The sequence below is a fragment of the Eupeodes corollae genome, chromosome X (genome assembly GCF_945859685.1).
Source record: "Eupeodes corollae chromosome X, idEupCoro1.1, whole genome shotgun sequence".
Lineage (NCBI taxonomy): Eukaryota > Metazoa > Arthropoda > Insecta > Diptera > Syrphidae > Eupeodes > Eupeodes corollae.
In genome coordinates this window covers 4,621,210-4,675,518 of record NC_079150.1, presented here as the reverse complement: position 1 = coordinate 4,675,518, position 54,309 = coordinate 4,621,210, and the positions used below count along the sequence as shown (strand labels likewise).

Below are 54,309 nucleotides of genomic sequence, written 5' to 3'. Positions count from 1 at the left end.
AAAAACCTGAAAATGCGAAAACCAATCACCCCAAATTTGTCTGAAAAGTACGAGTTTTTGTCATCGTAAACGTTAGGATACACAAGCCGGAGAAATCTCCAACACAAATTTTACTGTGTGTTGAAAATGTCAAACTCGTGTGATGTACGCCTTAAAAAGTAATTAGGGCTAATAACGCATTTAATTTTCTCCGACAGCAAAACTCTGCGAAAATTTATTCCGTATACAAATTTTAATATTAAAATTAAGATGAGCAAGAGTTGAAAGGAAAAGATTTGTAAGTTTTTTTTCGAAATTTAAATTGGTATTGAAGGAAATTCAATGCAAATTAATATTTATTTGACAAATTGTAAAATGTCAAATTGATGCGTTGGTATACGTCAATATTTATTTACCAAGTCGGTTAGCTAGAAAGAACAAAATCTTCAGTTCAGAAATTTCTCCGATCGCTTACCAACACAAGGCTGAATACTTCATGAATGAAGTTTTTTGGCTGTGTATTCTCTCATAATTTTAATGTGCCGGATTAAATTCAATAGTATTTTTGCGGCTATTGATTTATGATATTAATTAGTTTTGCAATCGAAATAAATATTACGATAATCGTTAAATATAGTTGCGTTGCAAATAAGTTTTAAGACATATATATTCTTTTTAAAACGATACTCGTTTCAACTTTTACACTTAATTTTAAACATTTCCGATGGTCTAACTATACCCTTATATACGGAACAGATACAAAAATATACCTTATAACTTTTCGCTTATTTGATTTTATTTACTACTTTTTCATATACAATTTAATATGCAATACATCGTTATTGGCTTAATTAAAACTATATAAGAATATTTAAAATTGATTTTTGTAATGATTTAAAATTTAAGTTTTACATGATTCGTTATTTCTCCCATTTTCCTAACATTTTAAAAGAAATGCCTACAATGAAAAAAATTTACTTAATTTAAGAAAATATCTGTACTGGTTCGTATGTACGTATATTTTTTTCTTTTCTTATAATTTTAAGATTGAGAATACAAAACTTATAATTATTGCAAACTTAACACTTTTTGAGTTTTGTTTACGCGAATACCTCGTTTGAAAAAGAAAAACAAAACTTCCATTTGTTTCTTAACTTCACAAAACAGTTTCGTTGAACTTAAAATTAATTATTTAGATATTCAATGATCTCAGTGGAATTAGCAGAATTAGTAAAATTATAAAAATGAAATATAAATTCTAGTTTTAATTAACACTAAAAGAAAAAAAATTATTTTTGACTTTCAGGGTTGATAAATAAATACATATTATATATTGATTTGTTCACCAAAGAAATAATTGTTTATACTTAAAATACGTATTGGCTGCAAAAATACAGTTAAAAAGAAAACTTTTCGTTTTAATTGCATACAAAATGCGCACAAAATCACCAAAAAAAAATAACAAATTCCTTACAAAATAAAAACAACGTCCGTTCGATTTCAAATTAAAACAAATATAAACAACACATTTTATATCACTTAGAATTAATCTAAGTCCAGTAAAACTCTTTTGTAAAGTTAATAAGGAAAACCTCGTATCGCAACAAGACAGTTAAAAATAACTTATAGAAGTACTGAATTACGAGCAGCTGAACATTCTTATTAACTATTCGGTGCTTGGTGAATTTGGCATGACTTTAACGTTTGTTGTGGATCCCCGTGGACGTTTATTAGACACTGGAGATCCTGAAACTTTTTCTTGATTACGTTTCAAGGCTGGGGACATAGGTGAAGATGATGTTTGTTTGGAGGAAACGGGATCTGAAAAAAAAAAAATATATAAAAACAAATGTAGATTACTAATCATAAAAAACATAATAAATGTTTGTGTTCGTAACAAGTTTAATTTAAATACCATTAATTTTTGTCTTCGAATATCTTGCATAGCTGCTCGTGCTTTTGAAATAAATATAACCTATAATTAACGAATTTTCGACCAATTGTCATTTCAATATTTTCTCTTTATTTGAGTTTCACCTTCCGGCAAATAAACCTCCCGTATTTTTAGACGTTTATATTTAAAGCTATTTATAGATAAAATTATATTCCAGGTATAGTTAGGTAGAGGTCAACGTGCCGTTTTTAGTAATCATAATGGTGTGGCACGGTGAGCATCACGCATTTGTCGTATCCGTATTTTTAAGAAAATGGACAAAAAGTTAGGGTTAATGCGGATCGCTACTGTCACATGTTTACTAGGAACCACAAAGAAGTCTGGTTCCAACAAGATGGAGCCACAGTACACACTTCACGGCGTTCACTTTTAACATATGGGAGATAATTTTGGGCCCTGTACAATACATTGTTTCGCTGACGATAGTACTTTTAGCTTTTTATATTTGTTTTTAGTTTCACATCCCTCTTTTTTGGATGTGGAACTGCAACGACAAGATATGATAATCTCATTAAATAGCATTGTACAATAGGCAATAAAAAACCGTGTGGATTTTAGTGCTTCGAAAACCCAATGGTGTTCCCCTTGCCATTATCCAAAGATGGCATTTGCATCGAGGAGACTCAAAATTCTCGGTATGTTTATCACTAACCATAGGCTGTTGAACGATCGATCACATAGGCGATGTCGCAGCAAGATGTTTGGGTTGTCTGAGGAGCCACCTCTGATCTGGCTTTTATCTACAAGACTTACATATATGTCAGCTATATGATATTAACGGAAATTAAAACTTAAATGTGAAAATCCTAAGATTGACTAGATTCTCTAATTCAGAGTTATTAAACGTTAGCTAACAGAAACTGATCTTATATTTTATCAGATTATAAACCGGTCTATCTGAAACCGAGACAAATATAACAGGAATATTTAATAGATTTTGCCTCAGACATTTCAATAATTCTATTAACACTACTATTAGCGTACTGAATTTATATTATACTCATGGACCAAACCGAAAGCACTCGAAAATATACTCAAATAAACTTCTTTTCTAATTTAACATACAGCCAAATAACTTTGTGTATTTATTGCAAGCCGCAAAGAAAAACAAACAAAAGTGTTAAATAAAAAGCGGCAATGACAATGGTTTTGAATATAAGTTTCCTTTCTCATAAAAAAACTTCCATTTTTGAAAGCTCCTTGAAAATCGCAAACAAAAATATACATTATTATGGCTACGGCAACTCTGATCTGTCTAATTGCATATACGATCAGTGCAGTTTGGCTCAAATCGTGCTATGGGGGCCGAGAAAATGCAAAAGGAGCTTTGAGAAAGCTCACCCATAAGGCCTGTAAGCTATTGAAGATGATAACAGAGAAAAGAAATATAAAGATGTAGAAAGGTAGAATAATATGTTAACCAAAAACAATTAAAAACCAATTTAAAAATCCTCTGTTGAGCAAACACAACCCAACCCAACTGTTATTCATCGATTTCGTATGAAATATTAAATATGCAACCAAAGGCAACTTTTTTTACTTTAATGCCTTTAACTTAGACCCGACAATCCACGGAGAGGAGTGAAAATGTTTATTTATCTAGTTACTAAAAATGGAAGACGAAGGCAGAAATAATTTTCCAATTTCTGTACTTTACAGTAAGTCCGAAATTTGATTCAAGGGTAAACTGATGAGCATTCCTAGAAGAACGGGTATTAGGTTGAATGGTTTGAGGGGAGAAATGCACTGGCTGTTTCACTAGAGCATTGTTTATGAATATAGCGATAAAATAATTGAAGAAATGGACCATTACTACGACGGTGTTCAAGAGATATAAAAGTTTAAGTAAGACAAAAGTCACCTATCTTTTTTAGACCTCTCTTTTGAATTATGTCCAAGAGCAACAAGTGGGTTATTGGAGCATCTGCCCAGATATGGGAATTGTACTCGAGTTTTGGACGAATACAAAAATAATGCAGTTTGGTAGCTCTTTAATTTTTTGTTGAAGCTTTGGACCTCAGGAGACGGTTTGCTGCCGACGTTTGTCAAAGCAAGGTTCACAATTCTGTTGTCATACCATGTTACCGCAGAAATATCCAGGTTTTCAATTTCACAGTTGCATCAATTCGATAGGAACTTTATAACCCGGAACCACTTTCTTTGCCAGATAAGTTAACAGCGGTAAGAACGTGTACCAGTTGTCAGTTAGGTCTGTCGGGAATAGTTCTCGCCAGTTGAATAACAAAGTCACTGAATGACAAATCGGTTAACAACTGTATATGTCCTTGAGCTCCAGTATAAAGTTAAAAGTCGTAGCTGACCCAGAGCTACCATTGAGAACAACATTTGTATACCCCCATTTGTTTGTATTGGCTCATAGGTGATTTGCTTTTGGTTGGTATAATTTGTTTATCTACTCCCATATATTCTATAGTCTTCTCTAGGGACAGTAAGGAGTCTCTGCCTGTTTGGTCCAAGAATAGTCTTATTTTATGAAGGGGGTCATGTCCTGGTTGTCCATCAGGGTTTTTCAGCTCTCGCACTTCTGGGATGTAAAAGATCTTTATCAGTGCTGTTTTCGGGAACTTTTGTTGCCAGCAGTTTGTTTTTTATTAAACTTAAATATATAGTCTGCTTGGAAGTAAGTCACTTAGTGTAATTTTTTCCAAATTCGAGGAGAAGTCATTGTGCGTTGCTAGGAATGCCCATCAATTTACCCTCGAGCACAATTTCTGTTAAGTACAGAGGTTCTTTTCTACAAGAATGTGGAATGCTTTACCTGACTCAATATTTCCCACTCATTACAATTTGCAGAAATTTAAAACCAATTTGCATCAGTTTCCCCTTTCTTTTTATTTCATTCTTACAAAGACACGACCAATTCAAATGTCATAAGCATTATTAATCAACACATCAGCCAATCGAACAAAAAAACGCTTCTTTTGTAGGAAAGTTTCATATGTAAATCATCTACATAGGCATCTGTGTTTATATTTGTAATAGAATAATAGGTTTTATATACAACGCTACTACTTCTATTCCTTTAATGTTTATTGGAATACATTTTTATGGTATAATCATTTTACACCATAAGTTTTTTTAGATAATTGGGTAAGTTCAGTGCATACCTGTAAACGTATTTCAAATAGTAACGCAACACATTACAACCCAGCTCATCATAAAAACAACTATTTTTAATGAGCAGCTATACATTACAGTAAGGGTGTTGCTGTGAAGAGTTATCCCGTGTGTTGAGCTAAGTTGTCATTAGGTGGCGTGAGTCCTCTTGAAACATGATGAGTTGAGTTCAACTCAGTTTTACCAAATGTGTTACTTCTGTCTTCATTTATGAATAAATAAATTAGGTGGCGCAAGACAGAACCAAGGCCTAGTGACTTACAACTCTCAACCATTTCTGTGTGCGAGTACTATTATCAGGGATGCAGGGGATCTACAGTTTTAAGCCGAATCCGAACGGCTAATTTGAGAAAGAAATTTTTCATGACAAGAATTACTCTTGGAAAAAAAATTTTTAGTATGACAGTCCAACGCACTAACCATCATGCAATGTTTTCATTTACCTCACTTTTATTATTATTATTATCTTCGTAACAGTTCAAGGAATCAAAAAATGTAAATACGTTACAAAGATATTAAATGTTAATAATTATATTTAAACTATTTAATTTAAAATAAGGGTTTCCATTAATTTTTTGGTCACTGTTGATTACTTAACATGCTATTATCTTTGTAACAGTTCAAGGATTAAAAAAATGTGAATACGTTACAAAGATTTTAAATGTTAATAGTTATATTTAACTATTTAATATGAAAAAGGGGTTTCTATTAATTTTTTGGTCACTGTTGATTACTTAACATGCTATTATTTTTGTAACAGTTCAAGGAATCAAAAAATGTAAATACGTTACAAAGATTTTAAATGTTAATAATTGTATTTAAATTATTTAATATTAATTTTTTGGTCACTGTTGATTACTTAACATGCTATTATCTTTGTAACAGTTCAAGGAATCGAAAAATGTAAATACGTTACAAAGATATTAAATGTTAATAATTATATTTAAACTATTTAACATTAAAAAGGGGTTTCTATTAATTTTTTAGTCACTGTTGATTACTTAACATGCTATTATCTTTGTAACAGTTCAAGGAATCAACAAATGTAAATACGTTACAAAGATATTAAATGTTAATAAATATATTTACACTTTAAACGGAATATTGGCAACTCTCGTTTAGTGAGTGGATGTATTAAATTTTGCTTTAAAATTTTGAATTTAAAGTCGTTAAAGATTTGTGAACAAAATGAAGTCTGAGCCAATTGATTGTAATTTGAAAGTGCCAACCATTGTGATTAAAAAAATTTCAAAACTAAATCTTAGTGAATAAAATTGCAATAATATATTTAATTATTGAACACAAAGAATATGCAAATTTTAATTGAGTGCTTTCTTTCTTTCTGCTTGAGTCTTAACATACTTGTGAGTAGAACATCTTTACTACATTGATAACAATCAAATGCAGTATAATACACCTTAATCGAAGAAACAAAGGCATCTCTCGCGCTCAGTAGAACTGTAACGTTGAGTAAATTTTCAACACTCACCAAATGCTAAGACTGTAGAAGAAGCAAATAAACAATTTCTGCAAGTACGTAACGCCACACTTGAAGTCGCTATTACTATTAATAATGCTAAAAAAAATCGGAAATAACAGCATTCGTCGTATGTTTTTGAGCTTTCAAACAAATTTTAAAGCTCGCTGCAGGCTCCTTATTATCAAGGGAAGAGCCTTCCAAGGAGATACAGATGGAATATGTACATTATGTAATATGGATGAATCGGAAAATACCATGCACTTTATTTGGAACCTGTCCAGTATTCAAAACGTACAGAAGAAAATCTCCTTTTAATCTCATTGTTAACTTCTCAAAACTCTTAATGGTTACAGTTACTCAAACTTATATTACTTTTTAAAAGCGTCAATTAAATATAATCTTAAACAACAAAACTTAAAATTTACCTTGGAGCCACCTAACTTGCGTTGCTGGACCATAGCCCTTCTCATTTCGAGCAGCAATACGGAAGATAATAGCTGGTTTATTGGAGCAATCTACATGAGCTGTTGCTAATGAGTTATTAGCAACAGTACACTGGTTTGTTGCGCCTACATATACACGCACAAACACTAATTGTGGAGGAGGCATTTTGTCTTTGGGTGTGGATTTGACTGCTAAATACACGGAGTACTCTATTATTTCACCAGTATTTTGTGACGGTGGCGGTTCCCACGTAAGATGTGCTCCTTCTGGGGATTTTGAAATTTTAATTGCAGAAGGTGCACCTGGAAAGCCGGGTAAACATGTTTTAAAACTGGAAACCTAGAATAAGAAAAAATAACTTAGAAAAATAATAACAGTTTATTGGGTAAAATGTTACCTCTCCCCATTCTCCTCGGCCACAAGTGTTAATAGCTGCTAAGCGAAAACGATACCCTGTACCCGGCTCCAGGTTTATTCTAGGATATTCAGAAAGATCAGGCAGGTTATCCGAATCGTAATTATCAAACATTGTATCATTCCAATGACTATTATCAATATAGCTCGTTACAGTGTGAGATAGATTTTTAAAGATACCGACTGTGTGCCATTTAGAATTTGGATCGCTTCGAACAGGCTATTTATCAAGTAATTAATAATTTTACTATTTTTTTTTAATAAACAATAAAAAAAATATTATACAAACGTACCTCGATATTTTCGCTTGCCCCTTTCAGTGCAGAACTTTGAGTCTTGTTTTTTTGATTTCGACGGTTTCCCTGATTAGTTGTGGAACCTGTTGTCGATGATGTACCTAACCGAATGTTGGATTGTACTGTATTACTTGTGTTGGAGTTTGTAGTGGGTGTTATGATCGAAATTTGTTTGTCAGCTACTATAGACATGTCACTACTACTCATTGAATTTTGTGTAATATTTGATGTTGTCGACGCCAATTCAGTTCCTTTTTTACTTGAATGTGAAGAACTTCCAATAAAAGGCTGTTGTTGTTGTTGCTGCTGCTGTTGTTGTTGTTGTTGCTGATGTTGTTGTTCCTGTTGTACGTTTTGCTGTGATTCCACTTGTGCTTGGCATGCAAAATTAATTATATCCATAACTCCACTTTCTTGCTGTGTAGCTCCTCCAGTAGCAGTAGGGCTGCCAAATACTTGAAAAGTATCCCTTTGTCGAAGTGTATTCGCTTGCATAACAGCTTGTAAGACTGCTGCAGAAGCAAGAGCATCAAGGCGCCCTAAATAGGGTAAAAATGATTAAATTATGAATTTCTAAAATAATATGATAATAAAATGTGTTGTCATATAATAATAATAAACTAAATTGTATTTATTTGAATTTAAATATTTTTATACCATTGAGTGAAGTTTGTGGAGAATCACCATCCGAATTAACTACATCTTTGTTCTGAAGATCTACATGCCTATTGGAAAGAGATGATACATTTTAAATTAAAGTTAAAATTAATTAAACATTAAAATAATTCACTCACATGGATTCTTCGGGGCATTGATTGACCGGACTTTTTTGTAACATTTCACCGCTTTTTATCGTCGTCAAAATATTTGCAGCTTCAGTTTCAGATGCTGTTGGTGTTGCCGCAAATATTGAGCTCTAAAATAAACAAATACATTTATTTTAAGAACAGAAATATTAGAACAAAACATCAGTTTCCCATAGACGGATTTTTAATTTGAGGGGAAATTTCCCTAAACAAAATAAGTTGGAACTTTGCGCTTAACGGTATAGCGATTGGAATGTTTATAAAACTTCGACTTCGTTATTTTTTTTTTGTTATTATATTAAATAAGCAAGTATTGTTCTTTTATTTTATATTACACCCAGAGATCTATCCTGCATTTTTACCAAACATTTTGACACGCACACAAAAAAGTTTCAATTCCTGAAATTCTTACTGTGATAATCGCTGCTTCGATTCCCCGTTTCAAAATAAATATTTCACGCTCATCTGCTCTAAAATACTTTCGTTTTGTTTTGTATTCCCTAATGTAGTAGGTATTTTTTTTGAATGCGAGATAAATGAAATAATTGCCTGCGGCTCGTATTTCATTGAGAGGCGAATAATGTATGAACCAAGGAATTTGTGAAGTGATAGGAGTATTAAACTGTACACAAGAATGTTTGAAATGGTTGAGTTATAAGCCACTAGGCCTTGGTTCTTTACCGACCTCTGCGCAATTTTTATAAATGCGCTCGTAATTTTATATTTCTATAATGTTTTGTATTGCAAGAATACTACAGGCAAACAAATGTTTATATAATAACGCACATCAAGACAATTGTAATTTTCTCCATGAAAAAATTCCTTCCATAACTTTTATTTCATTCACAATCTATAAACAAAACAATTCTTGTATACCTACATTAATTTTCTGTCACTTTGTATTGCTAATTTTGTTTGTTTTGCTTGTCTGGCTTGTGCGTGACTTGATAAGCAACTTGTTTTTTCTCTCAACTTTATTTATGTGCAATAATAAGAGTAGAGAAAAAGGAAAAAACAACGAGGCTTAACTTCATGACAAAGAAAATCATTTAGAAGTCTTTTGTAAAGTCTATTTTTTAGTATTATTATAGTTGATAGGAAAAAATAAGTCGCTTAACTCACATTTTCCGCAGCCTTATTGGGTGAGGAGATAGTTTGCAAACAATTATCGTCGATGGAGTTGAATATATCAGCAGCAATGGCTTCGTTATTTTGATTGTTGATTTCTTTCGCCGGACTTTGCAATTCTAAACTAGAAGTATTCGAACGCTCTGTTGTATCAGGAGTTGGTTCGTCTAATAAATGTATACAAAATAGTTTACAAAATGTTAGTTAATTAAAACATAGGGGATAAACTCACCACCACCGCCACCACTAACACAACCACCACCAATAACTGAAGACTGTACTAGATTTTCTTGGTTTCCTATATCCGCATCTGCATCAGTTGTACTTGTTGGCTGCTGAAAGTCCATTGCATCGGTAACAGCTTCTCCTGAATCAGATATCGATGAACTAGAAACAGGTTGGTTGTTTTCGTCGGAGCATATTTGTCGGTTAAGTTGTATTTCAGTTTGTTGCTCGCCACTCGTGCTCTCCGCTTCAGCATCGTTTTGGCTAACCGTTCCTGCAACAGCACAATCTCCATTCCCACCTATTCCACCAAACAATCCAAGTTTAAAATACTTTGGTTTAATGCCACTACTGCTCGTGTGCTTATGTTTGAAACTTATTGAATGTTTCACTTTGTGCAGGATGTTCCGTTCAAGAACATTGCTTCCTGCACATTCCGATTCAGATGTTATATCTTCATTAAGGTCACCAGCAAGGTTATCAAAAGCTCCATCTAGTTGTTCAATAATATCATCGATGGGGTCACCTTCAATAAAAGCATTATCGCTTGTATAGACTGTATTGGGTATGTTTGTTGTTTCATTGTTTTCATGCGTAATAACTTTTTGCTGCGATACAATAGTTTGTTGTTGAATGTTCTGAATTGCCGACTTGTGGATTCCGATTGCACCTGCAGCACCTGCATTTGGTCCGAATACAAAATTCTTCTTGTTCGGCATCATAACGAGTTTACCTTGAGCTCCCGTTGTAAGAGTTACAGTGCCAGCACCAGAAACAGCATTTGCGGATGATACAATTGTAACTGTTTTGGGTACACCCGCTGAGTTATTTGACATTTGCACAGTAACTGCTTTTCCACCCAGTGTTATTGTCTTTTGGGGAAACTGCTGTACAATTTGCCCCCCTTGTGTTTGTTTAGCTTGATTCATATTTGTTGGAAGAGTAAGTGTAATTGGACGACCAGTTGCACTTGTTACACCGCGCAACATTTTCATACCACCAGATTGGCTTCCAGGGCCCGTGTTTGTAGTTCCTGTGCCTGCTACAGCCCCTGTACCACTCGATGTTATCGAATTAGACTGTGAACCAACAATGGAAACTATATTACCACCTGCTGATGTGACTACTCCTGTGTTTACTGTACGAATTGCCGAACCAGTTGTTACAATTATTATCTGTTGATTGGGTCTAAGTTGTTGACCCTGTTTGTTTGTTATTACAAATGCTGGTTTTCCAGTTACATTACCGCCTACTTTACCAATTGGCACTATTGGATTTTTCATAACGATTTTGCCCCCCGGCGATACCAGTTTAACTAGGTTACCTGTTACAACTGTGGGCTTTGCAAGTGTCGTTGTCTGCGATGTTTGAACAGTTTGTACTTGGTTTTGACCAGCCGTGCCACCAGGTATGTTCTTCAATACGTTTACTTTGGGTAACGTCTGCACTGCTACACCCGTGCTTGTTTTGATTAATTGAAACTGTACATTCTGGCCAAGTGATAATGGTTTTTGTATAAAGTACTGCTTGCCACCTATCGTAGTCGCTGTCGCAATGGAAGTTGGTGCACCTACAGTCTGACCTGTTGATGTTTTCAAAATAGTGGTTGATGAGCCCTGAGTTGTTGCAATTCGAACTGCTTGACCACCTGATAGTATACGTACAGGTGGATTACCGGAAACAACACGTAAACCAGTTCCACCAGATGAATTGGTATTTGCTGTCCTAGAGAGAACAGTAGCTGGTCGAAACTTTTGCAACACAGTCCCGCCCTGTACGGTGCCTGTGATTGGTGCTGAGACGATTGTTTGAATTGAATTTGTTGGCGTGTTTGGTGGTGTTATAATTTTTGCTGTAGACGAGACTGCTGGAGAGGCCACAACTATCGACGTCGTCATAGATACACCAGCTGAGACCGTACATTGGGGGGAAATAGTCACAACTGGACTTAATTGCTGTTGTTGTTGCTGCTGTTGTTGTTGCTGTTGTTGTTGCTGTTGTTGTTGTTGCTGTTGTTGTTGCTGAATTGGTTGAGGTTGTGATATGATTTGTGTTTGGGGTTGTGTTACATTCGTAACTTGCTGTCGTATGCTTACTGTTTGAGTTTGCGGCAATGGCATTTGTTGAACTTGTGCTTGATTTTGTATCTGTGGCTGCTGCGTTTGTTGCGGCTGCTGCGAAGTGGCTAATATTGGATTTATTTGTTGTTGGAAATGCTGACTATTTCCTTGTCGTATGAGGTGCACTTGCTTAATACCTGAAAATTGATTAAAAAATGCTATCACATATGAATTCACTTATTGTTTTTGCTGATTTCCTACCATTTCCATTTGAAGTAGTGTTGCAACTACTAGGCTGTTGAATAGTTTGTGTCATAATTGTTACTGCTGGAGTTGTTGATTTACTAGGCGGTGCTATCGGCTCGATTTTTTGAGTTTGTAATTCATAGGCACTGGCAAATGTAGTAGCCGTCCAACATAGTTCTAATGAATGTGTAGAGGCACGAACCAAGGCAACTTTTACAGCATAAAGTGGCTTGCAAACTTCTAAATACCACAAGTCTTTACAACAAACCTGAAAATCAAATTTTTTATTATTATATTTGATTCTTTGAGAAAAACAGAAATTAGGAAAATGAAAATACGAGGCGTGATTAATTATTAAAGAAAATTTGTGTACAAACTTCTGTGTTAATTTTTCGTTTGTTTATTTTTTTAAATGACAAGTATACAAATCCGTTGGTCGTAAAGTAAAGAAATCACCGTGTCGAGTAATTTAAAAAAATAACTACAACATAACAGCTTTAATATGAAGTTAGTTTTTCTACTTATACATACATAAATGTTCGTCGTCGTTATAACTGAATAACTTTAGGTCTAATTTCAGAATCATCTATTTTTCAGTAATAAATTCAACAACAATTACTACATGTTTCTATGAGTACGCGCCTCGACATTTGTTTATATTCAACAATGATTAGCTTTACTAGACAAACAGAAGTATAAACTCGAGCTCACCCTGACCTGGTTGTTCCAAGCTTTACGATACCCGTCTCTACCCGACCAAACATATAGACGACTTTGAATACCCACAGCACAATGTCCTGCCCTTGCACGGGGGACATGTTCCTCAACTGTATCTAACGTTATATCTTCCCAGTTCATAGAATCTATATTTTTATGATAACAAAAAATTAAACAAATCAAAATTTCTGTTACACTAGAGGATCTTTTTAATGTTTATTGGCAAACCTAAGTCAAGCACTGCCAAAGTATTTGTGCATTTCCATTCACGTTCGGTTGCAGATTTTGAGTCATTAACTACCAGAGGTACCCAGCCACCGAACACATACATTTTATTGCCCACCATTGTAGCACTGTGCAGAGATCTAGGTAAAGGAGCTCTTCCTTTTGTTATAGGCTTAGTCCATGTCATCGATTCTAAAATAAGTTTATATTAAGCATATAAAAAATATGCTATAATTTTAAGTCAGCCAAACCTATATCGAGCAGCCACAAGTCTCCCAGTCGACATCCACTCATTCCACCATAAACCAATAGGTTCAATTGTCGAGTAGTTTTACATGTATAAGCTACACCTGTATGAGATTCTCGTGGTGGAGGACTTTCACCATACGTTTTTGGAATCAACCATTTACCATTTGACGAATAGTTTCCTTTCGTTTCCAAAATATATAAATCATTCAGGTATCTGTTTTAATAGTAAGAAGGCAAGATTAAGCAAATGCAAAAAAATAATATTTTTTTGTAAAAAAATGGTACCCATTGTTTGCAAATTTTTTTTTTATCTGACAACACCTAAGCCAATGTGCATGTCCTAGTAAAAATGAATGCGCCTTTAAAATCGTAGTTTTCATATAAATTTGTAGAGAATTCTGCACTTTGCACGTTTTAATTTATAGTACTCATGTTTTTGTCAATACATTTTTGATGTAGGGATGTCTGATAAAAAAAAGATTTTGCTAAAAAATGGTACATACAAATGTATTAGTGAAAATGCAACATACTTTGGAATGTTGTTTTTGGGATCATCACTTTCATTAGCTAGACCGCCAAATAGATATATTCGATCGCCTACCATGGTAAAACTATGGCCCAATCGCGGACAGGGTGGAAGCCCATTATCTGGCATTTCAGGTGCCATTTTACGCCATTCCCATTTTGTAGCTTGAAGTTCATAGAGCTCGTTTGAGTATTTTCCATACTCAATCATTCCCCCAAATACAAACATTCGTGTGCCTTCGACAACAAACCCATATGCTGCACAGCCGGGTGGAACTTCACCCTTCATAACTGGCACAAACCATTGATTGCTTACTGTAGGAAACACATCAATTAAAATTATTATGAAGTAAAACAAAATATTTCCTTACTCGTATTATATACATGTAGTTCATCAACGATACCCTCATTGCCGCCACCGAATACAACCATAAGTTCTTTTATACTTATTGCTCTGTGACCATGACGTGGTCTCGGTTGTGGTCCTGTAGGATTAACAACACGTTTCCACCGAAATGATGATGCATTAAGTGGGATCATTTCATCGTTGTCTTCTGTTTGTTGCTGTTGCTGATAGTTTTCAAGTTCGTCTATCATATTGTCATTTCGATCATCAGCAGATTCACAAAAATTAACCAAATTGTAGTCAACTGCGGTGTCTAGGTCTGCCATTTTAATAAGCAAGCAGTATTACTACAAGCTCTGTGTTTGATTATACCTTGCTACTTGGTTTTTATTATTTTCCTGGAAAATATTAATTCAATTTTATACATTTTTGACAAAATCAATCTTAACGCTAAATATAATAATCCAAATGAATTAATTAATCTACACATTTTGTCTGAATAGATTTATCAAACTATTTCGACTTTCGAGGGAAGCATTTGTTTTTATTTTGATCAATGAGGAATTCAAGGATCAGAACAGCATTGGAATTCCTTCCGTTCAATGCGATATTTTTCTTCATAAACTCGACAAGATCCGAAAATCGATGTCGATTTGTTTGCTTGTTTTTATCGTGCCTTGAATGAATTTTAAAATTTTATATTTTATTGTGGATTGTCGATAAGAACATTAAAACAAAAATAACTCAGAGTTTATTATAACTACAATTAAGAAAGAACCCACGAAATCCAACAGTGAATAATAATAAACACTCTCTCGCCTGTGAATCCGCCAAAAAAAAGTCAAACATTATGATGACATTTCAAATTCGCCTTCGAATTCGTTAATTGGTCATATTCAAAACGAAGAAGGCGAAAGCTATACAAATGCCAAACTCGCTAACAAAATGGTTCGCCGCGAATCCCATTATCAGGCCCCAGATACTTTTGAAAAAACAGATACAATTTTATGTTCATTTCGGTATTTCTATTTTGATTAAAAATATGGTACGGTTCTAATGATATGACAAAATTCAAAAACTGCATAATCTAGTTTATTACAGGTAGGCCTCTGACAAAATTGCGTTGTCCCTCTTAAATTTGTATTAAATAAGCATCGTAGTCGAGTTCTAAATAATGAACAAGTGTGACTGCGGCGTCTTTTTACATGCTACACAAATTATTTTTATTTCTTCCAATAACATTTGTAGATCTAACTATTTCATAATTTTTTTTTTTACTCCTGAGGCTTTTGAAAAATCAAACTGATTTATTACTTTCAAAAACAAGCTTTAATTTGTTTTGAGGAAATGATCCTAATACTTGACTGGAATTATCGATCTGCATAGATAGTATCAAACCAGGATTTGATATCAAGTTATAAATGGAGGTGAATAGTGGTGAGGCCATTGGCAAATATGGGATCAAACTGTTTTTGGAAAACAAAACAAAACTGCAATCAATTCTTAACTTTTTCAATAGACTACAGGATATGAAAAATATTGCGGTGATCGTCGAACATTCAATCAAAGAAAGTTCAATAGCTTCAAAAAGGCCAACACATTATCCTTATTTTTACTAATTCTACATTTGTTGGAGTTTGGTTTGTTCTTGTTATTCTCAGTCATATCAGGCCATCTCGTTTCAACGATTGGCAAAAGAAGCTTGTTTGACTTCGTATATTATTGGACAGACGCTCATTTATTAGAGGAAACCAAATGCTGTAGTTAATTACATTTGTAGTGGATAGAGCAGGAAAAGCGCAATGCAATTTGGCAACAAATTTCCATACAATTTGTTATTTTTTTTTTGTTGCAAAAAAATCTTTCTTGTTACACGCTAAGGTTATTTTATCCCTCTCGCCAAAAGCACAATCTTCACACACTTTTTCTCTTCTATCATAGATATCATGTAAACCCAATTCCACCCACACAAACACGTCAAAAGAAGAAATTTCAACGGGAAGAACCGAGACGCCCGATAGGCCGATAATGAAACAGAAAATGCTGGCACTTCTAATTACCTTTTGTGGAGCGCTTTTCAATAAATATATTTAAATAAAAAAAATTATTAACATTAACATACCACTTTCAAATTAAAATATTACTCGAGTTGCAGAAAGAAACTAGTTTCGTTCAAATATTCGCAAATGATAACTACAAGCACACATCATAAGAGTGTTTTGTCGTTTCGTTTCTATTTTATTTTTTCTTGTATTTTTAATGAAATTTAATGGCGTCCACCCGTCTTCAATTCGACGGTGCCCGATGGTACTTTTATGTGTGACTTTTTCAAAGCGTTGGATGATATGAAAAAAAAAATGGCTTCGCCCTTGATGTGTTGAATTTGGACATTTCTGAATTGATCAACCAACTGCAGCCAACTTCGTTTTAATTAAGGTTCAAACAAAGTGTCACGGTTACTGACTTAAAGCAATAAACGCATTCCAAAAAGTGAACCGAACATGGTTATTTCATTTTGTTCTAACTACATTTCTCGAACGTATGGAAACATCAAAAAGAAAAGTATTGGACTGTCATGTAGACGCGTGACTGACGGTCTCAATGCAATACACGCGGTTCAACAAAAATGTTGACATTTATGCTACAGTTAGTTTTTTTTGCTACAGAATACTTATAAGAAAATACTGGAAAAATTGTACTAAATTTGCTTGCTAATATGCCAGTTAAAATTAATTTGTTGAAGAGAATCAAATTGCACTTATTGACAAATTAACAGCAATATCTATACACAACATGTTAAAGCCATTGTAAGTGCGAAATCGTTATCTATAATAAATGTTCACATTTAAGTATGGAGAGCTACTTAAAGGCTACTTAACTTAAGCCCGATACACGGCGTTAAAAGGTCAGTTAAAGCCATTTTAAAATTTGTTTTGACATATCAATGAAGTCTTTTTTGAAGTTAAAAATTGTGAAATTATTTTCTTTATATAGTTAAGAAATGAAAAGTGACTTAAATTTTATTTATCAATGATTCAAATATGGGCAATACCTTAGGCAATACAACAAGGGAACCACCAACAATTTATAAAACCTGATACAACCCCATTAATTTGGAAGACATTTCGTTTTGGACTGTAGTACAGACTTTCAAAAGAAAATATGATAAAAGTGATAAGCATTGTGCGTTCCGATTTTGAGGGTTCACCTAGAGGTGGTCACATCTTTGCTGATCACCAAGCTTGGCTTCCAAAAATCCTGGGGCTGAAATGAACATAAACGTATGTGTTTTTTACTACACGACTTAAAATTGTAACCATTATATCCATTTCTGTATAGAAACATTCAATATATCAGAAATCGGGTGACATAATTAAAATGTAGTAGAATCTTGATTTAAAGATTCCTTAACGTTACATGACACATTTGACACATGATCATTTAGGTCAGTACTTGTGGGAAAACGATTATTGATTAGAATTTAAGTTTCGTCATATAAAGGCCTCTGAAAAATATTTCAGGAAAATATAATAAACACGCCTGTAAATGTTCAAATTGTGTATTGATAACATTATTCTAGTTTTTGAAATATCAAATTAATCATAAACAACTGTACTAGAAACTACTTTTTCTATTGAAAGGTCAATAGAAAAATATAATTCCATTAAGATTAAAACTTTATATTTCAGTTTAATTACATTATTTTTATATTTTTGTATCAATGAGATTATATGAAAATAAATATGTACTTACTTTCCAAAAACTGTGTGTCTCTTTTATTTTAAGTCAAGTTCACACTACCTTACCACTTCGAACACAAAATAGCAATGTACCTGCCATAAGGAAAATCATTTTTTAGGTTACTGAAATTGATCCAGATAGAAATTAAGATCACACATTTTTTTGTATTACGATTTTAAAGATGACGCACTTGGATTGTTTTCGATACTTAAACGAATATCTTCTCCGGAACATTTTTGGAATGGATATTTGATTATGTTTCCCCTTGATTCGAAATGAAAATTATATATGCGCTGATCGATCAGAAATCGCACACATTTTTGTTTGAAAAAAAAATCTAATTGAGTAATTATTTTTCGCCAAAAATATATTTTTCTATCTAGAAAAATCATTTTCCTGAACAGCTGATACTTTTACGTTGAAAAGTGAAACAAATCGTTCCACAGATTTGTGTTCCAATTTAATACAAATGCAATGAAATATTTCTGTCAGCAAAAATTTATTGGTGAATTTCAATTTTTATTGGTGAATTTTGAAAATTCAGAGGCCTTTATTTTTTCAATGACAGACCTTTTTAAAGATTGCTGTAAACTACCTGCCGAACATTTCCAAGTCAAGTCATGACTTTTTAGAATTCGGTAACTTGTTTGTACCGCATCGCATCCTCACCACTTTTTGTAGGTTTGCCAAAAAGGTATTTCAAAAGCGATTGCGAGTTTAGCTCGAATGAAATGTCACTTCCTATATGTCACTTTTTATATAAGACCTATAGTACTTTAATCGCGACATTTAGTGGCTACGGCGACATTAGTTATTGCAATCGTGTTTACTTCTATTTCTGTATAAAACACCACCTAGAGGCTACGGAGAACATAATAGAACAGATAATAAATTTATTATCTGTGATAAAAGCTCCATGATAATACTATAGATTCGACAGAAAAGAAGCATATATTGAAAACACGCTTTAAGCAAAGCGTAATAGATTCAAAAATACATTTTTATGTTCAATCCTTTTAATTTGTTATTTATTTAATATTTTTTGTTTGCTCGGAGTTATTTTTCAATTAAAAAAATAACCGATGCTATCCTATGATAGCTACATCATTCTCAACAAAGAAAACCACAAGAATTCAGAACATCATACATCTCTTTGAACGCGCCCTGAACAATTTTTTGACAGATGAGTCAAAGAAGTAAACAAATTCATAGGAAAAAAAATGTTATTACCAGATATAAATCCTTCGTGCGTATCACCTTCCAAAACCCATTTGTTTACATGTTGCATTTGTAATCAGGACGAAACAAATTGACGTGTTTTCAGTTTCACTCATCCATAGAATTTACTACTCAACTTTTAGGGGAAATTTCATAAATTAGAGGAGAAATTACAAGCATACTTAAATGAGTTTATGAGTCTGATTTCCGGTTTAGCTTGTAGGCAAATCAAGATGGCTACTGAGCATTTTTATCTTTATTAGTGTGTTTGGTAACAATAAATCTTTTATTTGTTTATATTTTACTTTAGGTACATGTATAACATTTCGAGATGATTCTCAATCAAGAAAATATATATATTTTACGAAAACTATCTATTTATATACCTGCCAGTCAGCGTATTCGCAATGAAACGCATTTCTTTATTATTCTCATCATTTTATTTATGGCTGAATCACAAACACGCTTCAGCTTCGGCTTCACCTGACGTTTGCGAGTTCAACTATAGGAATTCAATGCATGCTATCAGAATGGAGCTTCGACCTCACGTTTTGTTTGACAATCGTAAGGAAAAGAACGTAATGTAACGTAATATGACTCCAAACGGAAGCTCTAGTTCATGGCTGAATCACAAACACGCTTCAGCTTTGGCTTCGTCTGCGTTACGATAGGCCTGCTTTGAGGTTGCTTTGAATGACATTTCTATTATTTCATCCCTCCAAAGAGCAAATATTTTGTTTGTTGACATTTTTTTACAGCTGTTGAGCTGCCAGAAAAAGCAAATGTTCAGATAATTGAACTAGAGCTTCCGTTTGGAGTCACATTACGTTACATCGCATTCTTTTCCTTACGATTGTCAAACTAAACGTGAGGTCTAAGCTCCATTGTAGCATGCATTGAATTCCTATGGTTGAACTTGTAAACGTCAGACGAAGCCGAAGCTGAAGCGTGTATGTGTTTCAGCCATCAATTATCTGAGCATTTGCTTTGTCTGACAGCTCAACAGCTGTAAAAAAATTTCAACAAACAAAATATTTGCTCTTTGGGTTTGGAGGGATGAAGTAATAGCAATGTCATTCAAAGCAACCTCGAAGCAGGCCCACGGCCCACGCTGAGGAACTGAAGCGTGTTTGTGATTAAGCCATTAAGGTAAGGCTTAAAACTTTTGAAGAATTAAAACAAATAATTCATTACAAAAAAATAAGAAATAAGAACATCTTATAAATTATCATTCCTATTCTCTTTTGCTACATGAGTTTGTGTATTTTTTTTTTTAATTTTTCCGGGAGAGCCAAACCCATGCATGATCCAAAAACTTACAGATATATCTTGTTTTGTTCATTCCAAATCTGATGCAGGGGTGAAATCGGCTAAGCTGTAGCTGATAGTTGACTATTATTTTTTTGACTATCAAATTTGATCGTTTATACTTTTGTTTTGAAATTATATTTTTTTCTCAAAGCTTGGTATCACTTCAAAAAAAAATATACTTCAAACTTGAATTTTGTGTCAAATTGTTATTTATTTAATAATAAACAACGAAGAATTTGAATATCAAAAAAATAGTCGGACAAAAATGTAAATAAACTCTAAAAACAAGAATTGTAATGCATACACAGGGCGCAAGCAAGTAAGGCACAAATAAAAATGTTGACGTCTTTCATGGAGCAGAATACAGACGTGGCCAAATCCTTCTCTCCAAAGGGAAATAATTACAAGGAATCCCACAAAATGCTGTGGGAAAAACTTTCAAAGACATTAAATGCAAACGGACCACCAACTAAATCCACACGAGAGTGGAAAAGGGTAAGTAATTGTAATTTAGTCACCAAAAAAATATTTATAATTCGTATAAATTTACAAAGATTTGGACAACGCGAAAGTATTCCGTAAAAAAAAAACTTTTACAGAACCAAAAATCCTTAAAAGAAACCGGAGGAGGCCCGTTTATGGAGTTACCGTTAGACACAAATGAAGAAACTATTGTAAAAGTTTGTGGAATTAAGGCAGCAATAGCGGGGATAAGTGGTGTTTCAAGCTGTGGTGGTGAAGACGAAAGTAATTTAGTTTTAGTTTAAATAAAATAGTCTTTTACATTTCTTCTGAACATTTTTAGATGAAGAAATAAAAATTCTATTATCAGATAAAATCGGATAAAATAATAGCCCAACAACCAACTCGTAATTCTACAACTCCAACTACAACTAATTCAATAGAGACTCCAAGCATGAATAAACATGAAAGGTCAGCACTGAAGAGTATAAACGAGCCTCAAATCGAGCAGTCTGTCCTTCTTGCGCGAAAACAGGTGGAGCTACAGGAGAAGTTCCTGACTGTGCAAACAGACATACAAGCTGTACTTGACTCCATGAAGAAGTCAATTGATGGTGTCAATGAAACCTTGAAAGCCCTTTGCACGGTCATTGCAAATAATGGCAGTGATCGCTGTCCCTAATGTCTGAAGAGTTGCGGTTTGAAAAAAAGCTTTATTTTTGGCTACTGCCAAAAGTGATATGAACATATATGTATGTAAGGTATAACTCTGTGACCCGTTTTCCACCCTCTCGGAAGAAGATATTGGGATATTTTCTGGGTATGGTTTTCTACTGTCCACGCAAATATTGTGCATGGCCATTAGTGGAGTTTTTGAATATATATATGCATTACTTATATTATATGTTATATTTGGCTTTATTGAATTAAAAAACAAAAAAGATTATTAAAAGTTCTCAAAACAGAAAAGTTTCTTATTTTATAAATTTGCAATGGTCAATAATATGACAGTTCCTAATTGACTAGCTTTGTGGTGGAATTTTGCATTAGTTAGAGTTTTGACTATGAAGTCACTAATTTTATGAATGCGCTCGATGTGTTGTTTTTAGCCAACAAATTTTGAGTGACTGCTGTCAAATACTTGATGTTCCACCCAAAAAAAAGTTCACAATAGGGGGACATTTTTGAAGTGCTTAGACTTCCGACACAGATTCACAATAAGGCAAATGTGAAATGTCATTGTTTTCGGGCTGAATCGTGAAAAGCGAAACTCAAAATAGAGGTGAATATCAATATTAATTTAGCAAAGTACCTGCCAGAAAAAGTCAACGTCAGAGGATCCGTTTATGCAAAGCATACCACAGATTTGGCCAGAACCACTCACAAAACCACATTACTGGAATTATACAAACGTGCACATCCTTCACAATCAATAAGAAAGGGTTAGGACTCTCTTACCTCTCTTACTCTCTAAGATTACCAATTGCTTAACTTAGATACAAATCTACAGCTTCCTTTTTCTGTCTTGTGTCCTCATTTCTTCCAATTTATGTCATAGTGAAAGAATAGTTATATGTAGAAAGTTTAACATTTTTTTTTTTGAAATTTCTCTCTTTAATAATTATATTATATCGGTTTAAATTTAGTTTTTATTTTAGTTTTTAGCTTTAATTTGCATTTTAAAAATTTTATTTTATATATAGCTAAAGCTATAGGAAAGAGACTGCTATTTAAATATTGAAGCCAAAATATGTGTTTTCGTAGATTATTTACAAAAAAATATGAGTTAGATTTTATTTTGTTTTGTTGGATATTTGAAATTTAATTAAATTTTATAATCTCTTCGAATAAGTTCCGAGAGTGTGTAAATAGAAAGTTAAGAAACTACAGATTTTCGCAGATTTTTGTAAGTAGTTTCGTATATTTTGATATAATAGGTATTAGGTAAATTTTGTTTAAATATAACAATGTATTATATAGGAGTAGAAGAGTTATGTATATAAATCGGTGCAACTTTTGAACATAATTTTTTGAAGTTATTTTCTCTCTTTATTTCATTTTTGTTTTTTCTTTTTACTTAACAAGCATTATGTTTTTTAAGTTTTATCTTTAAAATTAACAAAGTTCGAATAATATACCAGTATAACAAATTAACGAGTTCGCATGGATAACAATTACTTATGATTATTCCTTTTGTTTGTTTTTTGTATTTATATTATTAATTATATACTGTAAATGAAAAAAGGGGCGAAATCATGTAGGTATATCATATTAGATTTTTTTTTTTAAATTTCAAATCTATTTTGGCGGGGTGCTCCCATTCACAACTGACGGTGTGTCATGGCAATCCATCTGGCTGTCTTCTTGGTCAGCAACATTGGCGGATGGTGTTGATGATACTGCTGTTAATTCAGTTTCATTTGATGTGACTATGCTTGGCTCTGCCTCCATTGCAGACGTCACAGGTGAAGGCTCTACGTTGGCTGTATTGCTACTATTACCTGCCGCATTGCTATTTAAAGCCATACGCTGCATTTGACGTATAACCGTTGCCGCATAATATGCTTGCTGCGTAGTTAAACATTTTTGAAAAATGAAAAAAAAAACATTTTTGATTGTTTTCAAAAAATTAAGTTCTTCTTGGGAAAACTTACCTTCCAACGTGATTTGGCAAAGTTCTTTTTAAGTTGCTCTGAAACGGTTCCATGAATATTTTTACTGCTTGCAGCATTTCCAGATATCCTATTAAAAAAATATTATCTTGAATTGTACGGAATATAGACCCTATTATTAACGAGCAGACATTAAATAAAAACGATCTCAACAATCCTACCAAGAGCTAGCTACGAGACCAACAGCACTTCCGAGTATCTTTTCTCTGTCTCGTCAAAATCGAAAAATGTCAATATTGTCTCAGTTTAGTATATTTGAGTCACATAATATCGTTTAGTGTATTAATTGCTTTAGCCATTCCACTTTAGGAAATATTTAAAAATAAAAGTGAAAATACGAACAAAAATATTTTGGGGGTATAAATTCTTGAGAAAGAAAGCAAGGCTTCACAGCATAAATATAAAAATCTAAGAAAATGAGACGGCTCGGTTTGGTGCCATTTGCTCGGCTCTGCCTTGTGTGGACAACCAACGAGCCAAGTAGTTCTGTCTGATTACACAATTTCCGTTTGCTGTCTAACAATGATTGAAGGAAACAATTTTTTGATGTCTATTTACGTCTCAAAATTTTCTCTAGTTCTAAATATAGTTTCAATTTTTGGTCATATTTTTCTTACATAAATGTTCGTATTTTTTTAAAACAATTGTTTTATAAAAATCTTTTTTATGTCAGTATTTAGATGAACATATAATAATTTTGTATAACAAAATATGAATATAATCAATTTGTCAAATTGGCTCTGGCTCAGTCGTGTAAGTCGGGCAATATAATCAATTTGAATTTACAAGTCGGATTTGCAATCTTTCAAACGGTTTTAAGTTTCGACGTATTACCGTGGCGTGATGGTAGTGCGTTGGACTGTCATGCTAAAGATCTTATTATCTAATGTTGTTTAACGGGTACTGCCTCTTGCGAGGAACTGACAAATCTTCCAAGCGTAATTCTTGTTATGAAAAGTTCTTTCTTCAATTAGCCGTTTGGATTCGGCATACAACTATAAGTCATCTCTATCCCTGAGATGACATTTCACACACAGAAATGGTTCATAGTTGTAAGTTACTAGGCTCCAGACCTCAACGGCCTGTCGCGCCACCTAATGTATGTACATACATATGTATGTATTTAAATTTTGACAGACAGGAAACTACTATAAGACCCAAAAACACTGATGGGGCCGAAAAGACCGAAATTTCGATCCAAAATATAAATGTTTGTATTATTATCGTCTCGGTTGCTTTTTAGTTAGTGTTTCCTAAACCGAAAATTTTCTGATGGCCATTATTTATTTGAAAAAAGTCAAAATAAAAAACAGCAGTAAAAGTACACTTCTTGATATTATAGTTCCTGTAAGTTTTTTTTTAATATGAGTCAGTGATAGTTAAAGGACGACGACGTAGTATTTACAAGTCTGATTTCAATTATAAGCGTTAAATGGAAATGATACTTGAAGTTCTTATTATTCAAATCAATTCAAAAAAGTTAAGAATCGATGTCTTTTACAAATATCTAATTAGTGTTTTTAATCAGAGAGAAAAGTATAAATGCAGGAAAAAATCTATAATTATATAAAATGTTTTATAGGCTTACCATGCGTGCGCTAAAGCCTTTTTGCACGTATATCGTTTTTCTACATTGACACACATCAAGTTTTGAATAAAGTGTTTTGCAGAATCACTTATTTCATCCCAGTATGGTGAATCAAATTCAAATTCACCTTGAAAATATAAAGTTAGTTAAAAAATAGAATAATTTGTCTCTTTATAAATGCACCTTTTAAGATTTGTGCAAATAAATTGGCATCATTCTCATCATAAAATGGTGGATAGCCACACAGTAAGATATATGATATAACACCTATGCTCCATACATCAACTGCTTTTCCATATGGTTTTTGTGCCAAAACTTCTGGGGCTACATAGCCAGGTGTACCACAAGCTGTCGCCATAATTCCAGAATCTTCCATTTTAGATAACCCAAAATCACTTATCATTATTTTACTGTCCTCATCTGCGCTATAATATAAAAGATTTTCGGGCTGCAATTGGGAACGAAAATGTTGTGTTTTTGGAAAACATTGTTTGAAACATTAATATTTAAATATTTTTACTTTGAGGTCTCTATGTACAACACCTTGCTCGTGCATATAATCAACTGCTTCTAAAACCTGTCTAATTAAATCGGCAGCATCCTTTTCGGTGTATGACCCTTTTTCTACGATTCTATCAAACAGCTCACCGCCAGTAACTCTGTGATAGTGTTCAGAAAAATTTAATTTATTTTAAATATAGATTTTTAAAGAAAAATAATAATTTTATAATATTCTGCGTAAACATATTGAATATAAAGTTTTGACTGTTTGCAGTAGGACAGATAAATATTAAACAAATAAAGTATAGCAATTAAGGCCTCATACAAGACAGAGGAAATCTAACTAATCCACATTCGCGTAGTACGGCTAAAGAACGAATCTATGTACTTGACATTACGACCGAAGTTGGGCTCAGGGGTATACTGATGAGCATTTCTAGAAGTGAGATGAACTGTTTAAAGGGAGTAATGCAGCTGGTTATTTCTCTTGAGGATAAACCGTTAAAATAAAGGTACAAAAGCATGACACAAGAAACTTTTGGACGATGTTCAAGCGACGTAAATGATCCTATGATGGTGTTATCACCAATTAATTTAAATGCTCCACGTTCAATGCTATTTAAGAGGCTTACAAAAGTTCAAGGAGCACCAGCAGATCAGAGGGGGAGATTGTAGATAAAAGGCAGATCAGAAAGGGAGAAAAACTTCTTGCATCGACTTAGAAAACCCAAACATCTTGTGGCATTTTTGGTGTATGTGATCGTTCCACAAAAGGTGGTTGGTGATACACACTGAGAATATCGAGATGTTCAGTCTCCCCGATGCAAGTGCCATCCATGGATATTGGCAAGGGGAGTGTATCTCGCTTTAACGATACATAACAGCATTGGGTTTCGAAGCATTAAATTCCAAGCGGTTTTTTAATCCCCATTGTACAATGCTGTTTAGGTCGGAATTTAATGAACTTATCATATTTTGTCGTTGCAGGTCTACACCCGAAGAAGAGCTAAGAGTACTATCGTCAGCGAAACAATGTATTGGATTAAAAGTTGCAGACAGGAGACCATTAATAAAAATCAGAAAGAGTGTTGGAAATGAATGTGGTTTTCAGACTTCAGCCCATCCAATACTTCTTGGATTGAACAATCCGAAAGGTAATTACTAATCCAATGAAGCAGAGATTCGTGAAAACCGAAAGCACTCACTTGTCATATGCTTTTGAAATATCAAGTGCAATAAGCTTACTTTTTCCAAAACTATGTAAAGATTTGCTCCACTGTTCGGTGAGATGAACTATGAGATTATAAGAGGACCTAATACTGCGAAAGCCGTACTGCCGGTCATTAAAAAGCTTTCGATCTTCGAGATATTTATTGAGCTGATAATTTATAATCGTTTCCATAACCTTGGAAAGAAGGGACGTAATTGCAATCGGTCGGTAATTAGAGGGTGAGAAGGATTCGCCTTTTTTGGGAATAGGCTGGACAAATGCTGTTTTCCACTCGCTCGGAACAAAACCTGAGGAGTAGGACAGATGAAAAAACTTACGGAGAGGTTTTGCCCGAACACCTCTTCAGAAAAATAGCGGGGATACCATCCGGACCAGAGGTTTTATGTTTGTTGAGATCTTTTAGGACTCTCGCCACAGTAGCGAAAAAAAGCGCTCAATGACAAATGACAGGCAGAGTCATAATACTCACTTGCAGCGTTCAATTAATGTCGAACTGCGTAGTATAAAGATAAACTTTCTCAAGAGAGCTAACAAATGATGTATCATTAACAACGAGCGGTAGAACCGACGAAAAGGAGGAATTCCTAGGTTTTTTTGCGAATCACTAAAAATATTCACTGCCTTTCGGACATTGCAGTATTTTTTTCCTTAATTTTTGGTCATGTAAAAATGGGCATTGCAGGCCTTCCTGGCTTGCTTGGTTGGGTTGGCTTTAAAACAACGGAAACTTACCTTCTTGACCCTAATAACCTCTTTACAGCTTTCATCGAACCATGCGTTTTCCTTAGGTCTGATGCTTTTAACCCTGATCTCATTCCCAACAGAATCAAACTTGTGATTATATCAGCGCTGGCATTAACGTCACTATCGGGAAAGCATACTGACCAGTTAAAGATCCTGAAATAATTATTGAGACCGTCCCAGTTGGCTTTCTTGTATTGCCAAACGGTTCTCTTAGGAATTCTTTCCTTAACTGGAGAGTTATGACACGAGAAATTTGCTGATATGACACAATGGTCAGATGCACAGAGGAGATAGAACCTTAATAGTGTACTTACCAGGGTCAGATTTAAGAAACAAGTCAAGAGTGTTTTCTGCTCGACCTACCACATCCGATATTCGAGTGGGCTCGGTGACCAGCTGAGTTAGGTGGTTCAACTCAGCGAAAATCTCAGCACACAGTCCTTCGGATGTTGTCTGGCCCGAATGTTGAAGCCATGAAGAATTGTGTGCAGTGAAATCGCCCGTAACAACGATTTCGGTGCGAGGATAGGACGAAACAATTCTTTGGATGGAATCAGACAAACCATCAAATTCACGAAAAGTTGATACTCTTTTTAAATTAGGGCTTCTATAAAGGAAGCAATATTAATTGATTTTCTTATTTACGCAAAATTTAAACCACATAAAATTAAAGAATGAATTGGTGCAAAGACCATATACATTATTTGAACGTAAGCTTTGACGAAGGCAACTAGTTAGTTTTTCAAGTGCTATGAATTTCAAATTCAAAACTCTAAGTTCATAGTACAAAAACTACCAAAAACATTATTATCTGCAAAACACTTCTCAGGCAAGCTACTAGTCAGTCCATCACGATTTGTATTTTGTATTGTACAGAAAACATGTGTAATTTGTAAAATATTTGATTACAAAGAATTGAAAATAATTACAATCTTCTACTTACAATTCCATCACTAGATACACTTTGGATTTGTCCTCATAGGTTTCCAGCAGTTGGACTATATTCGGATGTGTAAGTCTGTCAATTATAAAATATATAAATAAGAAGGACTTTAATCAGGACTTAAAATTAAAATTTTAAATTTAATCTACAAAATAATTAATCATGCGGTGCAAAAGTAATAGGTACAAACAATGAACAAAAAATATGTAACAATCTTATAACTATTATGTTTTTTTGTAGGCCTTATTTCGAACGTAATAAACCTTACAAATTTTGATACATACACTAAAGGTTAGAATTACGAGTAGTTAGGTTAAAGATACGAAAATGGGATTGAATCGGAAAAATTTAATGATAATTTATAGGTCTTTAGAAATTGTATTGATTTTTTGTCAAAGGAATATATTGAAGGCGTAGGATTTAATTAGTTATTCATTTTTTTTGCAATTTGTTGGTTGTTGAAATAAACATCAAAATGCAAATTATAAAACAAAAATTAAAGCTAATTTGGGATCACATTGGCAGTTAGTTTGAGTGTATGCAAGGAATGGATGTAACAATAATTCTGTTGAAATGCAGTGAGTTCCTGGTTAATTTAATGTGAGTGGGTTAATAATATTACTGAGTCTATACAGTATACAAGTTTTAAATTATAAATTCGTTTAAAGTGAATAGTTTTTTAAGGTGATCGGTACGCTGAAGACAAGCTTACTAGATTGGAAAATTTTTCGTATTATACATGTTTCATTAATGATTATTTATTTCAGACGTCCAGAAGTTTAAGAAAACGATTTGGCTTTGTTTTATAAAAGCAGAAGGGGTACACGATTTATTAGCCTTTTACAATTATTGGAAGTTACTTTTATTGTGAACAATGCTAAATTTTGGAAGCATACGAATTTCTTACATTTTACTATGAATAATAGTTTGTCAACAATTCTTTTAAAAAGACTACAAGAGCACAAATCTTTTTAGACACCCATATAATTTGCATTACCGACAACCAATCCCTTTTTAAGACTTGGAGTCCATAGTTAGTAATTGGCAAACAAATCCAGCAAGCCTGTCCCCTGAAAATCATGCTGATTTATTGGTGTATGCGTGTTTGTGTGTGTGATTTTTTAATTGAAATTGTGTTTAATAAAGTTAATGTAAATATTACAAGAGTCAAACATTTACAGAAAATAAGTAAAATTCATGGCATGTACTTTTTATGATTGAGACAAAATATTGCTCCAATCGCAAAGCCTCATTAAATCACCTACTCTTTATTTTGGTATTTAATTTATTTTGAGGCCCAATTTCTTGGGTCTCCGTTAAATTTAATGAATTTGCTATTCCAGGCTCTATTTTCTTCATTTTAATTTAAAACCTTTGTTAGAAAAACATCACGGAACAGTGGCTTTTTGTCATTCGAAATTATTTAAAAAAAATATTTATCTATGAAAGGTCTAGGAAAGGAATTAGCAGCGTAATTAAAGTTTTTAAAGACGCGACTAATTCCTGAGCATTAAATGTTCCAAAGAATACATAATGAACAATTGGGATGTAGAAGATTTCAGAACAATTGTATCAAAAGTTATGATAATAACACGTCCATCTTTGGAGGATAACGAAAATTATGACCGGAAAAAAACAAGATTCCTAATCTGGTCGTTGTTTGGGGAGAAGAAGCAAATATTTCTTCATTTCCACGTCTTTAAACAGGGTTTGATAATATAATCTCTATGATTAGTTCTGAATAAGATCTAGTTTCAATTCAAACTGAATTTGGTAATATGCCAGGTCATGGACCTTTCAGAATTTGTTAACTTGTTCTTCCCGAATCATAACAGTTTTCGTGTGACGGCTATTTGAATTAAATTTTTGAAAACACCTTCTCTTTACGTTTACACGTTTTGCCTTACATACAAGTCATAGAAGGTAGATGTATGAAACTGTCATATGCAAAATAATGTTCTGTTACTCTTACATTTGCATTATCCGAACAAGTCATCTTCAATTTAAGTTTAAGTTCCTGGACAATTAAATTTGGCCATAAACGAATTTATATTTTTTTTATAATTATTAAAGTTAAAAAAAAATAATACTAATCACTTTTCATCACAATAAGTTAATAAATACATGTTTAAATACCTAGTTCGTAAAAAATAGTCCTACAATTTTTGTTTTCACAAATTAACACTACAACCTGATTGTTCGAGAATATTTTCATCTACAGAAAAGAAAGTAGTAGAAAATTTTGGGCTATGCTGAATCAAAAGTCGAAGTGAAACTATCAACCATGATGTTGGTTACGGAACACGCGTTCAATTTGGAAACTGCAGTGTATCAACCATGATTTGGTTACGGAACACGCGTTCAATTTGCAAACTGCAGTGTTGAATGACTTAAGCAGCTCTTCAAAATCTTTAGAAAGTTTTAAAATGTCAGGCTTAAAAGAAGGTATTTCAAAAGCTAGTAAGGGATACAGAGAGCAGTACCAGTAAGCAAGTTTCGAATTGACAATTTTTCTTTTTCAATTAATGCATTTATTGAGCCAACGCATTTGGCGTGGTATAGATTACCACAGGGTCCTAAACAGACAAATAAAGGTGTCATTTTTTTTAAACTCATAATATTTAATAATTTATGAACTACAAAATATTTGTCATTAAGTTTTTTTTTTAATTTAATTTGTCATTAAGTTTTTATAAAATGCCAAAATATTCAAACCAAAAATGATTTGTGGACATGCTAAAAAAAAAGGTTCAAAGTAGGTGTTTTTCATAATTTATAAATTAGGTCAGACCTGACCTTTCACCGTTTTCATTTTGGTTGCTGTAAAACCCTCATAAGAAAATTTTCTTTATAGAATTGTTTTTTTTTGTACGAATTTATTAATAACTTAATTTCATTTAAATACAAATAAAATATGAAAGCCTAAACAGATCTAGCATTACTAGAAATATTTCCAACAGATAGGTACAGTGGAACTTCCATAAGTCGAACTCTCAAAATGAAAGAAAAAAATTCGAGTCATAGAAACTTCGATTTAAAGAAATAAGACAAAAGTATTTTGTTTTGTTTTTCTCTGTTCTTCAATATGGTGGAAAATGAACTTTGCCATAACTCATATTTTATGGCTACGATTTTCTTTTTGACACCGCTCTCAAATTCATTTATGACTTTCAGCTTTTGTTTAAAAATAAGATGCTTTAATTTTCTTGCTGACATTTTAAATTCGTGAATTGCTGCTTTTCCAACTAAAAAAAATAAACAAAACTAGGAACTTTTGCGCAACAAAATTAGTTATCCCGTTCAAATGAAAAACATACAAACTTTGAATAGCCATCCCTCTTCTTCAAACAAAACTACAGAAATTAATCACAGTAGAATCAAGTATTAATAGGAGAAAAGGTTCGAGCTTGGCATCAAACAGAATCTAAAAAATTCTATTTATAGAGAAATTCGACTTACAGAAGTTCGAATTATGGAGGGAAAAATTCATGAAAAAGAGGTTGAAATATCAAAGTTCTCAATAAAATTTTGAGTTATAGAAAATTTGGACTTAAGGAAGTTCGAGTTATGGAAGTTCGACAGAATAACTAAAATTTATAATATATGTAATTGCCCCTGTGGAAAAGACACCAAATTTGTTCAATATTTTGAAGCACAATGGACAGGTTTAGGCAGCGTATGAGACTTTATTTGCAGTAAACTTCATTTTTCTAACGTACATTTTGACCAAGGCAACTATTTGATAATTTTACTTCATTAACCTCTTCTAACATTCTAACCTACTCTTGATTGTGCAAAAAGTTCCAAAAAGATAATTGTCAAAAAAAACACATCTCAGCAAGCAAGAAATATTACTTATTCCTTTTCGAATTTGTTCCATTAAATGGAATTGTGTAGAAAATAAATAAGTCACAGAGTTGAAAGTTCAGCTAACAGTTGCATGAATAATTATGATCAGCTGTCATTTACGTAAGTAGACTTAGGGAGATTTTTCTTGGCTAACTTTCCAGTCACTTTTCCATAAAGCAGCATTTATTTGAAGGACATTTTTTGTCCAATGCGGTACTAGAAACTTGCCTTGCTTTCAATATTCCAAACTGCTCAATCGATTAAATATAATTGTTTCAGCACAAGTATGGTAAGTGATGAAATCAATAAAAATCTGAATCAAGCAAAATTTGTTAATCTTGCTTATTTATAATGTCTCTATAAATATGACATATTTTTAACTTCCTATTGGAAGTTATTGTAGTCGAATTGTTAATTTTGAAATTTTGAATTTTGAGAAAAATCGAATTGACAGTTTTCCTACAAAAAAAAAATTAAAAAAAAACAATACTAAAACTTGTTAAACATTTAGTTTAGACTCAGATATTTTTTCAAATGTCATCTCAAATTTGGTAAAAATTGATGTTTCGTTCTCGATATCTAGTGAACAATAGAATATGTTGACTTTACATTAATTTCATTCATCCAATTTGTGTTTGTTTTTATAAGAAATGGGTGAAAATCAGTTTTCAAACTACATATTTCGTTATATGGAATGTATTGTTTGTAATTTAAATTTTTTTAAGAATAATTCCACTGACAGCTTTTTTAACAAGACACGAAAACCTACAAACGTTTAAGCAAGACAAATCGACAGATGAGATGGGAAGTTATCAGTGTGGGTCACATCCCAGCCTCTTTTTCAATTTAGTGTTAAATGTCTTTCTCAAAATTAAAATGTCTCTATTAAGAGTGAATTAGATTTCAATTTAGTCTTATTTGAACTACCAGCAGTATGATGTATAAAATCAAATTTTGTCGTTTATCAGGAATGGTTAGTGCGTTGGATTGTCATGCTAAGGGTCTTGGGTTCGATCAATGCCTGTGTCATCTAAAGTTCTTTTTCACGGGCACTGCCTCTTGCGAGGAATTGACAAATTCTCCATGAAAAATGAAAAGTGCTTTCTCAAATTAGCCGTTTGGATTCGGCGGAGTCGTAAGTCGCTGAGCCCTAGTTCTCAATGGACTGTTGCGCCACCTAATTTTATTTATAACAATAAGTTCTAATAAACGTGAAGAAACCCATTCAATAATTTCTGGTAAGACACGTGATATCTAATAAGAATTGAACTATTTGTAAAGACATAATCTTCATGTTTTAACCTATGTGGTTGCAATTAATTCGCTTATCTTCTTATTATTTTCAATCAATGTTTTGACTTATAAATATGTTGAGTGGAAGGAATCTGTTTTCAGTTTCATAACTTTGAATTTCTCTTAATTTTTGACCACCTACATATATAGGAATCTACATATAAATTTTAAAGATTTATAATCACTAAAAATCGATTTTGAAGCTAACGAAAATTTTCCAGATGAATTTTCAAACCTAACGGATGTTAATATTAAAAAATATCTTTCTTATTTTCTGTAAAATTTTACTTCAGCAATATTGATCACCAACTGTATGAATTTATTTTCGAATTCATCTTGATAGAGAAGTCTTGATGTTTAAATGTACAAACTCACCGCGGTCCACTAGGTCCATCCGGATCATTTTGATTGGAGCTGAACCTACAAAAAATATAGAGAAATAGAGAAAACAAAGAAAACAAAGAAAAGTAGTTGAAAAAAAAAATAAAAAAGTTTAGATTCTTCTTTTTTTTTGTATTTTTTTGTGTTGTTTTTGTCATTTGTTAAGTATTAATTTTTTTTGAAACAATAATAATTAAATATATAAAATTAAAGCAAAACTATACTTATGACTTTCTTAAAAAAAACTAAAGCTTAGCATTGTTGTAAAAATATCTTTTTTGTAACCTGCACCTGCCTTCAATATATTCCTTAAGATTAACTTCATTTGATAGAACATACATTCAACCTGAAGTATATTTTTTAAGCGTTGACATTTCATCTAAGGATGTTAAGAACTTATTGTATTTTACTTATTTCCTGGGTTTGAGAAAATACATTAATAAGCTTTTTCTTTTTAGGTACTTCAAATATATAAAGTTGGATATAAAATATAGAGAGTTAATACTTTACGCGCGAAATAGAATTAATAAAATTTATAATGAAATCAGATAAAATTAATTACCTTAAATCTACCAAACTTGGTATTATATATTGTATTATACCTTAGAGAAAAAACCGTTTTTTAAGCTTTAAACAAAAATTGTAACAATCATTAACCTGTTATCAAAATGAAACTTGGCTGTAAAACAATTTAGTTTTCAATAAAACCCAAGGAAGTTCTGCATATACACTTACAAAGGGTCATCTCCAATTTTTATATTCAAGACACATCCTGTAGAAATAAATAACATAATTTCTATTGTTCTACATACATTCAACGTCAACCAATGAGTTTTAGTAAAAATAGAATAAGAAAGAATATATTATCTATTTAAACAGTCGTCCTATCTTCAGAGTCAAGGCCTTGATAGAAAGACGAGCTTAAATTAAAAAGAAAAAACAAAATTGGGGAGCTAGTGGAAAATTTCGGTCTTAAAATTTAATTCTTTTAAGGGAAGTTTTTTAGTTGCTTTAACACAACTCTGGAATAGTCAGAAAACAGCAACATAGATGGTTAAAGAAAATAATGTTTTCTTTTCTGTGGCATTTTTACCAAATTTGAAGATTTTTCATAAATTTTTCCTGAAATTTTAAAGAATGAAACTAACTCCAATTTGTATGAACAAAACACAAACTTCTATGCTTTGATCCTTTATGCGCATATACAATGTTTTAAAAAATAATTTCATAAAATTCAGGGAGAGAAACATTGTTTTAAAAGTTTTTTAACATTTCACTGCGGAATGGTTATCTGGCCAAGAGTGTACGCAAACAAACTTGGTATCAAATGGAATAAATAATATAAGTGGCAAAATTTTCAAAAACGGTAATAGGAAAACTCAGATATTTGAATTTGAAATTAAGAGCAGTAAAAAGAGCATTGTTTTTTTTGTCATCTTGTTAATACAAAAGGTTACAAAATAATTAAATGTATTTTTGTAAGCTTTTAAATATAAGTTCAATTATTCTTCTTTAAGGTACAAATGTACACAAAATTTTAGACCTTTATAGGCTTTTCACACCAAGTCCAAAACTCGGTTTCGCGAAATTATCGGTGTTGAAAACCCATATCGAAAACTCAAGTTTTCCCATACATTTTTGGTAAAACCTCTCGAAAACTAGTAGAAATTCAAAGTTGAACTAAAGAAACAAACCTTTCTAAACAGCGCTTAAATTATTGTAAACAAAAAAGCTGACATTTTGAAATAAATTTGCTCGTAGTAAGTAATATTATTTAAACAATTTCCTTACAAAATTATTGCTTTTTGATTTTTATTTACAGAATATGAAAGAGAAAAAAAGGAAACTTTGGAGGAGCTGCGTGGCAAAAGAAAAAATTGTGGGAAAATTTGCCAACGTCGAGAATAAAAGTCCCGTTGACTATTTGCTGCACTGGCGGTTCTTTTATGATCCTCCAAAGTTTCAAACGCTATTTGTTAAGCGAGGAACCGGAATTGACTATGGCTACTGGCGTGACGACCCTAAAGACGAGGAAAACTTGCTCATAGTTCAGCGCGTTAGCGCTCCTTGATGGACAGCGATGCCAACATCAAGAAGATCCTCAGTGCTATGGACAAGCCAGGCGAGTCCTCAATGGAAGAAACCAAAGAGATAGTCATGGAGAAATTGCAGCCCATCATAGCAGCTTCAGTGATCGCTCTGGATGAGTGTGATTTTGGTACGAATCTGGAACTAGGAATTGACCTTTTCTGCTCCGGCCATAAGGACCTACACAAAATCGTTCAGAATCTTCTCAACCCCGCCTATAAGTTGCGTAGGACTTTAAATAGATGTTAGGGCCGAAAGGTATTGGAATTAAGTATTATAGATTTACTTAGAGTGTCTGTATGGGGCTAGTAAGTTAGTTGCAAGTTATGGTTGATTAGGCTAGTTTTATCGATTTGTATCTAGCCTTAAGATAGTTTTAAGAATGAATTAATAAACATAAAAAAAAAATGCGTAGGACTGTCACGCCAGTGGTTTTGGGCAACTCAGCTTGTACCACCTAAAGTTTTTTTCTCGGGTCCTTCTTCTTACGAGGAATTGACAATTTTCTAATAGTAATTCTTGTCATGAAAAGTGAATTCTCAAATTACTTCAGATTCGGCTTATAAACTGTAGGTGCCTATATCGTTGACATAACTTGCACACAGGAATAGTTGAGATTCGTTAGTATCTATGCCCAGGTTTACTGCGAGATGTTGCGAATTTATTTATTTAAGTGTTCAAATATCTCAGCTTACCTATAACCAATTTTTAAAATGTTACTTGTAATATTACAAATTAAACGTAACCTTTCATTTGTTACCAAACTTCGAGTGTTTATAGTGTACACTCTTGGCCAACGCTCCATAGTAAAATAGGCATTCACTTTAAGTCTTATTTAAGTGTTTAAAAGTTTGAAGTATTAGAAAATTAAGCAATTAAAACTAAGCTTTAAAATAACATCTGTATAAATAAAAAAGGAAATGCAAAGCAAACATAAGTCTAGATTGGAGGAATTTTTTAAGCGTAGGAATATAACTTCTTGTTTTTACTGTTATACTAAAAAGTTATCTGTTTTTAATTTACACACAAAAAACACAGGAAAAAGAACGTTTATGTCTAAAAAGAAAATAATTTATATTGTCTTAAGGATTAAAATTTGTGTTTCTTTTTTTTTTTAATTAAAACTCTAATAACATTATTTTTATTAAAAATAACCCTTGCTAAATAAACTTACCTTCGAAGAACTTTAATTTCATTTTCAAGTGAATCCTCTTTTCCTTTTAATGCTTTTTTATCAATAATCTTAACAGCAAAATGTTGGCCAGGATTGTCTTTACTCTCGGCTAAGCGAACTTCTGAAAAGGCACCACTGAGTAATAAAAAAACAAAAATAACTTTGTTAAATATATGCAATAAATAATAGAGTGAACATTTCTTAATGGAGTTTTTAGAACGAACAAAAATTGTATCCCTGAAGGTTAAGAAAGGTTTTGAAAAAAGTATAGAGTCGTAGCGGGAAAGAGCTTTATTTTATATTTTAAATTATCCTTCTTACAAAAAGATAAGTGAACAATAAGATTGTCGAGGTGGATTGTCATACATGGCAACAAAAAAGAGTTAATTAACTTTATCATTAAAAACTTTGACGTCTGTCACAAACTGTAGCCGTTTCTTTATTCTTTTGCTAAAATTCTAATATTGAATGATTACATGCACAAACATAATTTTTAAGAAGGATTAAAAATGGTTAAAAACTTCTTAGTATACTGGTCGACAAGATTTTCTTCCTGGCAATATACTTGCTCTTTTTTAATTGGGTTTGATAGACTTAATTCAAATCCGACTTCAAATGTATCACGGCAGGTTTTTGAGACACAACTTTTTAAAATTCGAAAAAACACATACAGTAGTGGACAATAATTTAGCACATTGAAAAGAGTAGAAGTATTTTTCTACTTTCAATTCCTTACTACTTGCAAGTAACGGTTCATTTGTATGTTGTCACTATGACTACCTTATGTGATAATAAAAATTTGTAAATAATTGAAAAGTAAAATACCGTTTTGCGAAAAATTAAGATTGTTTGTGATTTGCTTTGTTTTTAGCTGGACTTAAATTCAGCCCGTTTTGCAATCAAAGAGTGTATTTTTAATTTTTGTGTTTTTTTTTTTAAAAGAAAATAAAAATTTTTCAGGTAATTAAATATTCCTTTAATGATCTATATTTAAAAAAAATAGTTAATCATGGCAAATGAAAATGGTGACCAAAAGAAAAAAGAAGTCTGATTATGGAAATCAAGTCAAATGGACGGACGATAACAGACATTTCTAAGTTGGTAGAATGCTCCAGGAAGCTGGTTTATAATGCCCTTCGTCATTTCAAAAAGTTTGGAGTGATTGAAAATGTTAAACAAAACCCCCGGGCCAGGAATAAAACTACAAATGAAGATAGACTTATTTATAGGTTATCGACCAAGGATCCGTTTAAAACCTCCAGTGCCATTCGAAGCGAGCTTTCAACGAACTATGGAGTAAATGTTTCCTCAAGGACCATAAGACGCCGATTAAATGAAAACAATCTACGTGGGTGCGTTGCTCAGAGAAAACCACTTGTATCAAAAAAATTCTGAAATCTAGTTTACAGTTTGCCAAAGCTCACCTAGACAAACCAATTAGTTTTTGAAAAAACGTGTTCAGATTGGATGGGAAAAAATGGCGTCCAAAAAACAGGGAATATAATTCAAGGTACACCATTTAGACATTACATTGAGCAAAAAAAAAAACAACCCATTTAACACAATTGTGACAGGAGATTCAAAATGCCAAGAAGAATGGCTTCTTTACTACAAAATAAAGGGTAGTGTTCAGGTAAAATTCGTGTTCAGGTTAAATTTTGTTGTTTCTAATTTTCATACTTTTTTCTTCTTACGGATGTCAAACATATTTGATGAAGTACCATGAAAATATAGTACTACGTATATGTAATGTAAATAAAATATAACTTATTTTATAATAAGAAAACAAATTGAAAATTAAATGGTTTTTATTTTCTTGAACAAGTGTGCTAAATTCTTGTCCACCACTGTATATAAGGCATCTTGAAGCTATCAACATTTTTCAAGTAGCTTTTTCACACAATATGATGGTTTTCCGAATCTATAATACTTTTTTTCAATATTCAGTTTATATTATTTCATATAATATTCGACAAAAATTTTAAAAGTTGTCCGTCTTACAAACATCTGAAAGAAACGCTAAGCCATTTATGCTAAAACGGTTTTTTAACACTACAAGATAAAACAGTTTGAAATTAAGTTTTGTTCTTGTAGCAACTGTATTTTATCAAATTTTTGAAATATGTTAAAAAATGTCAAAATGATTATGAAAACGGGTAAATTTTAAACTTAATCAAAAAGTTAAAATTAAAATTTGGATTCGAAATCAGCACTAAGAATTAAGTCCAAAACGTATTTTTCAAAACTATGAAAGTATCAAATTCAAGGTTTTCTCAAAACTTCATATATAGTCGAATAAGGTACTCAAATATTTAAATTGTATCTATAAATGAAAGATTTGTAATTTTTAAAATCATCATACGATTTATTGTTAGGAAATATTTTAAGTTTCAACTTTGACTTATTTATTTGTTTGTATTATTTAAGAAAAAAAAAAAACATTTCATAAATACATTTCTACTTACGTTCCAAGTAATCCTTGAAGATTGTATTTATCTTCAATTGAGATTTGTTTGTTGAGATCTTTAGTTTCTTTTTTACTTTTTTTACCCGAGTCCTTTTTGCCAAAAAGTGGCATTTTTAGAACTTTATCTCGTATGAAATTCACTTTTCTAATTATAAAATTTCTACTTAGCAATTTTTTTCGTTGTTGCTTATCTAATGGTTCTTATAAACAACAATTTTAAAATTACGATTTGTTCACTTTATTAGCAAAAACAAAAATTAAAACATTTCAACATAGGCACATTATTGCACTTTTTTTTAAATATCTGTTTGCTATGCAAATACACGTACAATAAATGACGCTTATTAGAAACTTCAAAATACTTTTTTAATACATTTGTTTTGGAAAAAACTCATTTTCAAAACAAAAAAAACAAGACAAATTTCTTTTTCAAAAAAAAAAAAAAAAAAAAAACAAATACAAAATAGCTTAACTTCGAAAAAAGTCTGATAAAGCTGTAAAGTGGAAAACTTTTTTTTAAACAGTTCTTTATTTTGACGGTAGGAACAAATTCTAGGGTCCAGTAAAATTCCACGAAGTTTGTTTTTCACAATTCAAATTGATCGATGACATTTAAGAAATTCCTTTGATGTAGGATGTTTATAAAATTAAATTTCAATATCAATTTATATTGGTCTTATATTATCAGAAAATATTTCTGAACTCAAATTTTTATATTATTACTTATAATAGTCTTATTTGAAAATAAGAGTGTTAATCTTTCCAAAAATAAATAGAAGAACTTCAAATATACTTTGTAAATCAAAAGATCATTCTCGACATTATGTTTATGTATTTGTATAATTGGGCTCGCATGCAGTCCCTTTGTCCAAGTTTCTTATAAACGTGTATTTCTAATAAGCGTCATTTACTGTATTCCACTGTATTCTACTGTAATTCTGATTTTTTTTGAATATTTTGTATTGATATTTTTGTTATGTAATTCTGCAAATTGAGTCAGCAAGAGAATTTAGTGATGAAGAAGCCTGAAATGAAAATAAAATTTTTGATTAGGTGACATTTTTTTTATGCTCAAAAATGGTTAATGCTTGCATATGTATTTTTATATTAAAAACGAGCCAAGTTAGAATAATGAGTATTATTAAATGTATGATTACAGAAAACGGTTCTCTCACAAATAACTATTGGCGGTTGAGATAAAGTATTTTTTATCATAATTATATTTACATTTTTAAAAATAATAATAAAAATAGGGTAGGATGTGACCAACACTAAAAACAATATTTTGTGTGAGATAATTTAAAGTCAATATCCTTCTTTGTTCTCTTCATACTTGAGTCGAGAACTATTTTTTATCAGCCTTTCATTATTTTGTAGGTTTTCGCGTTTTGTTAAAAAAATTGTAAGATGAATTTTTCTAAAAAAAAATAACTAAACAGTACCTACAATATTTTGCATATAATAAAATAGTTTGATTTCAAAATCTATTTTTTAACGAGATCTTTAGTCAAAAACCAGTAGCATTTATTGAAAGTTATTATTATTCTCACACTGTGTCAAGATATACTAAAACTTCTATGCGCTTATCCCCACGAGCCGACTTTTGAACTCGGATTTTTGCCCAAACCTTGTTGTCAAATTGGTCTTATTCAAAGGGAATGATTCCTAGATCACAATCCTGAAATTTCAGCCATCTGGGTGGCCTAGATAGAGATATATTGGAGTTCAAAAATTGGCCTTTGGGAGCCGTCTTTTGACCCTGTAGGACGCATATTAAGCGAGAAATTCGCATTTTAAGTTTGAACTTGGATTTTGTCCAAACCTTGTTGTAAAATTGGTCTTATTCAGGGATAGGCATAGCAATGGAAAGAGAATGATTCCTAGATCACAATCCTGAAATTTCAGCCATCTAGGTGGTCTAGATAGAGAAATATTGGAGTTCAAAAATTGCACTTTGGGAACCGTCTTTTGACCTTGTAGGACGCATATTAAGCGAGATACGAGTATATTATTCGTTTAAAGAATCTAGCACAAAAATTATCAAATTCTGTTGGAGTTTTTTCAGTTTGGAATTTATTTTTAACCTTTTCCGAGAGTTTGGTGGCTAAATTGAAATTTATTAAAATCTGTTTTTGCTGTGCCATCTTTTAACTATTTAAATCTTTGTGATCTGATAACCTTGAGATTCAGGAATGACTTAAGCTGCAATTACTACGTCAAATATGATTTTTATTAATTAATTGTCCTTTTCGTTGATCCTTAATTATACATGCCATCGCGTAGACCGTATTGATCAAATACGTGGAGGTGTAGCAATTTTAGTGAGAAAGTCAATTTAACATTCCCTTTTTCCCGTTACTAGGATCCGATTAGTTGAGAATTCATTTTCACATTGTTTCCGTTTATTCCAACTTATTTTCCGTCTGGGTCGAGAGAATCACCTTCCGTCCTTGATCTATTTTTAAAAAATGTACCTTCAATTTGCACTCAGTCCGAAACTAAAAATGAATAAAGTTCCGATCATATTCATTTTTTTTTATTTTTTGTACAACGAACTAAACAGTGAAAATCAGAGAGCTATACTTTCTGGACTTTAAAAATGCTAATTGAAGTAGTTTCAGATCTGGAATTAAGTCCAAGTTTAGGCCAATTCCAACACCAAATTTACATTGTTGATGGTAAAACCACCAAAACACTTACGTAGAGTTCGAACCGAAGAAAATTTCGCAGATGTAGTTTCTTGTAAGAAAACTATCATTTCAGTTATCCAAAATCTTACTGAATGTCTAAAACTATAGTTTTCATAAGATGAAATTAGTTGTAAGCCAATATTTTTTTAATTTTAAAAGGATATTTAATTTGAAAATTAATTGTATGCCAACTCTTAACATGCACTTAAAAATGCACGACTGAGTCACACAAGCTTGCACGACTGAGTCACCAAGAAGTCTGTTTAAAAATATTTCCGTATTTTAAAATTTAAAACCGTACTTGTAAGTAAAATTGTTTTAAAAAATTTAACTGCCATTTAATTTGACAAAAAACCTTTGTTTTTCAATATTTTTATTTGAAATTAGAGGGCTTTTTTAACAATTTGGTGTTTATACAATTTTTCCGTTTTTAATATTTATAGTATGGAATTACTTATAGAGGTTATTAATATACGTTTTAAATTTCAAATTCGTAAAAAATAAGAATCGGCTTAAAACCTTAATTTCCAAATTGAAGTCAATAGACCCAATGCTTTGGCCTGTAGGGACAAGGGCAGACAGACAAACAGACATACGGAATGGGGGACCCACTTTTTCCAACTTCTCTACTAATGACATGTTTGATAAAATCTCGAGTAAGAAATTTTGTACGAACGCAAAACTTGTGTGTCGCAAGTAAAGAAATTTGGTCAAAAAATGAGCTATACTTTTTTGTACGTATTTTTCAATTGTGACGAGATGATGATAATTGTGGTTGTGATAGGTTAAGTTAGGTTAGGTTAATAAATTTTAAGAAGAAGATAGGTTACTTTTTTTATTCCTTGGCCAGAACGAAAAGATTTTGTGGGTTTGAAAGTTTGAAAATTGTCCATGTGAAAACAGTTTTTTTTTCTCCAAATTTACACCAGCAACTTTCAGCGTTTGCCACTGAGCTTTATTTATTGTTATTGCAAATGCTGCTTTCTGCACTCTTTTAAACTGAAACGGCAATCGGTCGGAATTGTTGGAATGCGGGAAATTAAAACATTTTTTACTTTTGCTATTCCAGTCATGATTATAGAGCTTTTATAATATTTCGTCCTAGGTGAGTAATCTGTAGTCGTGTACATCACTTTGGTGCGTCCTCAACCTTAAGGGGCCGGTTATAGCTGTCAGTAAAATCCATCAGTAAAATTTAAAACACGGCTATTCTAAAATGTTTTACTGATGAGCGTTTATAGCAATCAGTAAATTTACGTCATTTAATGTTGTTTTCTTTTCACGGCGAGCTTCGCGCCTCACGTAATTTGTTTACTGTTGCTTTCATTAATAAAATGTTTAATGATGTGATCAAAACAGTAAAAAATTGGAACATAAACAGTAAACAGTTTTTTTTTGGCTTTTGGCTCAGCTGTTCAGTAAAATGAAATTTTATCATTTAAAAAAATAAAATAGATTTATAAATTAAATACAACTTTAATTGACTTGTTTCTTTTTGAAAAAAATACTTGAATATAGGATTCATCTTATTGCATTAATTCTGAAACATGTTCAAAAACTAAAAACTAAAATCTTACTGATGGATTTTACTGATAGCTATAACCGGCCCCTAAATCTCAACTTATGTGAAGGCACCCCTGATAATTCTAAAGAATTATGAAAAACTATGGGGTATTCACGCACTCGCCCCACGCCTGAGCCGAAACAGAATTATCAGTATCAGACAGACCCAGTGAATTATTAGTTGTACCTACATAGCTAGTGTTTGGCGATAAAAGGTTGAGCATAGCAAAGTTTAGGTTTAAAATTATTATTTGTGGAACTTGGTGGGAGCCACCGTTTGCGTCTAACGTTGACGGATTTAGGCACGTGCCGCGCGAGTCCGCGTTAATATACGTGTATTGTATGATAAGTTTAACATGTTCGACAACTTATTTCATAAGGGTTGGGAACGCGTTGGTTGTTTTCCCGTTATCCAATTTTATATAAATATTATTCAAATCTTTGGTAATTTAGGAGTGAAAGCGATCGGATTTCCCAAAAAGTAGTTTTTCCCATGGAAACGCGTTGTTTTCCCGAGGTAAAAAATAACTCATGTCCTTTCTTAAGTCTCAAATTATCTGCTTACCAAATTTAATTTAAATCTGTTAAGTAGTTTAGGCGTAAAAGCGATAGGCCCACCTGAATTTTCCCATGGGAATGCATCATTTTCCCTAGGTAAATAGTAGCCTATGTCCTTTCTCGGGTATCAAAATATCTGCATTCCAAATTTCATGCAAATTGGTTTAGTAGTTTAGGAGTGCTTGAGTAACAAACAGACAGAGTTACTTTCGCATTTATAATATTAGTATGGATATATGGATGTGTATTAGTATCATAGGACAAAATTATTGGAAACCTTATTTATTTTTTTAAAGTCGGCGTTTGAGTTAAACGCAATTGTAGTCATATTTCAATAGAATTTCATATTTACAATGAACAACAATCCTCACATACATACTGCTAGATAATTTACAAAGTTGATTCTAAAAGGAATCTGGTGGAATTAAGGATCAAGTTGTTAATACAACTATTTTATAAAGAAAATGCAGCTTAACATATTGCTATAGTGAACCAATTTGGTAACTTAAAGGAAAAATTCAAATATCAATATAAAAGAGTAAAGCATTTTTTGAATTCTTGTTTAAGGACTGGACACCAAAAACACGGTAGTAATGTAGTATCCACGGTTGCCAGTTTGGTCGTTTACGAACAAATTTGGTCATATCTTATTCCATTTGTTCCGTTTTTTTTAGGAAATTAAAACAAAAAACTCGACTCTGTTCTCAAAAATAAAATGCAAGCCTAAAGTACTTTTCATTTGTAAACAGTACATAAATGTATTTAATGGAATGCACCCCATAACAAATGCACGATTATTGAATGCACACTCTGAATGCATTCATTTTATAATTTATTGACAGATGGCTCACTTCTGCCTTATGTTAGACAAAAACATAACATAGGAACACCACTTGCTACATGCAAATATCTTCTCAAGCAATATGCTTTAGAAACAACAAATACTAGATGATCACAAAGTACCACCTGCCTGGCAACCAAGCAAATATGGCCAAGTATTGACTTAAAACGGTCAAAAGGCTTGATATCACTAAGCAGACAAAGTATAAGCTCTACAATTGGAGTAATAACGGGACACTGCCTCATAGGTAGACATGCTCTGAGGCTAGGGGTCTACACAAATGACTTCTGTAGAAGCTGCATGGACGAGGAGGAATCAGTCCAACACCTTCTATGTACATGTCCAGCACTCTCCATTAGAAGGAATTACTTTCTCGGTAATCCCTTCTTCGATAATACCAGTGAACTGGCAACGATTGACACAAAACGTTTCTCTAACTTTATTAAAAGTACAAAATGGTTTGTTTAAATTCATTACTCTCCCATGAGTAACCTCATTAGTGGTATAACAATGGACCCTTGAGGTCTACGTGTGTCAATGATATCTGGACAGCCACTCCAACCTAACCAACCTAACAGATGGCTCAACAGCTCAAAATCATCACATCTCAAGATCATAATCTTACGGATAAAATGGACATGTCAGAATTTTTGGGAAAAGGTCGGTTATCATAAAAACGGTTTAAATGAATATTGCTTTCGAAATTTAGGTAAGTTCGTTTATAACTTGATGTTACTTCCTCACAGCTCAGCTGCTGCGAAGTGGACATTTTTTTAATTAACTTTGATTAAAACGAAAGGTAGACTTAATTTTGATACCGTTAATAATATAATTCTGGTCCAAGAGCTTCAAGATGAGAAAAATAACCATAGCGTTTAGCCTGCAGATTTTATATAATTTTATATAAATTTTACTAAGCCATTCGATCTCCTGACATAATGGTAACATATTGTAAACCTAAAAAAAAGAAGCTGGAATGTGACCCAAACTGATAACTTCCCATCCCGTCTACCGATTTGTTTTACTTAAATGGTTTGCAGGCTTTTGTGTTTTGTTACAAAAGTTGTCAGTTGCATTATTCTAACAAATTTAAAAATTATCAACAATATTTTGAATATGATGAATTCGTTTGATTTCAAAATCTCTTTTTGTTAACGAAATTTTTTAGTCTAAAACCAATTTTATATCATTTACGTGAGTAGATTTAATTTTTTATAAAAAAAACTGATTTTTCTAAGAAAATTACGGAATGTAGGGAACAATATTTTTAAAAGAAATTAGTTTTAAGCCAATACTTTTTTAGTTTTTGAAAAGATTTATTTGAAAACGACGAAAAAAACTTCCTTAACGTACGGACGTGTGTACAAATGTACGCACGCACACACGCACAAATATTCTACTAAAATTTTTTTATTTAGATTCTAGAAACCTTGAAACGGCGAGAAATTTCAAAATTTTCAAATCGACAAATCGGATCTATTACAATGACTTCCTATGGGAAGTTAAAAACCGTTGCGGACAAAAATTATGTTGGTCCTTTTTTGGTACGATTGGTCATTTTTATTTTCAGCTTTGGTCATGCAGATTTTTTTCAATTGGCAACGTTGGATATATAAGATATTACAAAAATTTATTTCGCTATATGAGTGTGTGTGTTAGTTTGGCTTGTAAATAAGGTAACAGTGCTATTTTTCTGATCTATTTGTCAAATTTATGAAGCGAGCGCATTAGGATAATCTTAAAATTGATTTCTTTAAAAAAAGTAAGGCATATTTTTATTTTTTTTTTTAAGTTTTATTATACAAACATTACCATATGTCAACAACAATATTAATTATAAAGATTTTAACTCAATATCTTTATATTTATATATTCTTTTAAAATATTTGAGTTGAAAAATCAATGTTTGCGAATAGTGTGTAGAATTGTTGGTAGAGTTTATTTTTTGTATTTTTTTTATTATGCGCGCACTAAAGTTGTTATGAATACCCTTATAATGATTAAACACAGTGCGAGTAGTTAGGAAAGGAGGATAGGATTAGAAATGAGAGACCGATGCACATTGGTTTTGAATGTCTGCACATCGTAATGAGTGGGAAACATTGAGCCTGGTAAAGCATTCTACATTCGTGTAGTGCTGCCAAAGAAAGAATCTCTGTACTTAACAATACGTCTAAATTGGGCTCAAGGGTAAACTGATGGGCATTCCTAGCAATACGGGTATTACGGTTGAATTGTTTAAGGGGAGGAATGCAGCTGGCTATTTCAGTAGAGCATTGTTTATAAAAGTTACGATAAAACAATGACAGGCATGAGACCTTGCGGGTGTTCAAGAAAAGCAATTGTCTCGGTAAGAGAATCAACGACGATTCAATTTTACTTGAAAGGGTCATAACTGGTGATGAAACATGGGTGTACGGTTATATCGAAACCGAAGCACAATCGTCCACCTGGCAGCATCCAACGTCACCAACAAAAAAAGCACGTTAAGTTCGATCAAATGTGAAGGTTTTGCTTACTGTTTTTTTTCGAATTTAATGCCATAGTGCATCAAGAGATCTTACCACAAGGTCGTACGGTTAATAAGGAGGAGTAAGGAGTAAGTGTGAAGCAATCCAAAAAAAAAACGCTGAGATTTATGAAAAAACCATTCATGGCTTTTGCCCCACTATAAGGCACCTACTCACTCGTCGTTGCTTGTTCGTAATTTGTTGGCCAAAAACCATACCGTAGTCATGCGCCAACTCCCATATTCACTAGATATGGCTCCGTGTGAATTTTTCCTGTTTCCAAAGTTGAAGAGACCCATGAAATGACGCCTAAGCAAACAACCAATAGGTAGAATAGAGATTTTGGACACGCTTAAGAAAGTTGAACGCCAGCGTAGATTCCAATCATAAAATAAAAAGAAAAAAATCAGAAATTCAGAAATTCTCTAACCAGAATCTCAAATCCATTGAGTTGAACTTTAGGAATTAATTCAAAATTCTAGAAATGCTAAAAACAGCTTGATGATGAACAGACATCTTAAGTGGAAAAAAGGTGAGTACATAAATTAGAATTAATTGCTTCGCTTTTACATTATTTTTGTGTGTAACTATAATGTCTTCTAGTAAGAGATTTTTGATTGAAAACAATGATAAAAGTTTTAAGTCTCACTAAATCTTTGTTGCGTGGGCTATTGTGATCAGATCACCTTTCAAGAAATGTGTTCCATTTTTAAGTAAACTTCAAATATTTCAATGCGTCTTGTTTTTCGTAATTGCCTTGTGTAAAATCATGAGTAAAAACTATCCAAATAAAGGTATCTTCAAATTACCGTAGAATGGTTTGATCAGTATAATATTTATAATTTGATTTAATAAGTAACTACTCTTAAATCAAGTTCTTGATATGGTGAACAATGGATTGTGCAGGTTTTTTAACTTCCCATTAGAAGTTATTGTAAAATTTTGACATTTTTCAACATTTCAAATTCCGAAGAATCTAAATCACAGATTTAGTTGGCCCGTTCAGACGTTAAAACAGTTAAAATAAAATGCTCCACTAGGTCACACGAACTTTCCAAAGAGTCTGTTTAAAAATGTTTCCTGTATTTTAAAATTTAAAAATGTACCTGCAAAAAAAGTTTGTTTTCAAAAATTTAAATGCCATTTTATTTCTCACTCAAAAAACTTAATTTTTTAAAATTTGTATTTGAAAATCGATAAACCATTTTTGTTTTAATTTATTTTTTTAAATTATATATACCAAATATTATTGAAACGGTATGAGAGTTTGTGCTGAAAAAATATTGAAATCGGTCGCTTAGTCCTTTAGAAAACTTAAACTTAATATCAGTTTTACTATGAATATTTTTTTCATTATTCAAAGAATCCAAATTAGGAAATTTAAAAAACAATCTATCCGTTGTTTTTTTTTTTGAGAAAAATTGATTTTTTAATGTATGACCAAAATGTTTGGACCATTGTTATTTGCATTTAAAAAAAAATGAAGGAAAAAAACGCTTAACGCGAATCGGCTTAAGACCTTAATTTCCAAATTGTTGTTGTTCTACGATTTTTATTCATAGAGCTAAATTATCTTTGGTATTTCTATCAATAATTATAAAGTAAATAAATAAGGTGGTGCAACAGTCCGTTGAGAACTAGGGACTAGTGGCTTACAACTCTCAACAATTCAGGAAAATAGGGGATCTACAGTTTTAAATCGAATCCCAACAGCTAATTTAAGAAATTATTTTCCATGAAAATAATTACTCTTGGAGCATTTGTCAATTGCTCTCACAGGTACTGTACTCGTAAAAAAATTCATTAGGTGGTACAGGCATGGATTGAACTCAAAGCTTTTTGCGTGACAGTCCTACCCACTAACTATCACTATACTATTTGTAAACTAATTAGTTAAACCTTTTGTCTGTTACAGAATTTATTTGAAAGGAACCAACTTCATTGCTTCTAAACATTATTTCTTATCAAAATAAAAAAACGTTGTGAGACCGAACATTTTTGAAAACGTTTTCCAAAGTATTGCATCAGTTACCTAATATGAGAAAAAAATTAAATTTTCCATTTGGAATTTCGCTTTTTTGTAAAAAAAAAATTGTATACATTATTATTGATGTTGTATTATATTTTTGCATAGATTTGTAAATTATAATTATAATATATGCCTTGTATTCTTTTTATAATTTTTTGTTTTCTTTTTTTATTACAACGAATGTCTTTTCTAGTGGACAACAAAATTGCAATGTCCATATTCTTTAAAATACAAGTTTTTTTTAAAAGGTTATAAGTATAAATAAAGGATTTATCTTATCTGTTGTCTTAAAAACAATTTAAATAGAATCCATACAGAAAGATAAAGTTGTACGTGCAATTAAACAATTCACAAAACTTTATTTAGATTCAAAAATTTACTATGTAGGTATTTTTTTTTTTTGTAAATTTCATCACAATAGTTTCCATGCTTTATTCTTAACAAACAAAAATAATTTACATACCCCAGAAATTGTAAAATTGCTTTAGAATACATTTCAAATGGTTTACGTTAATTTATTTAATAAATTGGAGAACTTACACCTGGACAGATGTCCAATGTCCATTCTATCCAAACACCCAATAACTATCACAACAGTTTAAGAAGAGACCAAGTAAGTACGAGTAATTACTTATTCATCTGAATTAAACAATAAAATGCATAGTAATGTATTTTGACATTGAAAACTCTTCAAAACATTCAGTGTGGCTCTATATACATGTACAGTATTATAAAGTCTTATGCCGTGAATTAACATTATGCATTGTTTATATTATCCGCTTATTTAGCTAAATTAAGATGATTACGACCCCTCCTGTATTTGTTTGTGAATTAAAACATTAAATGTTCAGTTTTAAACAAATAAGAACTATTTCTGATCAGCAATCACTAATCAGCATATAACCTATAACCCGGTCGACTCTCGGTCTTGACTAAACATTCAAGAAGACTATACAAACACATAACATAGCACATATATGTAATATGTATGTATTATAAACAAAACAACAAAATTGATGATGCCGATTAAGATGATAATAATTATGATGATTGGTGTTAAAATAATCACGACCACCACCGCGATGCGACGCGACTCGACTTGATACGATTCGACTTTGACGGTACGTCATCGTCATCGTCATCGTCATCTTGCCTAACAGTATATATGACCATAGCGGTTATTTTCCCTATAAGCGAGTGTTTAGATATTTAACTTATTTAGCCCAAAGTAAAATATCTAGTAAGGTTAACTCGAATCGAACTCGGGAAATCATATTCATATTTATATCGGAAATACATAGGTCTAAAAAACTGGTCCCTAGACCTAGTAGAGTAGAGAGCAACACAATAATAGGTATAGGTAGGTATTTTGTATTGTTGTTGTAAATAGAAAATTAGATCAATTTTGTTTCTTGTATCAACTTACTCACCTCTAAAAAATGATGTTAAAACTTTGTGCTTATAAATTTTATATTCCTTTTTTGTGATAAAGTTTAGATTGGTGATGTGATACATGACCTGTGGGCACTTCTGAGAGGCAGCTGCTTTTTAATAGATTTTACACAAATGTCAAATGTATAGATTTCTATTTCACTCAAATGTCAAGCCTATCACAAAACAGTTTTATTGTTTTTATTATTTTTATTTTTTAACCACAACTAAAAAGCGTGTGCCAATTTTTTAACTTTTTTGTTTATCATTTGAAAAAAAAACACGGAATTGTCTTTTGTTTAGTTGGTTGCGACGACGTTTAAATTTTGTTTAAATATTTTTTAATTTTTTTTTTAAATGTTATACAAATGCAGATAGTACATTATGTACAAATATTTATACAATTATTTTACTTAGTTTGTTGAATGGCTGGTATTGAGTTTAGTCGCATTCCTTTTGCGCATACAACCATATAAAACAAATTCATGGAATTCATGGAAAACATGGAATTATATAGAAAAAAAATCTACACGTCTATTTGCTGTGATACCCCGGAGAGAATTTATTGGAAAATTTGTATAAAACTCCGACCAATCGAATATTGTTTGTTGGCCAACTACTATAGGTATAATTAATTTATAAATTTAAAAACAAAACAACAACAATGGCAAGAATACATCACTAAGCGTCAAAGCAACTGAAACTGAAACTGAAACTGAAATTGATTCTAAAACCGACATCGACATTATTATTATCATCAAGAGATGAAATATACAAAATTCGGGGTTATAGTGAAAGATAGGTACTGTTGTAAATTATTTTTGTGTTAGAAGTTTTTTTCAACAATTCATATAAATAAAAATAAGTTTTCATTTAAAAAAGACGACAACGACGACGACGATGACTACGACGATAAAGACGACGACTACAACGATAAAGACGACGGCGACGGCGACAGCGACAGCGACTACGATGCGAAAGAAGTGTGTTAAGAGAAGAAAAACGACAATCGAGGCTTTGAGGCGGGCTATTAGAAACAGCGAACAGCAGCAAAAAAATAGCTAGGAGCGATATGAAAAGATATGAAAAGGCGACGACAGCGACGGCGAAAATGGCAATGACATTTTTGACAATCGTGAGCGACACTATTTAAACTAACTACCATCAGCAACATCTACCGCGGCTACCACCCATTTCAATAATGTAAACCATGTTTTTCGTTTTTGCTGTTAAGGCGTTTTGGGTATATAATTTTTGCATCTGCCCAAAAAATTTAAAATAATACTCTACTGCCGTACCGATACCGATTTAAGTTGAAATTTATAAATTTTGTGGGTTGTAGGTATGTCTCTCTAAAACACCTACCTATACCAAATGCTGCCTTCACCCCTTATATCACAGTTCACAGACATAGCACCTTCATCGTCGTCGTCGTTGTTGCACTATTAATCAAGTCAAGATGATGCTTTTTTCTTTTGCTTTATAAAAACTAACGCTTTGGAATAAGAATAATGTTGTATCTGCCACTTAAGTAGCAGTGTTGTGTTTATTAAAGTAGAGATGGTGGTCTATGCTCTATGGCATGGTTAAATTACCTTCATTATCACCATTGGTTTCAGAGCGCGACCGCTACCGCGACGCCACGCAGTCGTTTCTATATAATTAATATTAAAGGTGGTAGGTATAAGTATACAAAAACTATGATTTTTCTTGAAAGGTTCTTCTTAGTTCTTTTTAGCTTTCATTAAATTTCCTTTTAGAAGTTAACGTTTTATGTGAAAAAGAAAATAATTGATTTTAAATTAAGTTAATTTAATCGTGTACCCGAAGAGATTTTAATCGCAACATAATGTATAACCTGTCCATAAAGGTTCTTTAAGTGAAAACAAAAAAACGCCACAATTTGCTTTTATTATTTATCATTAAGGAGCAAGTAAGGGTAGAGAAGTACGTATGATTTTTGCTTTAACATATGTGTATAGGTAGGAGCTACTTCCTATAGGAAAAAAGGAAATATAATGGAGTCATCAGTGCGCAATTTCTGGTCTCTCACAGAGCTAAATCTAAATAAAGAACCTATAACATAGAAAATGCGCACTCTGTTTATCAGAATTTTCTTATTGTATTAAAAAAAAGCTAGGAAGGTGGCATAGGCAAGACAAGGTACGAGTATGTATAAGATCTTATACAAACATGAACTAGGAGCACAGAATTTGTATTTTAGAGATGGTAGTAAGAGTTTGGTGGGCGTGGATGGGAGAATTTTTGATTAATGAGAGTTTTAATATAAGAGGTTGTAGGTATAGTGCTTTTTTTATGGGGTCTTGAAAATTTTGAATTCGATTTGTGAACCCACCCTTTCACTAACCATCGAACTGTCACTGTCAATTTATTCGGTTAACTCAATATTTTCATCAAGTACATGAACCAACAACGTAACCAACTACAATCTTCGGTCTTAATTCTCACCCTAGTAGACAGACAATGTAGTACCCGTGGCGTGATGGTTAGTGCTTTGAACTGTCATGCTAAAGGCCCTGGGGTCAATCCCTGAATGTGCCATGTAAAGTTTTTCACGGATACTGCCTCTTGCGAGGAATATACAAATCCTTGAAGAGTAATTCTTGTCATGAAAATTTCTTTCTCATATAAAACGTTCAAATTCAGCATTAAATTGTAGGTCCTCTCCATTCCTGTCAATATTACTCGCACTGGAATAGTTAAGAGTTGTTAGTCACTAGGCCCTAGTTTTCAACCGACTTTCGCGCCACCTAATGAATTTATTTCTCGTA

The 54,309-nt window shown here is 32.3% G+C and overlaps 3 protein-coding genes across 19 annotated transcripts; 1 reads left to right on the top strand and 2 right to left on the bottom strand.

The window, feature by feature from the left end:
- Positions 1-746: 746 nt before the first annotated feature.
- Positions 747-16,557, bottom strand: LOC129953389 (host cell factor). Of its 2 annotated transcripts, none has more exons than XM_056066545.1 (15): positions 16,355-16,557; positions 14,258-14,630; positions 13,892-14,201; positions 13,364-13,575; positions 13,116-13,304; positions 12,882-13,033; positions 12,186-12,438; positions 9,872-12,121; positions 9,634-9,806; positions 8,500-8,621; positions 8,363-8,430; positions 7,703-8,244; positions 7,393-7,629; positions 6,977-7,334; positions 747-1,800 (listed from the first exon to the last, which is right to left on the bottom strand). In XM_056066545.1, the coding sequence occupies exons 2-15, from the start codon at positions 14,556-14,558 to the stop codon at positions 1,646-1,648; spliced, it is 5,322 nt and encodes a 1,773-aa protein (XP_055922520.1). In that variant the 5' UTR covers positions 14,559-14,630; positions 16,355-16,557; the 3' UTR covers positions 747-1,645. The 2 variants fall into 2 exon arrangements, with proteins under 2 accessions (XP_055922520.1, XP_055922521.1); XM_056066546.1 differs by having other exon boundaries at positions 12,888-13,033.
- Positions 16,558-20,236: 3,679 nt separating this feature from the next.
- Positions 20,237-21,962, top strand: LOC129953403 (uncharacterized). 2 transcript variants are annotated; one of them, XM_056066595.1, is made up of 4 exons: positions 20,237-20,340; positions 20,811-20,997; positions 21,057-21,249; positions 21,308-21,962. In XM_056066595.1, exons 2-4 carry the CDS (start codon positions 20,839-20,841, stop codon positions 21,346-21,348), a joined length of 393 nt encoding a protein of 130 aa, XP_055922570.1. In that variant the 5' UTR covers positions 20,237-20,340; positions 20,811-20,838; the 3' UTR covers positions 21,349-21,962. The 2 variants fall into 2 exon arrangements, with proteins under 2 accessions (XP_055922570.1, XP_055922569.1); XM_056066594.1 differs by lacking the exon at positions 20,237-20,340 and adding an exon at positions 20,371-20,769.
- A 578-nt stretch (positions 21,963-22,540) lies between these two features.
- Positions 22,541-53,312, bottom strand: LOC129953399 (calcium/calmodulin-dependent protein kinase type 1). Of its 15 annotated transcripts, none has more exons than XM_056066589.1 (11): positions 53,113-53,312; positions 40,827-40,920; positions 39,894-40,095; positions 37,429-37,563; positions 34,161-34,205; positions 28,644-28,718; positions 25,745-25,883; positions 25,408-25,672; positions 25,225-25,351; positions 23,619-23,706; positions 22,541-23,532 (listed from the first exon to the last, which is right to left on the bottom strand). In XM_056066589.1, exons 3-11 carry the CDS (start codon positions 40,004-40,006, stop codon positions 23,263-23,265), a joined length of 1,257 nt encoding a protein of 418 aa, XP_055922564.1. In that variant the 5' UTR covers positions 40,007-40,095; positions 40,827-40,920; positions 53,113-53,312; the 3' UTR covers positions 22,541-23,262. The 15 variants fall into 15 exon arrangements, with proteins under 15 accessions (XP_055922564.1, XP_055922559.1, XP_055922552.1 ...); XM_056066584.1 differs by having other exon boundaries at positions 39,894-40,131; positions 53,113-53,311; XM_056066577.1 differs by lacking the exon at positions 53,113-53,312 and adding an exon at positions 51,517-52,654 and having other exon boundaries at positions 39,894-40,131; positions 40,817-40,920.
- Positions 53,313-54,309: the final 997 nt, after the last annotated feature.

Bases quoted from the DNA above. Each gene is read 5' to 3' on its own strand.
- LOC129953389 (XM_056066545.1), bottom strand. From the start codon at position 14,558: ATGGCAGACCTAGACACCGCAGTTGACTACAATTTGGTTAATTTTTGT. The intron at 13,576-13,891 runs GTATGTTGCATT...CTATTAAAACAG, and splicing joins CCCAAAAACAACATTCCAAA to ATACCTGAATGATTTATATA. The intron at 8,622-9,633 runs GTGAGTTAAGCG...TGTTTATTTTAG, and splicing joins CCAATAAGGCTGCGGAAAAT to AGCTCAATATTTGCGGCAAC.
- LOC129953399 (XM_056066589.1), bottom strand. From the start codon at position 40,006: ATGCCACTTTTTGGCAAAAAGGACTCGGGTAAAAAAAGTAAAAAAGAA. The intron at 34,206-37,428 runs GTAAGTTTATTT...TATTTTTTGTAG, and splicing joins GAAATTAAAGTTCTTCGAAG to GTTCAGCTCCAATCAAAATG. The intron at 23,707-25,224 runs GTAAGCCTATAA...TTTTTTTAATAG, and splicing joins AAGGCTTTAGCGCACGCATG to GATATCTGGAAATGCTGCAA.
- LOC129953403 (XM_056066594.1), top strand. The intron at 20,998-21,056 runs GTAAGTAATTGT...AAATTTACAAAG, and splicing joins CCACACGAGAGTGGAAAAGG to ATTTGGACAACGCGAAAGTA. The intron at 21,250-21,307 runs GTAATTTAGTTT...GAACATTTTTAG, and splicing joins CTGTGGTGGTGAAGACGAAA to ATGAAGAAATAAAAATTCTA.